Here is a 72,089-nt window from a genome sequence, read left to right as displayed (position 1 = left end):
ATTTCGAGCTAGTTCTCATTTAGGGACTATTCATAAAGCCTCAAGGATAACTTTACTTCGAGTTGGAACAAATGCCCGCTCGGCTATTAAGTCCAAGGGCCACCCGAGTTCGAGTGTATCTGTAAGGCCTCGTGAAAACTTGTACTCAAAACCTGGTAGCTCGGACCTTTTGTACTGATCTATGCTATAAAAAGTCAAGAAATACTGTTTTCCAGGAAATGCAATTCTGCGGTCTAGAATGCGATCGCATAACAGATATGTGGACTGCATAATCGCCGCAAAGTGGTCAGTGTGTTGGTCGAATTGGAGGTTAAATATGCGGTCCAATATGCGACCGCATAACGGATATGCGGACCGCATAGTCGCCTCATATTTCCTTTGGGATTTTGTGAGGGGCAGTTCTACGATGCACTATGTGACCGCATAATAGGTATGCGGACCGCATTTCTGCCGCATACCCAGGCAGCGTGTTCAGATTTTGGGAGCACTTTTGCGGTCCATTCTGTGGACCGCATTTCCACTCTGTGATCGCAAAGTGCGATCGCATACCTAACTCGGGCTCCTATTTTTCTAAATTTTAAACCCGACCCCTTCTTCAATAAAACACCCCAACCCCTTATTTTAACATATTTTCTGAACAAAACTAGAGAGAGGAAAGAGAGAATTCTTGAGAGAGAAAGTCTTATCTCCATCAATTTGATTTTTCAAAGTCATCCAGGCCGGAAAATTTCAAGTAATTGTCTTCATCTCCATTCTTGCAGGTAAAATCCCCAACCCCTTTTCATTGTTTTCAAATTTAAACAAAAGGGGAGATTCTCATGCATTAATTCTTGAAAATGGAAGTTGAGATACACATGCATGTCCTTTAAAACCTAGAATCTAGTAAGAGGAATTGGGTAGAACTAAAGATTTGCAAAATAGGGGTTGGAAACCTAAGTAAGTTCGAACTGAGTTTGTGAACTTCAATTCTAAGTTATATGTGTTAACTTGTGAACTAGATTGACGGTACTAGGCTGTTGGTGAATTGAAAGTAGAAGTTAAAAAGGGAATTCGACTCCAGGTATGTAAGGTAACTTTAACCTTTGTAAAGTCACCTTGTTTGGTATACGAGTAATTGGTATGTGTTACTTATGTGGACTATTTGCGAATTCTTGTGATTAATATGCCTTGAATGTTGTTGGTTAAGTCTCCCGATATAAGGGTGTAAGTAAATGGCAATAACACAAGTGCGTGTGGGTATGAATGTGTTACGTGGTAAGAGCTGTGGAACAAACGATGGAAAGAAATCGTAATTGATACAATTGAAACAACTGTGGCAATATCATACGTGACTTGTTGTGGGCAATTATCGTTGTGACTTGAATTGTGTACGGGTTATTGTATATGTTGGAATTGGTATTGATGTTTATGAACACTCTTTGTGAATTGTTGTTGTTGTTGTTGTTGTGTGAAATATGATTGTCCGGTGGGATCGGGTTGCGCGCCGCAACACGAAGTAATAAGGTGTGGGTTGTGGTGATAAGGGTGGCCGAGGTAATAAGGGTTGAAAAGTGATCGAAATCACTATTGAAATAAAAATATGTGAAAGTTGGTAAATCATTGATGTGATGAAATAATGTTGAAAGGGGAAAAAGAGAGATTGTGGAGTTGTTTGGCTTTGGTTGTCCCTTTCATGTGCATTTGATTGTTGATTCTATTATTGTTTATTATCTGTGTATTTCTTGATTTTACGTGGGGTAAAGTTTGTTCATACATACTAGTACAATTCAAATGTACTGACGTCCCTTTTGCCGGGGGCGCTACATTCGTGTTATGATTGTAGGTGGTTCTATAATAGGTACTCCAGCCCACCGACAGTAGCACTCCTTCACCTCCCGCCAGCTAAATTGGTGAGCCCCTTTCCTCTCGGGGCCCTGCGTGGCTCATGCCGCTTATCCTCCCGAAAATTTTATTTTGGTATTTGCGTAAGGTATAGCCGGAGCCTTGTTACCGGCAAGTATTGTAACACTCTTTGTATCTCTAGAGGCTCCGTAGACAGGAAATGTGGGTTATGTAATTATGTATTTTGGGCATTATAACTTGTAAATCACGCTAAGTAACTATGTATATTATTTAAGTCTCGTAAGAATGTGTTTAAATTTATAAATGGCTATTTCACTTGGTTAATGGGTAATGGAAACGCAGGGTATCACGTGGAATAGGAAAGGCACCCAGGTCCGCTTGGCTGGGGGCTATCCGGTCGAGCGCCGGTCACGCCCCTCGGTTTTTATGGCGTGATAGTATCCTTGCTCAGGGACTATCTATAACACCTTAGGGCTGTCGTATTTTAAGTTCAAAGAAAATTTTCGCTTAGTTGGAGGCCACCCGAGATCAAGCAAACTCTCACTCGAGGAGTAGCAACGAGGCCTAAGAAGGCTAAGCTTTATTACAAAGAAAATTGAGACCCTGCTCTTTCTCAACTCGAACTCATATGTTCCGGCAACCTAAGTTTGTACCAGATCAATACAGACTTGGTCTGAGGAATGACAAAGAATTTCAAGAAATATCGTATTAAACAATCAAGAACCAAAAGGATTACGATGTTCGTTTCCAGTATTCAGACCAATCGAAGGTAAAATGGAAGTTCAGCACAAGTCAAAGTCAAATCAAAGAAACTTTTTTATTAATAAAAGACGATTACAAAAAGCCCACGAGGGGTCCTTACATAGAAATAGAGAAGCAAAAAACAATAGCTAAAAGCCTAATCTACTTTCGAAGGTATATCCTCGAGAGCGACATTAGCGAGAACAATTTCCTCGGGGTCCCCATTTCGGTCTTCAGAGCGACGTCTTCGAGAATCTCCTCTGAAGCATCAATAGATGAAAGATGGGCTATAGCCTATCAAAGAGCAAAATATTTTAACAAGAAAGGAAAATTGTGGCTTGGTGGAAAATCTGGCGAGTATAGGTCTCGCCAGCAATACTATTGTGAAGGCACTTCGTGAGACATTGCATTGGTGTAGGATGCAAAAATTAGTAGATGATACCACCTCACTTCATGGAAAGCAAAAGGAATGAGGCGCCACACCAGGTTGAAGTTAAGAGAGATGAGCAGTGATTTGCAGTCCATCTATCTTAGAAATGCGGGACTATCTGCATACGGTGAAAATTGGAAGAGTTTGACTTCAGGGTTTTCGTAGCATTTCATGCCCGTCCTCAAGGGGCTTGAAAGAGAATTTGGAATATGCCCCCTAGGTGCTTCCATAGTCCATCTTCAGAAGCCTCGAGGCATAGCTCGAGGTTCAACCCCGAGGGTTCCCAATATTTGACCTCGGGGCAGTGCAAATCGGTGGCTATCTAAGACAAGCGAGAAATTCCCAAAAGACACGTGGTTAAAGCTGACCATGTCTGCAAAAATAGTACAAGTCCGTACCGTGACATTAAATAGTTGTACCAACTGTTTATCTTTGTAATAAATGCATATGTACTATGTTGGTATTCCCCCTCCTATATAAAGGGGACCGTTGTCATTTTGTAAGGACACATGATATTCAATACAAGAACAAGAACATTCTCTAATCTCTAACTTAAATATTCTCCATTGTCTTTCTTTTGGTTTATTGCTTACATTTATTATGTTTCATTGATTGTTCTTCATTTATTAATGGCAAAATACATAAGTACCCACCTAACATATGGCCCAAATCCCCCTTATACACTTTCTGTGGACGATAATAATATTACACATGCAACCTTTCTAAAGTGTAGCTAGTACACACCATTTTTTTCTTGACCAGCTTTTCAAAATATGTGTGAGGTCACGCGCCAATAAGGTCGTGACACGTGTCCTAACTCAAGAAAAAAATAAAATACTAAATTTTCACCAATTGATAATATTTAAAAGAAAACAAACAAAAAAGAAACAAAGCCCCCCCCCTTTTCTCATCTTCTTCTGAACTCCATACCCATCGACCTCCTCCTCTAAACTCCATCAGCCATGGAAAATCCCCACCAGAACAAAATATTAACATGAATTTTCACCATTTTTTTAGTCTATAAATTTTTCACTTTTTTTTAGTTTCTAGGTTTTGTTTGTTTTGTTTGCTGTGGAATCACCATTGTTACCGATGGGTTTGCCACTGTAACAGTGGTCGAAAATGGAGGTCGCTGTTGTTTGCCTTTTTTTTAACCAAACGAGACCAGATTTGAACGAAGAACACCAGCTTATCGAAAGATCTGATAGCTCCACCCACGCGGAGAAGATCTGAGCTCGTCGATCATGAACTGACAGTGAAACTAATGACTTGGCAATGGAGTTCTCGGCTTGTTTCTTGAGGTCGTTACCGGTATTACGAGTTATGGCTGACATATTCTTAAAGGAGATGCAAGAGGGAGGAGATGAGGAGGCTGCAGTTGTCGCCGGCTTCCAGGGACATAGGGGCTCCAAATGGGGAAGAAGGGCTTGGATACCATTTTCTTTTCATTTAATTATTAAATTAACAAAAATAAGTGGACAAATAAGATTTAGACACGTGTGCTTATATAAGGACTTGGACAGATAATGCATTGGTTTGACGCGCTCATTTTTTTGTTAAACACGCGCGTGCCATCTGGCAAACGTAGTGTGTATTAGGCACAATTTTAAAAGGTTGCGTGTGTAATATTATTATCGTCCACAGAAAGTGTATAAGGGGGATTTGAGCCATAGGTTAGGTGGGTACTTATGTATTTTGCCTTTATTAATCATCATTTATCATAAAGAGCCATCACCAAGGCCCTCAGAACTGATAGTCCTTCATTGGACAGCCCTAGTCAAGCACTCTAGCTCGACCTCGAGGCCCAGTGTAGGCCAGCTCGAGACCCCGATTTGCGGCCATTCGGTTTTCATAACATACTATCCTCAATCTCTTACTTTACTTTCCTAGCTCACACTTAGCATTTATTGCCTAACAAATAGCATAAAAATAAATCACGTATTTTTAGAACCATAAAATCAAATCTAATTGTAATTACCATTTTCAAGGTAAACAATGGGAAATTGGAAAACTGTTTACCGTGAAAATGGTAATAAGAATTAAATTTGTTGACGGGACTCTAAAAATACGTGATCTATTTTTATGCTAGTTTTTAAGAAGTTGATGCTAGGTATGTGAAGTTTAAAAGATGAAACGCGAACCAAAGTAGAGTTATAACCAAACCGGGGGGTTGGCTATTCGGACCTTGGACTGACCGATAAGGGGCCTCGAGGTGGATGTCTAGGCTCTGGCTCGAGCTATCGGGGATAATCGGGAAAGGGATAACAGTTAGGATATGATTAAGGGAGGCTCTTTATGGCCAAAGACAAATAATAAATGAAGAACAAGTATGAAGTCAACAAATAAGAGCAATAATATCGAAGGAATATGTTAGAAAGAAAAGAGAGAGAGAGTTGTTATTTATCTTGTGTAGAATAGTTGGAGCAACAACAACTTCCCTACAAAATGGTAAGGATCCCTTTTATATAGGAGGGGAATCCCAACATAGTGCAAAATGCATTAATTGTAAAGGTATGGAGATGGGACGGCTAGACGTGACACCTTGATATAGGTTCCGGGCAGGCCGGCTTTGTCAGACTTAGCCGTGTGCCTTGGGAATTCCCCATTTTTACTCTAGCCTTGATCGATATTCCCTTTAGGTCGAGCCTCGACGACCTTTGATGGAGGAAACTCGGTCACAGCTTCGCGTCCTCGAGGCATCGAGGCGTTCTTCTGAAATAAACTAATAGCAAAAAATTGGGCCCTCTGATTTTGCCGCGTACAGATAGTCTTCACGTTTCCTAGAACGAAGCGATGGGAAATGATTCTGATTCCCGACTCCTCGGGCTTCCCATGATGATGTCATGCTGATGATACAACCTATGGTGTGAGTTTTTACGATAACAAGAACATCCCATGGACTTGTCTTTTTGACGCCATTCAATGTGCTATTGATTCCCGTTCTTCAAAGTGACAGTACCGCTGTCGATTCAGTTTTTCAAGAATGCATTAATTGTACCTGCCAGTCAGTCTTCCAAAGGCATTGATGGTCGTGTCATTATCTCCTATAAATGGGGGTATTCCGGTGTTATCTCTTAATCCAAGTGCCTTTCTCCATTAATTAATCCCTTTTTTCTTGCCATCTTTCTTTATTGTTAATCACCATGTTGGAGTTCACGACTTTAAGGTTGTTTGACAGCATTCCCATCGGCTGTGTGGTGGCCTTTTGCCTGAGCTTCTCCTTGTCGAGCGAGATCACACCATCTTGTCGTTGTTGTTGTTGTTACTCCTGCTAATGTTGTCCTTATTGGCTCGAGATGATGATACAGAGGTGGCCGGCTTCCTCTGATGTAAAAAGGCATTTGGACTTTACACTGCTGCTCAGGAGGGTGTTCGGACTATACACTGCTGCTCATTCTCCTACCCTGGCTTGGTGTGGCACTTCGTCCCTTGTGTTTTTTCCCATGGGATAAAATGGCACAACCGATCGTTGAGGCTGTGGCCCACCGAATCTTTAACCTTTGGCTTCGGCGGGTTATGTCTCTTTTTTCTGCCTCTTCTACATCCCCTCTCTCCTCTTCTTCATCTTCTCCCTCGGCGATGTTCCTTTGTGGGATAAGGCTAGGAACCTAGAGGAGGCGGCGATCGAAGGAGTTGCATTCGAGGAGGTGGCGCTCGGAGATGCTGCTACCGGAGATGAACCTTTGAGGGTAGACTAGGCCCTTAGGCTTTCACTATGGGTGTGCATCCCTTAGCTTATTTGTTTTTGTGTAAGGACCCCTTGTGGGCTTTTGTAATCATATGTAAGGAACCAAATGTTTACGAATATGAATATAAAACTATTTTCTTGACTTCTACCTTTGATGCTTGTCATATTCTTTTATATTTGTGGGAATTCAGAGTGTATCCCTCTATTGACGATTGTCAATATCTAACTCGGATGCGAGTATTCCTTCCGGTCTTTGGTTGATAGAATTGGCTCCTTTTAGAGCCCACTATTGTTCCTCGGACCAAGCCTGAAATGGTCCGATGGACTCGGGTCATCGGGACCCTCAAGTCACATGAAGATAGCGCATCGAACCTTGAAATTTTTTAGAGTGGTCTCTGAGTGAAGGTCAACTTCAGGCACCTGGAGATTTACTTTGAATTTGATGTAGATAATCTTTTAAGGCATTGTAGATAGGTCCCTGAGCAGGGGCTACCCGTATTTAGTAGATGTCCTGAGGTCGAGTCCTCATGGACGGAGCTCGAAGTACTTACTTTTCTTCTTGAGAGAAACCTTCGAGGTCGAATACCCTCTCAGACTCTATAACGGTGCTGAAGGATCTCTAGAGCCCAACTTCCCTCCTTGGAGGAGGTTTGCGAGATCAGGTGTCATATTGAGATTGGAGACGATACTGCTGGCTTCTTAAAGCCTAACTTCCTTTTGGTGGAGGCCCTCGAGGTCAGGTACTGCCTCGGGGCTGGAGAAGACGCTATTGGACTTTTGAAGCCCAACTTCCTTTTGATGGAGGTCCTCGAGGTTGAGTACCACCTCAGGACCGAAGACGATGTTGTTGGCCTTTTGAGGCCTAACTTCCTTTTGATGGAGGCCCTTGAGGTTGGGTACCACCTCGGGTCTCGTATGGAAGTTATCGACCTTCCAGGGCATGTCTTGGTCAGGCGGACCATTGTTGTATCCCCACATATATATGGGGTCGCTTATGCTTCTTGGGAGATCCCATTGTTTTAGATATCTATCCTTTCATTTCAACGTTGAGTCCTTCGTTACCTTGGCATCAAAGTGTTCGTGTAGGTTCTTTCTTTAGCTCTCTAGTCTTGCCGTAGCCATGACTGCTACTTTAGGGTCTGCCCGACAGAGAGGGGAGAGTTCCACTCCCAGCACTCAGGATCCACGAGAGTTTACCTTGAAGACTATGTCTTTGATAAGAAAGGAACACTTTGAGTTGGTGAGGAGAGACTGCGGATAGGGCGAGGGGGTAGCGTTATAAGTGCTTCCCCCGAATAAGGGTATCACGGACCTTGCCGATGGATTGTTGAACGTGTACTTGTACCCTTTCGCACTAGGCCCCTTTGACAGGGTCGGCTCGATTTTTGTTTAAAGTACCAGGTTACTTTGGCGCAGATACATCCGTCATTTTGGGGAATAGTGCTGATAATGAGGTTCTTTGTGAAGAATGCAGGGCTTGAATTCACGCTCAATCATCTTGTCAGGATATACCGGCCCTTTCATCATCGAAGTATGCTAACCTTGCGATGCCGTTCGTCCACACCCTTTGTTGTTGACGATGAGGAAGATAAAGATCGAGAATAGATTAGTCAGTTCGTCCGGGTCCAAACAGCTGACGTTATTCCCATGGAACATGTGACATTCCCCGAGGAATGGAATTATACACGTGAGTGAAGCGTCTCGTGCTTTCTCAGATTTGCTCATGGTGGACGCTAGTTTAGTAATCGCATTTCCTCCTTTTCTGTAGCAATTTCATGGGCGCCGGGAGAAGTTCCTGATCTACCTAGTTTGGTTCGAAAGCTGCCAATCCATTCGACTTGTGACGAGCGTAGGTGGCTAGCAATGTACCGGGGTAGATGGGAAGTAAAATATCATGGTATATGTGTGTAATGCTTTTTCCTTGTCCCTCATACATTTGGGAAGACATTTTCCCATTTTCATGTATTAATCTTGTCATCGCAGGTATCAGAGGGTCTCTAAGGGTGAGGTTGTGCTCCTCCGGAGAGGGGAAGGAGTTGCCAGCTTCCGAGCTAAAGGACAACAATAATGAATGGGATATGCATTTGCAGTGCAATGGCGCTCATAGCAAGGCAAAATAGGGCCGAGTCTTTGAGAAGAAAACATCGTCCGAGCCTACTGCACCCGAAGTTTCTGGTTCTGGAGAGGTGGTTCCTCCGAGTGATCGTGCTTCGATCGAGGTTCATTCTTCCAAGGCCGAGGGGACTAGATTAACATAGGTGTGCTCGGCCTTCGAGGAAGTCCGCCAACTTCACTTTGCGGTGAGCTTTGGAACAGGCCTTTCCAATCTCGCGTCTTCCCTTCCTTATCGAGTTTTTCTTTTGCAGGCCTTTGACAGTCTTAGGTCTGAGCTGCTTCATCATGGGGCTAGGTTCTAGAAAGGTCTGGATGAGGGTAGGTCTCTTGGGCTCCTTTGCAAGGAGAAGGAAGTTGAGTTGGCACACTGGCGATATGAGGCGTACTAGAGCTTGAATTATGGGAGTTATTTGATGGAGCAGGTAACTTCCCGTCCTGGGCGAGTATGCGTTTTGCTTTTTAACTTCTCAGGTTAACTTTTTGCCTATCCTAGTTGCAGAAAAAGACAGAGGCCCTGGAATGCCTTAGGGGTGAAGCCGACTGAATCATGAATGACTGTGGTGAGCTAAGAGCTCGGGCGCATGCTCAAGCTTTGGAGGAGAAAGGTGCCTTGGCTAATGTTCCCGTCCTTAAGATCCAACTCTGCCTAGCTCATGATAATGCTTCAGTTCAAGTGGATATGATAACGAAGCTCGAATCCGAACTTTCAAAGGTCAGGCTGATATCGTTGATGCTCGGACATAAGTAGCACTGAGCGGGACTAAGGCTGATTAGGAGATGGTGATTTATTTGTAGGATGCTACTGATGCCCAAGCCGAGTTGAAAAAGGGTCCTCGATCGTGAAGAGAGGTTCAAAGAATATGCTCATTGCAGATCCCGAAGAAGGGTTCTCGAAGAGATCGGTGCCAAGGGTTTTATTCTTCCAGAAGAGTTAGCGCGAGCGAGGGCGGGTGAGCGTGGTTCTCGGTCACTCCTGTCCGACGCCGAGGAGAGATAAGATGAGGCTGATAGGACGTAGCCCTCAGGGGTGGGACGTAGACTTTGCCATTTTGTATGCGATATCATCGGAACGTGTTTGTAGATGGAGAATGCACTTTTTCACGTATGTATATAAAAGAAAACTTGCAGCTTTATCTCTTCTGTACCCCTTTCTCTTTCGCTTCTGACCAGGTGGACTGGTTTTGGAGTTGGTGAGAATCCTTATATTCATGATATGGCCCAGGGGCTTATTAGGCAGGCCTGGGGGCTCTTACGCTCTCAATCGATGCGACCTTTAGTGTAAGCTGGCGTTAGAACTCTTATGCTTTTGTTCAACTATTTCTGGTTTAGTCTCCTAGTCGGGCTTCGACTCAAGCTCATTCGACCCTCAAGCTTTTGTGTTTGCATGGGTGGGCGACAATGGCTCTTACACTTTGCCCTTGGGCATTTGTATTTTAACTATTTTGGGTTCAGTCTCCGAGTCGGGTTTCGACTCGAGCACAATTGACCCTCAAGTTCTGTATTTACGTGGGCTGGAGACAACTGCTCTTACGCCTTGGGTCGAAGCGACCTTTTATATGCATGACCCTGAGGCTCATTAAGCTGGCGACAATGGCTCTTACGCCTGTTGATACCCAATTTTTCCTATGTATTTTTATGCTCAAAATACTTTCAAAATAACATATATATGCATACATAAGCATACCCAAGTGTTTTAGTATTTTTTTTCAATCCTTTGAAGAGTTTTTAAATCAATTTACTATCCATTTTAGCAGTACAAAATCCATAATTATTCCCAAAATCATCACATTTTGGTGAATAATTTATTTTATTCCCATATTTATACGAAAATATAGTTAAGATAATTTTTTGTATATTTTTACAAATTTATTTGGTATTTAAAACACTAAATTGCATATAATTGCAATTATAGCCTATTTTTACGATTAATAGTATTTTATAATTGTAAAATTGGTCCAAATATTTTAAATTAATAATTATATATTATTAATTGGCTCAGTTCTTTTAATTTTTTTTAAGATCATTTTTACTATTTTTTCTAAAATAAAAGGGAAAACTGGCTATTTAACATTTAGCCCCATTTCATTTTTAGCCTTTAAATTGACCCAATCCTAACCCCAACCGGACCGGCCCAGTTTCAAATTGGATCCAACCCATGACCCAATTACAAACTACCCAACCCGTTCCCCACATACCACTGAAATCTGGACCGTTGATCACTCAAGATCAACGGCCAAGACTCGCCCTTTCCTAATTAAACCTAAATGACTACCCTAATCCCCTCATTCTCACCTGACCCACCGCCTTTGAAACCTCTCGTCTCTCAAACTCTCTCAAACTCTCTGAAACCCTAGCCTCCTTCTACCCCTCTTCAACCACCACTCCACCGGAATCCATGGCTTCTCAGGCCATGGAAGATTGGTACTCACTCCCCTCTACCACTCAACCTTGGATGTTCGATGTTTTAAGGCCCGACTTCGATGGCTCTCTTCAGATCTTTCTCAGATCTATGGCTTCTCCATCCATTACTCCGGCATATTCAGGCAATATGAGCCTTTTCGACTAACGGTCTGACTTTCCTCAAGACTTTTCTCATTTCTAGGTTTTTTTTCTGAAACCATAAGCTGTCCGAGGTTCTTTACTTGCTTATTTTCTTAAATTTGGAATATGTCTGTGGTCTACTGAACTTTTTAAAGGTTTTCCCCAAATTCTCTTTTCAAAATCATTTAATTTCGATTTAGGGTTTCTAAAAGGTTTCTTCAAAATATCTTTCTGATTCTTTCTGTTCTTTCTTTATGTGTGTTTGTCTGTGTTATGCTCGTATGGCTTCTTTTACTACGCCTGTACTATTCTTCTACTTTCTTTTCTCTTGTACTCGCATGTTAATCCATGTTATGTTTTCCTTACTCTTCTACTATATGTGTTTACTGTGAGTTCTTTGATGTTGTTTGCTATACTGGACTATGTTTGTGTTCTTACTAAGCATGATTCATCTATTTTTACCTACGTTTGTATAACTTTTCTTCTAAACCTGTTTAAGTTCTGAGTTTTTCAGAAACGTGTTCTCCATGCTCTTGACTGTGTATCATGTCTGTTTGTTTCTCATAAGTCTTTGGAAAAGACTCCTGAGCCTCTATTGAGTGGCTTGCCTTCTCATCTCTATTGTCTGACTCAATTCGAAACCCTAAGATTCGGGGTTTTCTTGGAAATTTGGATCTTTTGTGTGCGAGTTAGGGTTCCACTTTGGGACCCAGGACTCTCAGACTCATTGTGAGTCTACAAACTAGACTTATACCTCTTCTTGCTTATGATTCTGAACCTTTATTTGATTAAACTCTCTTCTAAATAATTTGACAATCCCCTCTGGTATTCACATATTTTTGTGCTTTATATATAAGGACTTTGCTTTCAAAAGGTCTTTTGTGTGATTGATTCCCTTTCCTTATTTTTTTTTCACAAATTGTGTACCATTGGACTTTTGCCTTAAATAAACCCTGTGTATTTACCCTTCCTGTGTTACTTTGGAAAAGATTTTAATCCAATTCTTTCCATAATTGTCTTCTACCCGTTTGAAATCAGAATCTCTTAACTAAAGGGAGATTCTGTGTGATTGATTGTAGACCTATTTTCTTACCTTTTCTTACTATCCTTCTGCACTATAAAAAGGGGACTACCCTTATTCACTTGGACACACTTCGAATTCAATACTTTACACACACACCTCTCAATTACAATACTCTTTCAATACTTTACTCTCTTATGAGATCTTTTGTATTGTTTGCTTGCAATTTGGTTTTACAAGACTTCAGCTTTCACTTATTTGTTTCCCTGAAACTGGTATGCCTTAATTTTGATTTCAGCACCATCCCTATGTGTTTACTTTACAGTTGCTACACTCCTGTCTACTTTGTTGTTCATGTTCTGTACTAAATATGCTACTCTCTTTTTGCATCTGATGTACATATTTGTTGTTAATTCCCCATATCCCTACTCCCTTCTATGTGTTTGAGTTAAGGTTCAGACCTGACAATATCCAAATTGCTGCTCATGTCTGGACCTAATCCTTAATGGATCCTAACTCCCAATAAATGTGGCTAACAGGCTGGTCAGGGGTATGCCAGCATTCCTAATTGATTGGCACAATCACCAGCCTTCCATGGCTCTTCCTGATTCCCCCATGTACACTTACACTTACTCTTAGATTCTATGTTCGACCCCTCTCTTATGAGCCTTGCTTTGGGACCTTGAGTTCTCTATGAACTTGGATATCTGAGGGCTGTCATTTCTACACTGCACTATGCTTTTAATTCTGCAATGTGTTTGGGTTGTAAGCATTTCCCGGAGCCCTTTGAGACTTTTGGGGACTTTGATACATCCCAAATATGAGAAAGGCTTTGGAAACCTGATCCTCGAAGTTGGTTCATCTCATATTATTAGACCTTGAGTCTGAATTAGGCTCCTTGTTGTAGCTTAATTTCTTATGTAATTTTACTTTTCTTAATTCATTCTGGTCTGTAATATGTTGTAATAACTTATGGGGTTCTAGTGAAAAGGGGAGGGTCATTTATGTATGCAAAGGGTAGACAACATGCTCATAGGCGTTACTATTTACAAGCTCTGCACTTACGCATATCATGTAGAAATCCTGCCTATAAGTTTTCTGCACTCACGCACGTCATATAGAAATCCTGCCTATTGTTTCTACACTTACGCATATCATGTAAAAATCCTGCCTATAAGTTTTCTAAACTCATACACGTCATATAGAAATCCTGCCTATAGTTTCTGCAGTTATGCACATCATGTTGAAATCCTGCCTATAAGTTTCTGCACTTCTGCATATAGAAATCATGACTATCGGTGTCCTGCACTTTTGCATTTTTATCTATCATTAGGCAAACGGTCATAGGTTAAAACAATAATCAACTGCCTTCTATATACCATGTCTATAGGACTCCCTGCACTTTCATAATCATCTTAAAATCAGCAACGCTTAGAAATCATGCCTATAGGAGTAACCCTTTGAATCTGATTCGCTTATTTCATCTACGAGTTTAAAATCAGTTGCAATGTTGTCTAATATCTGCAAATCTTATGTTTTTTATATAATCAATAAGCCTTCTTTAAAATCAAAGTAAGCATTGTTAGATACCATGCCTATAAGTTTCACCTAGGCAAGCCAGTAGATAATTGATTAACTGCATCAGTCTTTGATAAATTACAACCAGGGAAGGCTAATTCAGACTCCTCATCTGAGAAATATGTGATGAATCAGCCTATCCTAACGCTTTAAATTCAGACCATAACCAATATTTGTAAGTCATGCTAAACAATTTGTTTCTTTAAATGACGAGGCCTGTTTGAGCCCTTTAAACTGTCATGTGTTCTCCCCATACCTGCCTTATATGTTTTGATTGTCACCCTAGAATTTTATCCTTTAAAAACTCTGAAAAGCCAAATCTCCCTTCCATTTAGGACTAGTAGTCCCAAATGCCTCCGGGACTGATAGGATTGGGGCGAGTACTAGCATGCAATAAGTAACGATACTATTTTGCGCTTAATACCTTAACGGGGTGGGAAAAGGTAGATATGGATATGATGACCGGTGCGCTAATACCACGTGTAACCCCTCTTTTGAGGAGTGATTACCGGGTATTGCATTGACGTGATCCATATTGTTTGTAAACCTAGGACCCCCTTTCTTTTTAACTTGTTTTATTGTCCGAACTATTTCCTTAAAATTTCTTGTTTCTTTATTCTCTTTAAACTTTCAATTTGCTTGCAATAATATGTGAACCCCTTCTTACTTGAGCCCTTAATTGTTTATCTGATTATGTGAAGTCACAATTGTAACATCGTCGGGAACCACACTAGTGGATCTTGAGAGGTGCCTAACACCTTCCCCTCGAGATAATTTCTAGCCCTTACCCAAACTCTGGTTCTTCAAACTCAAACCCTTCTTAGTGTCCTAATGCACTTAATCATTAGGTGCCGACTCTTCAAGTTCCAAAACCCAATTCCCAAAAGGGAACGAGTCATCCTCCCAAATGTCACAAGCCCGATTTCGCAAGAAAAAGGGGGCGCGACAGCGTGGCGACTCTGCTAGGGATATTTTAGGCTTTTACCATCTCATGTTATTTGTGACTTTACTGCTTCTTTATTGCCTTTATTTAATGTCTTTAGTTCTCTTCTATTACGAATCTGACTTGGCTCCTTGTTTATTTTCTTTAATGCTTTCTTTTACTACTTTCCTTCAATACTGTTGTAATTATGAGAAATTATTGTAATCATTACTTTATTAATGTGCAAATACATGACAACTTGTAACTGCATATTCAACATCATATTCCACTCGTGCCAAACAAAATACCATAGCAACGCTTATAATGAGTGGTTGCGCCCTTCCGATATCATTACCCCCTAAATTTGGCAAAGGCGTATTTGTGGTAAACCAGTCAATCAACGGTGTAGTCGACGGTTCCGTGCCTTTCCCTCTTGAGTTTTTCGCTCAAGGGTACCAGTATAATACCTTATAGAAACCCTACTCTGTTCAATTGTGCATGCATCACTGTCAAAACCTAGCCGAGTTAGTTATGTTGTCCACATAATGACTCTTTAAGATAGCCTTGTCCAAAGTCCACTGGGTTTCCTGGGAAACCCAATGGACGTTACCATATTCTGTGCATTTATTTGGAGAACTAAATTCTGCTTATGCTAATTATTGGTTTAAATAGTCGAGTCCGGCGGGGTAAGGGTCTAACACTTTATTTTGCAAAAATGAGGCACGAAGTCCCCAGATTTGGCATAGTCACCAACATCCACCCAAGGTTGCTGAGCTGGTGGGAGGATCTTCACTCCAGTGATCAGACTCTTGTCCGAAAATACCTAGGAAATTTGCCTTCTCTCCTGGAGGTCCAACCCAACAACAAAGTCATAGAAGCTGCTTCTCTGTTCTGGGACTGTGATAGGTCTGTGTTTCACTTCAGGGAGATTGAGGTGACACCTCTGCTCGAGGAAATAGGAGGATTAACTGGTATTCCATGGGAGACTCCGGGTTTACTTATGCCGGAAAATCGCAAGGGTAGGGGTTTTCTCAAAATGATGGGACTAAAGAAAAACACAGACTTGACATATTTAAAGGATTCCTACATTCCTTTCGACTATCTGTACGAGAGGTATGGCCATAGTAAGTCCTACCGCACTTACCCAGATGAATTCGCCTTCACCTCATTGGGGCATATCCATAGAAGGGTCTTTGTCTTTATGTTCTACTTCTTGGGGATGATAGTGTTTCCTATGAAGAAAGCAAGGATTCACACCAGGTTAGCTATGGTCACTAAAACCTTAATGGAGGGAATTGGTGGGCAACCCTTTAGCATAGTGCCCATGATCGTTGTAGAAATGTACCGAGCCTTGGAAAAATGTCAACAAAGAGCCCCACACTTCGAAGGCTGCAACTTGCTACTCCGGCTCTGGCTCATGAAGCATCTCCAAAGGGGTGAATATCGGCAAGAGATTTAGCGGAAAGACTGGGACAATCATATAGCCTTCCATCAGCCAAGGCGAATGAATTACATGCCCGACATGTTTGCTCAGCCAGAAGATGCCAACGGATGGGTGGAGCTGTTTGAAAATCTGACTGAGGATCAAATACAATGGATGTTCGAATGGTTCCCTACTGACTAGTTCATCGCCCGATCCAGGGACACACCATTTTTATACTGATCAGTTTAAGAGGAACCTACCCTTATGTCCCCCTCCGGGTCATGAGACAGGCTGGTGGGAAGCAGGTTATACCAAGGGTCGATGACTCACTTCTGGGCTGACTTCCAAGCTGATGACAGTCCTTATAAATGCCAAGCTCGGCATATGTGGCTTGCAAGATCATCATGGGAAGAGATACTATCGAGTCAGACAGATACCATGCTAGCTGCACCCCATACTATTCAGGATGGCTGGAGGATAATCACAATGGTCTGGGCTAACCTGGGTTTGTTCGAGGTCATAGGATCATCGATGAAAAGGTTGAAGCACAGGTCAAGTACAACCAATTGCGCAAGAGGATACGGGAATGCGAAAGTGAGCACCGGGAGATTCAAGAAGCCCATCAAAAGTTGATCGAAGAATGGAAGGATATGGCTGTCAGCTCCAACAAGCGACTGGGGTATTTGGAGCAGGGTTTAGTATAGTTGGAGAGGATGCTCATCTAGAGAATTAAAAACTGCCAGAACGCTGAAGGAAACGAAGGAGGACACTTGGCTAGAGCCTATTTGCTGCTGGGACTGTGTGAGCTGGTGAAGCTGTTCGATGGAGCTGAAGATGCCGAGTCTGTGGAAGGTCCTTCTGGGACCAAATAGTTAGGAGTTTTTTCTTTAAAAATGTAATAAGGCCAATGGCCATTAGTGACATTTTATAAAATAAGGCATTTAGCACTATAAGTTCTCCAAATCAACTTGTTGCTAGGCCTACCTCGGGCACAACGAGGCTCCCAAATTAGGACATGATTCATATTCTTGTCGTATGTGTTTAAATATTGCAACGTTTTCTTCTCATAATCAGCACTAACTTGCTACCTTTTTGTTTTTACCTTTTGTTTATTCCCCTCCCCAAAGGTTAGTTCGTGCACTTTGGCTTCGTTATCTTACTCCACAAGATCTAAGGTCCCTCTACCTCCTCCTCCTCGGAGTCCTATCAAAAACAAGAACAAGGGAAAGATGGAAGATTTGAGCAACATCAGAAAGGAGAACTCAATTGAAAAGGTAGAGATTCCTCAGGGTATTCAGGCTTCCAAATAAAGTGCCTCCTAGCTCGAACAGAAGTTATTGAAGTTTCAGGAAGAACTGGACAAAGTTCGAAACTTGGCGAATTTGTCATTTTCCCTCACTACCCCAAATGTCAACTTTGCCAACACTCAAAACCCCAAACCTCTACAAAACATCCCGAAACCACAAAAATAACCCGCTCACCATCATCATTGCAACACATGCCACACTTCTGACAACAGCCCACCGCTCATCCCTGAACCACTAAATTCCACAAATGATCATCCCCACAACGCCCCCATCTATGTGGAAACCATGCCACACTATACTCAACTCATTTAAATCAAATCCGAGTCCGATGATAAGGACTCGATTATCATGTATCTGGCAGAAGAACTCAAAAAGCTGACTAGAAGAATTCAGGGCGTCAAGGGAAGTAAGGGGATTGAAGGACTAAATTGCGAAGACCTTTGAATTCAACCCGATGTCGAACTGCCCGAGGGGTACAAACCTCCTAAGTTCAAAATGTTTGATGGTACGGGGGATCTGAGAGTTCATCTGAGAACATACTGCGACAAGTTGGTCGGAGTAGGGAGGGACGAAAAGATTCGCATGAAACTCTTCATGAGGAGTCTGAAGGGAGATGCTTTGTCTTGGTACATCAACCAAGACCCTAAGAAGTGGTCAAATTGGGTAAGTATGGCGTCCGATTTCATGGATAGGTTCAGGTTCAACATGGAAAATGCACCAGATGTGTTCTACATCCAGAACTTAAAGAAGAAACCCACGGAGACATTCCGCGAGTATGCTACTCATTGGAGATCAGAAGCTGCTAAGGTCAGACCGGCTTTAGAAGAAGAACAAATGAACAAGTTTTTTGTCCGAGCTCAAGACCCATAGTACTATGAAAGGTTAATGCTGAATGAAAGCCAGAAATTTTTCGATATCATCAAGCTAGGGGAAAGGATCGAGGAAGGTATCAAAAGTGGTATGGTCACTAACTTTGAAACTTTGCAGGCCACCAACAAGGCTCTACAATCTGGTGGCACGTCCAAGAAAAGGGACGTGAGCGCCATGATGGTTGCACAAAGAACAAAATCCTTAATTGAAGACCAAACCTACACAATACCTCCACTCATATATCAACCTACCCCAAATTCCCAAGAACATTCGCCCTCTTACCAAACTCCACCACCTACTTACCAATGACCTCCACCTCTCACATATTATCCTACTTCACCCTAGATATTCCCAACCCGCACATGTCTACCAAGCCTACAATACTCAACCCTCTCACTATCAATCACCTCCCACTCGCCAAAACATTCCTTGACCCCGACCAAACTTCGACCGCAGACCCCCCAAACAGTATACCGCCATTGTTGAACCTATCAACCAGCTGTATAAAAGGCGCAAAGCTGTTGGTTACATCACTCCTATCCCTGTTGTAAACCCCAAAAACCCCTCCCAATGGGTCAACCTAAACAAAACCTGTGCATACCATTCCGGCATGAAGGGGCATACCATTGATGAGTGCCACTCTCTGAAGGATATGATACAAGCTTTGATTGACAACAAGATCATCATAGAAAAGGAGCCAGCTCCGAATGTCCGCAACAACCCTCTGCCTGACCACAAGGGTGGGGGCGTTCACATGATTGAGATAGAGGACGATTGGGACCCCAAAGGGTCGATCTGATTGATCGCTGAAGGTGACCAGCCAAAGGAACCAATGGTCACACTTAATCCGATTGTTGTCCAGATCCAGCCTTCTGAAAACGCTGAAGTAGACATGTCCATACCACTTGAGTTTGAAGCACCTTCTTCTGCAAAGACGCTAGGACCTATTGAGGTCAAGTTTGGGTCTCTAAAGACACCTGTACCATTTGAAGTGGGTGTGTTACCATCTAAGGCAAAGGTGCCCATTCTGGTGGCCATGACAACCATAACACCGTTCCATACGAAGGTCATACCATGGGATTACACCGTCGAGGCGAGAAGGAAAGGGAAAACCAAATCTAGATAAGCCATCATAGCATAGGGTATGACAAGAACTGGTAGGATTTATACCCCAGAACCTCTAGTCGAGTCCAGTAAGCAGGCCTCTGGACAATCAACCATCACTGAAACTGGGCATGATGATCTCTGGAGGAAGATACAAGCCAAAGAGTATTTGGTCATTGGTCAGTTGAACAAAATGCCGGCCTAGATCTCTATCTTGGCTCTGCTACAAAGTTCTGACGTACATAAGAATGCCTTATTGAAGGTGCTGAGCGAGGCATATGTACCCAGCAACATAACTGGAGGATAAATGGCAAACATGGTGGGGTAAGTATTGGAGAGTCACAAAATCACTTTCCACAAAGATGAGCTGCCACCTGAAGGGCTAAGCCACAACAAGGCCTTGCACATCACTATGCAGTGCGAAGATCATCATCACCAGAATCCTGATTGACGGAGGGTCCAACCTCAATATTTGTCCATTGGTGACTCTCAGAACACTGGGAAAGAGTCTGCATGAGATCAAGGATGGAGCCATCAATGTCAAAGCTTTCGATGGATCCCAAAGGTCCACTATTGGGGAAATCCGTTGGTGTCTGCAAATGGGACCGAATTGGTTCGACGTTGATTTTCAAGTGATAGACGTCCTAGTATCTTACAACTTGCTATTGGGACGGCCCTAGATCCATGCCGTTGGGGCTATAGCATCAACCCTACATCAAGCAGTGAAATTCGAGTGGAATCACCAAGAGGTAATTATTCACGGTGACGGTAGCAATCCCATATACAGTCGCCAGACCATCCCAGCAATCGGAGGAATAAGGAAGATATGCAGAGAAACCTACCATCACATTGAGCGAGTCAACGCCGTGGACAAGGACAAATGGTGGGATAACAAAATTGAAAGTATACTGAATTGGTGTGGATACGAACCTAGCAAGGGACTTGGCAAAAATCTCGAAGGAATCGCTAAGCCTATCAAGTTGAAGAAACACGGTACCATTTTCGGTTTGGGATATGAATACACTTGGGAGGAATTCAACCACTGGTCGCCACCATGGCGCAGTCCCTACTATCCACTGGAGCATCTGATACCTTGTTTGGAGCAGACTTTCGAGCCAGGCAATGTCATATATGGGTCGGGAGAAGAGGAAGCACTGGCCGCGATGAGGAATTTGTTTTTGAAAGATGATAATATGGACTGTTGTGTCATTTTCGAGAAGGAGGGGGAGGAAGGCCCTTCAATAAAAGCTGTGAGCCGAGGAGCACGCCTCAACAATTGGTCCAGCAGAACCACCAGGGCCCGGAAAGCTTCGGGGTAGCAAGGCTGAACAAAGCACCATGCATTATCTTTATTTTTCACTAATTGACTTTCTCTCCACATTTTTAATATTGAAATAAGAGCTCCAATGTTCAAAACAATTATGAAATTTATCAAAGCATTTCAGTTTCTTATAGATCTTGCTCTTATTACTTTTTTATCGTTTATTTTATTTACATAGCATTACTATTACTTATCTTGATGAATCGACGATTGTGACATGCAATGAGACATTGCAACAAACGGATATAGACTTAGAAGAAGATGATATACCAGAAGAGGTTGTTAAAGAGGTTGAGGATTTTGAGAACAGACCTAAGTCTAACCTAGACGAAACTAAGATTGTCAACCTGGGAGACGCAGAAAATGTCAAAGAAACACGAATCAGTGTTCATCTGTCACCATCAGAAAAGAAAGAGTACACGGAATTTCTAAGGGAATATGAGGGCATATTCGCTTGGTCTTATGATGACATTACTGATCTCAATACATCTATTGTAGCTCACAAACTGCCAACTGATCCGATATGTCCACTAGTAAAACAGAAGCTCAGGAAGTTCAAACCTGACATGAGTTTGAAAATCAAGGAAGAAGTTACCAAGTAAGTCAAAGACAAGGTTCTCATGGTAGTAGAGTATCCAACATGGTTAGCCAATATTGTGCTAGTGCCGAAGAAGGACGGGAAGGTTAGAGTCTATATCGACTATCGGGATCTCAATCGGGCCAGTCTAAAAGACGACTTCCCCTTGCCGAACATACACATTCTAATGACAACTGCGCCAAGCATGAACTGCAGTCATTCATTGATTGTTTTGTTGGGTATCATCAGATATGGATGGATGAGGAAGATGCGGAGAAAATGGATTTCATTATGTTGTGGGGGATGTATTGTTACAAGATGATGCTGTTCGGGTTAAAGAATGTTGGGGCAACCTACATGAGGGCCATGACTGCTATTTTCCATGACATGATACACAAAGAGATCGAGTTATATGTAGATGACGTCATCATCAAATCCAAGAGAGCCAATGACCACATGGAAGATCTGAGGAAGTTCTTCAACAGACTAAGAAGGTACAACTTGAAGCTGAATCCCGCCAAATGTGCATTCGTGGTTCCTTCCGGAAAACTACTTGGGTTCATTGTGAGTCGCTGAGGAACAGAACTGGATCCGTCGAAGGTCAAAGCCATCCAAGAATTGCCACCACCGAAGAACAAGAAAGAGGTTATGAGTTTCTTGGGAAGACTTAACTACATCAGTCGGTTCACAGCTCAATCCACTGTCATTTGTGAGCCAATCTTTAAGATGTTGAAGAAGGACGCCGCTACCAAATGGACTGATGATTGTTAGAAAGCCTTCGACAGAATCAAGGAATACCTGTCAACGCTGCTACTTTTGGTCCCGCCCGAGCTAGGTAGACCACTATTACTCTATCTTGCAGTATTGGATGGAGCTTTCGGTTGTGTTCTGGGGCAGCATGATGAAACGGGAAGAAAGGAGCAGGCCATCTATTATCTCAGCAAGAATTTCACCCCATACGAGGCCTGATATTCTCTATTGAAATGCACCTGTTATGCTCTGACTTGGGTATCTCAGAAGTTGAGACACTATTTCTGTGCCTTTACCACCTACCTCATATCAAGAATGGATCCTTTGAAGTACATCTTTCAGAAGCCCATGCCCACTGGCAAGCTAGCCAGGTGGCAAATCCTACTGAGTGAATTCGACATTGTTTACGTGACTCAGAAAGCAATCAAAGGACAAGAACTGGCAGATCATCTTGCTGAAAATCCCGTGGATGGAAAATACGAGCCTCTAAAGACGTATTTTCCTGATGAAGAGGTATCTTTCATAGGGGAAGATATTGTAGAATCCTATGACGGTTGGAGAATGTTTTTCGACGGAGTAGCAAACTTCAAAGGAATTTGCATAGGAGCAGTCCTAGTATCAGAAACCGGCTAGCATTATCCGGTGTCTGCCAAGCTCAAGTTCCCGTGCACCAACAACATGGCCGAGTATGAAGCCTGCATCTTAGGGCTCAAGATGGCCATTGACATGAACATTCAGGAATTGCTAGTGATCAGAGATTCAGACCTGCTTATACATCAGGTCCAAGAAGAATGGGCAACCAATAACTCCAAGATACTCCCTTATCTGCATCATGTACAGGAATTGAGGAACAGCTTCACAAAGACAGAATTCCAGCATGTTCCCAGGGTCCAGAATGGATTTGTCGATGCATTAGCTACCCTATCATCCATGATACAGCATCCAGATAAGAACCTTATTGATCCCATTCCGGTAAAGATCCATGATCAACTAGCTTACTGTGCTCATGTCGAAGAAGAAGCAGACGGAAAGCCTTGGTTTCATGATATCAAGGAATACTTGGCAAAAGGGGAATACCCAAAGCTCGCAAATCCTACTCAGAAATGCACACTTCGGAGATTATCTAACAACTTCTTTCATAGGGGAGGAATCCTGTATAGGAGGACTCGTGATTTGGGGTTACTAAGGTGTGTCGATGCAAAGGAAGTATCCCGGATATTTGAGGAAATTCATGCATGGACCTGCGGTCCGCATATGAACGGCTTTGTCTTAGCCAAGAAAATACTCTGAGCTGGTTATTTTTGGATGACTATGGAAACGGACTACATTCAGTATGTCCGAAAATGCCATCGCTGTCAGGTACATGCAGACATGATAAAAGTGCCTCCAAATGAGCTTACTACAACAACCTCGCCATGGCCGTTCGCCGCTTGGGAAATGGATGTTATCGGACCTATCGAGCCTGCCGCATCAAACGGGCACAGGTTCATTCTAGTGGAAATTGATTATTTCACCAAATGGGTTGAAGCAGCATCATACAAAGCAGTGACTAAGAAAGTGGTAGCAGATTTTGTTTGTGACCGCATTGTTTGTCAGTTCGGAATTCCGGAGTCAATCATCACTGATAATGGTTCCAACTTCAATAGCGACCTGATGAAAGCCATGTGTGAAACCTTCAAGATCAAACATAAGAATTCTACAGCTTACAGACCTCAGATGAATGGAGCTGTAGAAACCGCCAATAAGAATATCAAGAAGATACTAAGGAAGATGATAGAAAAGAATAAGCAGTGGCATGAGAAGTTATCACTAGCCTTGTTGGGATACCGCACCATAGTTCGCACATCAACTGGAGCAACTCCCTATATGTTGGTTTTTGGTACAGAAGCAGTCATTCCCGTCGAGGTAGAAATTTCCTCCTATATAGGAAGCCAAACTTGACGATGCAGAATGGGTAGAGAGTCGCTACGAGCAGCTAGCTCTTATAGACGGAAAGATAATGAATGCAGTTTGCCATGGTCAGCTCTATCAGAATAGAATGTCCAGAGACTTCAAAAAAAGAGACAAGCCGAGACAGTTTACATCGGGGCAGCTGGTGTTAAAGAAGATTTTCCCACATCAAGAGGAAGCCAAAGGGAAGTTCTCTCCCAAGTGGTAGGGTCCATACATGGTTCACCGGGTCCTCACCGGAGGAGCCCACATACTTGCAGAAATGGACGGTGAAGTTTGGCCGAAGCCGATCAATTCAGATGCAGTGAAGCCATACTATATGTAACTTTTATGCTTTCCTCATATGATGTAATTTGAACTATGCCTGACCTGATTCCCTTTTAAGAGGGGATACATAGGCAGCCCTATGGGTTCAGTCATAATTCAATAAAATTTTCATTTCCCCCCGCTATTGGAAACTGGGGCAGAATTTTGAGGAGGACCCTCAAAATTCCGAAGTGATTTCAGCCATCCAATGCAAGCAGCCGTCGAAAGCAGCAGCCCAGTAAACTGGGGCAGAATTTTGAGGAGGACCCTCAAAATTCCGGAGCGAGAGAAGTTGCAGTATCTTGGACCACGTCGCAGTTGTTAGTTCATCTAAAGAAAACTATTCTTAATTATGTATTTATTGTCATATTTCTTTACTAAATCATGCATGTCTGTTACCAAAGTTGCTTCATTTAGTAGCGCTACCCCAATAATACACCCAATATCATCGGAACGGAGCTGAGCAGGTCAAGCAAAGCCAGCGGGAATACGAACTAACCTCCCCTCTTTACAAAACTCACGATTTTTCTTTGAATGCATGCACTTGAGTTGCAAAATCATCAAATATACTATACACTCATGAGACTCACATTGCTCAGGAATATAACTCTCAGAACCGTTGCACTTACTTACAGCTGCTATCCGCACGCAGTACTCCCAGCAGACACAGTATCCCCAGCAGTCGCAATGTCTCGATCCGCTATCAGCTAAGAAAATTCTATCATCATTTTGTCCTTTTATTCCTTTCATAAGGCTACCTTTCTGCCTTCCGAGACTAAGCATTGTCTCCATCTGCATTTCTCTGGATTGCATAAGGCTACCTTTCTGCCTTCCGAGACTAAGCATTGTCTCCATCTGCATTTCCTGCATTGCATAAGTCTACTTTTCTGCCTTGCGAGACTAAGCATTGTCTCCATCTACATTTCTTGCATTGTATAAGGCTACCTTTCTGCCTTCCGAGACTAAGCTTTGTCTCCATCTGCATTCCTGCATTGCATAAGGCTACCTTTCTGCCTTCCAAGACTAAGCTCTACCTCCATCTGCATTTCTCTATATTGCATAAGGCTACCTTTTTGCCTTCCGAGGTTAAGCTCTACCTCCATCTGCATTTCCCTGCATTGCATAAGGCTACCTTTCTGCCTTCCGAGACTAAGCATTGTCTCCATCTGCATTTCTCTGCATTACATAAGGCTACCTTTCTGCCTTTCGAGACTAAGCTCTGTCCCCATCCTGCATGGCCGAAATATCACCACTTTATCACTCTTGCATGGCTGAAATATCGCCACCTTTTTATTTACGTCTTGCATCGGCTGAAATATCGCCACCTTTTATTTACGTCTTGCATCGGCTAAAATATCGCCACCTTCTGCATTTCATGGGCTGAAAGATCGTCAAATTGTCCAAAGGCGTCATTGTTCGGAGGCACCATTTGCATACCCCGAGAACGCCATGCCATGGCCTGAGGACCCCATTTTATCTTTTGCATATCATTATTCAAAGGCATCATAGTTCGGAGGCATCATTTTCATAGCCCGACAACATCATTTCATAGCCTGCGAATCCTTTATCATACGCTTCAAGGCCCAGGACGTCATAGTCCGAGGACGTCATCCTAACCATCCGAAGACAACATTCATGGTCCAATGGGAACTTGCATCACATTTAAATTTATGCACAATATATGCTCATTTGCAGGTAAACCGGCTAGCAACTGCCGTCTCAGCAGGGGTGATCTCGCTCCAGTCCCCGCAGCTTATCAGACTCCGACCATCTTTCTCAACCCAAGCATCGTGTCCACTTTTCGAAATCTCCATCGATATATTCCGCCAATGGATCATGAACTACATATGGCCTGATTCTTGTAAGACCAGGGATATGTAGGCAGCTCAGGAACCAAAGCTCGGTCAAAATTCTTCAAATCATTTCATTCGGTCAAAATTGGCTATCATATCTTTACCCGGCAACTCTTTCATCCTTCCCGGATAAATAGGGGCAGCTGTTGATACCCAATTTTTTCTATGTATTTTTGTGCTCAAAACACTTTCAAAACAACATATATATGCATACATAAGCATATCCAAGTGTTTTAGTATTTTTTCCAATCCTTTGAAGAGTTTTTAAATCAATTTATTATCCATTTAGCAGTACAAAATCCATAATTATTCCCAAAATAATCAAATTTTGGTGAATAATTTATTTTATTCCCATATTTATATCAAAATATAGTTAATATAATTTTTTGTATATTTTTACAAATTTATTTGGTATTTGAAAGACTAAATTGCATATAATTGCAATTATAGCCTATTTATATGATTAATAGTATTTTATAATTGTAAAATTGGTTCAAATATTTTAAATTAATATTTATATATTATTAATTGGCTTAGTACTTTTAATTTGCTTTTAAAATTATTTTTACTATTTTTTATAAAATAAAAGGGAAAATTGGCTATTTAACATTTATCCCCATTTCATTTTTAGCCTTTAAATTGACCCAATTCTAACCCCAACCGAACCGGCCCAATTTCAATTTGGATCCAACCCATGACCCAATTACAAACAACCTAACCCATTCCCCACCTACCACTTAAATCTGGACCGTTGATCACTCAAGATCAACGGCCAAGACTCGCCCTTTCCTAATTAAACCTAAACGACTACCCTAATCCCCTCATTCTCACATGACCCGCTGCCTTTGAAACCTCTCATCTCTCAAACTCTCTGAAACCCTAGCCTCCTTACACCCCTCTTCAACCACCACTCCACCGGAATCCATGGCTTCTCAGGCCGTGGATGATTGGTACTCACTCCCCTCCACCACTCAACCTTGGATGTTCGATGTTTTAAGGCCCGACTTCGAGGGCTCTCTTCAGATCCTTCTCAGATCTATGGCTTCTCCGGCCATTACTCCGGCATATTCAGGCAATATAAGTCTTTTCGACTCAGGGTCTGACTTTCCTTAAGACCTTTCTCATTTCTAGGCTTTTCTCTGAAACCCTAAGCTGTCTGAGGTTCTTTACTTGCTTATTTTCTTAGATATGGAATATGTCTGTGGTCTACTGAACTTTTTAAAGGTTTTCCCCAAATTCTCTTTTTCAAAATCGTTTAATTACGATTTAGGGTTTCTAAAAGGTTTCTTCAAAATATCTTTCTGATTCTTTCTGTTCTTTCTTTATGTGTTCTTGTCTGTGTTATGCTCATATGACTTCTTTTACTACGCCTGTACTGTTCTTATACTTTCTTTTCTCCTGTACTCGCATGTTAATCCGTGTTATGTTTTCCTTACTCTTCTATAATATGTGTTTACTGTGAGTTCTTTGATGTTGTTTGCTTTACTGGACTATGTTTTTGTTCTTACTAGGCATGATTCATCTGTTTTTACCTAAGTTTGTATCACTTTTCATCTGAACCTGTTTAAGTTCTGAGTTTTTCTCAAAACGTGTTCTTCATGCTCTTGACTGTGTATCATGTCTGTTTGTTTCTCATAAGTCTTTGGAAAAGACTCCTGAGCCTCTATCGAGTGGCTTGCCTTCTCATCTCTATTGTCTGACTCAATTCGAAATCCTAAGATTCAGGGATTTCTTGGCAATTTGGATCTTTTGTGTGCGAGTAGGGTTCCACTTTGGGACCCTGGACTCTCAGACTCATTGTGAGTCTGCAAACTAGACGTATACCTCTTCTTGCTTATGATTCTGAACCTTTCTTTGATTATACTCTCTTCTAAATAATTTGAAAATCCCTTTTGGTATTCACATATTTGTGTGTTTTATATATAAGGACACTGCTTTCAAAAAGTTTTTTACCAACTAATTGATTGATTCTGAAATCCTCTAATGGGGGTTTAATTTATTGTTACTAATTTTCTTTGATTGAACCTCCTTTACCTTTCCTGACTTGGTTCATTCAAATTGAACTTGTAATTTTGATTTTTTTACTGGTTGTGTGATTGATTCCCTTTCCTTATTTTTTTCACAAACCGTGTACCATTGGACTTTTGTCTGAAATAAACCCTGTGTATTTACCCTTCTTGTGTTACTTTGGAAAAGATTTTAATCCAATTCTTTCCTTCATTGTCTTCTACTCGTTTGAAATTAGAATCTCTTAACTAAAGGGAGATTCTGTGTGATTGATTGCAGACCTATTTTCTTACCTTTTCTTACTTGCCTTCTGCACTATAAAAAGGGGACTACCCTTCTGCACTTGGACACACTTCGAATTCAATACTTTACATACACACCTCTCAATTACAATACTCTTTCAATACTCTACTCCCTTCTGAGATCTTTTGTACTGTTTGCTTGCAATTTGGTTTACAAGACTTCAGCTTTCACTTATTTATTTCCCTGAAACTGGTATGCCTTAATTTTGATTTCAGCACCATCCCTATGTGTTTACTTTACAGTTGCTACACTCCTGTCTACTTTGTTGTTCATGTACTAAATATGTTACTCTCTTTGCATCTGCTGTACATGTTTGTCGTGAATTCCCCATATCCCTACTCCCATCTATGTGTTTGAGTTAAGGTTCAGACCTGACAATATCCAAATTGCTGCTCATGTCTGGACCTAATCCTTAATGGATCCTAACTCCCAATAAATGTGGCTAACAGGCTGGTCAGGGGTATGCCAGCATTCCTAATTGATTGGCATAACCACCAGCCTGCTATGGCTCTCCCTGATTCCCCCTGTGCACTTATACTTACTCTTATATTCTAAGTTCGGCCCCTCTTTTATGAGCCTTGCTTTGGGACCTTGAGTTCCATATGAACTTGGACATCTGAGGGCTGGCATTTCAATACTGCACTATGCTCTTAATTCTGCAATGTATTTGGGGTGTAAGCATTGCCCGGAGCCCTTTGAGACTATTGGGAACTTTTATACATCCCAAATATGAGAAAGGCTTTGGAAACCTGATCCTGGAAGTTGGTTGATCTCATATTGTTAGACCTTGAGTCTGAATTAGGCTCCTTGGTTGTAGCTTAATTTCTTATGTAATTTTACTTTTCTTAATTCATTCTGGTCTGTAATATGTTGTAATAACTTATGGGGTTCTAGTGAAAAGGGGAGGGTCATTTATGTATGAAAAGGGTAGACAACATGCTCATAGGTGTTACTATTTACAAGCTCTGCACTTGCGCATATCATGTAGAAATCCTGCCTATAAGTTTTCTGCACTCACGCATGTCATATAGAAATCCTGCCTATTGTTTCTGCACTTACACATATCATGTAGAAATCTTGCCGATAAGTTTTTTGCACTCATGCACGTCATATAGAAATTGTGCCTATAGTTTCTGCACTTATGCACATTATGTAGAAATCATGCCTATAAGTTTCTGCACTTCTGCATCTGTGACATCGTGACTATAGGTGTTCTGCACTTCTGCATTTTTATCTATCATTAGGCAAATGGTCATAGGTTAAAACAATAATCAACTGCCTTCTAGATACCATGTCTATAGGACTCCCTGCACTTTCATAATCGTCTTAAAATCAACAACGCTTAGAAATCATGCCTATAGGAGTAACCCCTTTGAATCTGATTTGCTTATTTCATCTACGAGTTTAAAATCAGTTGCAATGGTGTCTAATATCTGCATATCTTATGTTTTTTATATAATCAATAAGCCTTCTTTAAAATTCGAGCAAGCATTGTTAGATACCATGCCTATAAGTTTCACCTAGGCAAGCCAGTAGATAATTGATTAACTGCATCAGTCTTTGATAAATTACAACCAGAGAAGGCTAATTCGGACTCCTCATCTGAGAAATATGTGATGAATCAACCTACCCTAACGCTTTAAATTCAGACCATAACCAGTATTTGTAAGTCATGCTAAACAATTTGTTTCTTTAAATGAGTAGGCATGTTTGAGCCCTTTAAACTGTTATATGTTCTCCCCATACCTGCCTTATATGTTTTGATTGTTGCCCTAGAATTTTATCCTTTTAAAACTCTGAAAAGCCAAATCTCTCTTCCCTTTAGGACTAGTAGTCCCAAATGCATCCGGGACTAATAGGATTGGGGCGGGTACTAGCATGCAATAAGTAACAATACTATTCTGCGCTTAATACCTTAACGGGGTGGGAAAAGGTAGATATGGATATGATGACCGGTGCGCTAATACCATGTGTAACCCCTCTTTTGAGGAGTGATTACTGGGTATTGCATTGACGTGATCCATATTGTTTGTAAACCTAGGACCCCCTTTCTTTTTAACTTGTTTTATTGTTCGAACTATTTCCTTAAAATTTCTGCTTTCTTTATTCTCTTCAAACTTTCAATTTTCTTGCAATAATATGTCAACCCCTTCTTACTTGAGCCCTTAATTGTTTATTTGATTATGTGAAGTCACAATTGTAACATGGCCAGGAATCACACTAGTGGATTTTGAGGGGTGACTAACACCTTCCCCTCGAGATAATTTCTAGCCCTTACCCAAACTCTGGTTCTTCAAACTCAAACCCTTCTTAGTGTCCTAATGCACTTAATCATTAGGTGGTGACTCTTCAAGTTCCAAAACCCAATTCCCAAAAGGGAACAAGTCGTCCTCCCAAATGTCACAAGCCCGATTTCACGAGAAAAAAGGGGGCACGACAGGTTTGGCAGGTTATTACAGGAGATTCATGGAAGGATTTTCTTCCCTTTCAGCACCTTTGACAAAGTTGACTCAGAAGCGAGCAAAGTTTCAATAGACTGATGCTTGCGAACGGAGTTTCCAGGCATTAAAGGACAGATTAATGTTAGCACCGATTCTAACTCTTCTAGAAAGGATCGATGGTTATGTGATCTATTATGACGTTTCAGGTGTTGGATTGGGTTGTGTGCTGATGCAGCATGGTAAGGTTGTGGCATATGCTTCTAGACAACTAAGAAAGCACGAGAAGAACTACCCAACCTATGATTTAGAGTTAGACGCGGTGATTCATGCACTAAAGATGTGAGGCACTACTTGTGTGGCATTCATGTTGATATCTATATGGATCATAAGAGCCTCCAGTACATCTTCAAGAAAAAGGAATTGAATCTACATCAAAGGATATGGTTGGAGCTACTTAAAGACTATGGGGTCGATATTTTATACCATATGGGGAAGGCAAACATAGTAGCCGATGCCCTCAGCCGTAGATCTATGGGTAGCTTGTCGTATTTATAGCCAGAAAAGAGGGGAATAGCCCATGAGGTTCATCAGCTAGCTAGTCTTGGAGTTCAGATACTGGACTCAGGTGATATTGGAATTACTCTTCAGGATACGACAACATCCTCTTTAGTAACTGAAGTAAAGGAACGCCAATATGAGGATCATGTGCTAATTCATTATAGGGATACCACTCTTCAGAAGGAGAAGACACCATTTGAAATTACAAAATATGGGGTCCTCAAATATCAAGGGCGATTATGTGTGCCTAATATTGTAGGGCTGCGTCGGTAGGTTATGGGAGAAACTCACTATTCTCGTTATTATATCCATCCAGGAGCGACAAAGATGTATCATGACATTAGGGAAGTATATTGGTGGGACAGAATGAAAAAGGATATAGCAGAATTTGTTACTCAGTGTCCTAACTATCAGCAGGTTAAGATTGAGCATCAAAAACCCGATGAATTATTGCAGGCTATGGAGATTCCGACTTGGAAATGGGAAGTAATCAATATGGACTTCATCGTAGGCTTACTTTGTACCCAGTGTAAGTTCTATTTGATATGGGTGATTGTTGATAGGCTTACAAAGTCAGCCCATTTTCTGCCCTTTATAACTACATATTCCTCAGAGGATTATGCAAGGCTTTATATTAAGGAGATAGTACGACTGCATAGTGTCCCTGTATCTATTATCTCGGAGAAAGGAGCTCAATTTACAGCTATTTTGTGGAGGTCCTTCTAAAAAGGATTGGGGACTCAATTAAGTCTTAGTACGTCATTTCATCCCCAGACAGATGGACAGGCTGAGCGTACTATTCAAACACTGGAGGATATGTTACGAGCTTGTGTAATAGACTTCAAAGGTAGCTGGGATGATCATCTGCTGCTTGTTGAGTTCGCATATAATAATAGCTACCATTCCAGTATTCAGATGTCTCCATACGAGGCTCTTTACGGACAGAAGTGTAGGTCGCCTATAAGGTGGTTTGATGTTGGATAATTTGGATTACATGGGCTAGACCTAGCTCAGCAAGCTCTAGAAAAAGTAAATCTTATCCAGGATCGACTATTGACAGCTCAAAGTCATCAAAAGTCATATTCTGACGTGCGGCGATGAGAATTAGAGTTCGGGGTTGATGAATGGATATTCTTAAAGGTGTCACCTATGAAGGGTGTGATGAGGTTTGGCAAGAAAGGCAAACTTAGCCCACGGTATATTGGACCTTATAGGATCATTCGGAGAGTGGGCCAAGTGGCTTATGGGTTAGAATTGCCCTCGTAGTTGGAGTCTGTCCATCCGGTTTTTCACATATCTATGTTACGGAAGTACATTGGAGATCCTACCCGAGTGGTGCCCACGGATGATGTAAAGATTACAGAGGACTTGTCATACGAGGAAATTCGGTTGCCATATTAGACCAACAAATTCGCAAGCTGCGGAATAAGGAGGTAGCCTCCGTGAAAGGACTTTAGAGGAACAACAATGTGGAAGAAATGACTTGGGAGGCCGAGGAAAATATGAAGTCTAGATCTCCCTACCTATTTCCTCCTCCAGAGAAGGGTCCGACTGAGACGTCATAATCATAAGGTACGTGTATAAATTCTTGTGTTGGTTATTGTCGTTGGTCATATGAGGCCATTGTCGATATTGATAATTGTGGTCCGGTGTAGCGTTGGATTATTAAGTTTCTACAGGGAGAGTTGGTAGTAGTTTTGTTACAAAGGCAACCTTGTCAAAGCTATATGGATCACGGGGAATTAAACATTCGAGGATGAATATTTCTAAGGAGGGAAGGATGTTACATCTCGCATTTTCGTACGTTAAAAGTTTCGTCTTTAGTTAATTAACGTAGACTCGGGGATGAGATCTTCTTGATGTTAACATATTTACGCTATTTATAGCAAGAGATAAATAAGTGTTATAAAGGATAAAGGGGTACACGGATTAAAGAAAATGAGTTTCATTGAAAGTAGCCAATTTGGAATAAAATACGGGTCGAGCGATAATACCTGATAACTATGAAATAGTACCATGCAAGGTACCATATGACCACGGTAGTATAATGTATAGAGTATATATATATTATATTAAAAATAAATAGAATTTTAAGTAATTTGGGGCAATTTTTAAATTATGTGGGTAATTGATTAATTACCGGGTAACGGGACATTACCCCGTTAACTAATAAGTGGTTAAAACTTAATTAATTATAAGACAAGTGGTAGCACTAGCTTACCACATGAAGTGACTAAGCTATTAAACATCCTAGGTGGCTACCTTTGAATATAACATAATCATGACTTAAAGTTAAGTCTTAGTAAGACTTGTAAAATCTTATCCATGAAGTCAATTTGTCTTTAGCTTCAATTCATGTCTTTAGCTTGAAACCAAGAACTTTGAAACAGAAATTATTTCGTCCAAATTCTTCCCAAAACTTCGATTGAAATTTGAAAGAGCAACCACAATTCCGTTTCAAAATTTCAAGAGATTCAAGCAGAATTTCGTTCAACATATTTCATAGAAGCAGAAGCTTCATTCATTCAAATAATTCCAGGAACAGGTATGTTAAGGCCCTCCCTTCTTTCTTTAGGTATGGTCCAAATTATACTGAAGAAACGAGCAAAGACAGAGTTTCCATAAATTACTCTATTCATAGAAATAGTAGGGGTGTCTATATTCTTGATTCCCCATGATAATTATTATTATCTTCTGTTCATGGGTCTCAGAATAATACGTAGTTGGAAAAGTTTATCCAGAAGGAATATTGGGATTATTACGTATTTTTCATGCATTTCACTCATTTATATATGTGCATTGACACATGACCAGATGACGTTATATACGCGTATATATGTATATGGGATATGGGAAAAGGTTACGGCGTTATATACGCACTACCAATTAATCAGCTGGTATATGTTGATGATGTTTCCCACAATGGACGAGACGATATGATGGGATGACCTCAGTGGCTTGATGATATTATGTACGCCCGGAATTTATATGCATGTGCATGACATTATAAATACTTTAGAATTTACAAAGTTATTCAGATTTAATGATGTGTTTCTTTATTCCATGTTTCATCTATGTCTTTTACGTACTAATTTTCATGCCTTACATACTCAGCACATTTTTCATACTGGCGCCCTATTTCACGGGGCATGCATTTCATGCCCGCAGGTAGGCAAGTTGACAGTCCCCCTTCTTAGGATCCTAATCAGTGAGAATTGGCGTGCTCCACTTGATCTGGAGCTGCTTTTGATTTTGGTACGATACGTTTGTGTGTGTGTATATATATATATATATGTATGTATATGTATATGGGTATGATGTGGCTCAGTCCCGTCTTTGTACAATTATGTTTCTATTAGAGGTCTGTAGATAGTATGTCTAGCTGGATTGTATGTAGCCTTTTCGGCTTTCAATTTTGAACGTATAGTTGTCTATAGCAGCTTTGCCGGCTCGCCCACTGTATTCTGCATGTATACGTACATATGCCTTGATGGCAGTTTTCCTTCATGTATGTTATTCGCGTAATGCAGTAGATGTTATTCAGGTTCATATCTTATACGCATGCTTAGGGGTGTTTAACAGATAAGACTCAGGCACCCATCGCGGCCCATTGGTTTGGGTCGTGACAGTTATATCCCAAGAAGAGTTTTACCGACAAGGTTTTAAACGAGGCAACATCTATATGCTACCTAAGGAGAACTCAACAAGTATCAAAGGCTTCTCTTCAATCAACCTCGAATACTGGGGGCATCCCCTAGGAGATCACCTCCTCGAAGAAGTCAAGAATGTGCCAAAAAGGGTCTCGATAGGAAAACGATGTATCGGGCCAAACGGTCAAACGAACTATGTCCGCATAGAATAACCAAACCCTTGACAACAAAAACATGTATACTTGTGCCAAGTAATCAAAGAATATTTTTCCTCCATCAAAACGTTTTACGCTTCAAAGAAATCTGCTATATTTTACAAGAAATGACTCCACAACTAGAAATTTCCCGAACACCCAGGGACTGACGTCAAAAACTCTAAGTCATACGACATCCGGGTCGGAAACTTCAAACTCATAAGACCTCAATGAGGCAACACCAAGTTTACAAAGAATGGCTCCAGAGCCAAAAAACTTTCGACATCTCAGGGACTGTCGTCAACTGTCATCCCATAGAGCAATTAGAAACTCAAGGTCGTAAGACCCTAAACGAGAAACCTCGAGCCCGAAATCACTCCATGTGGAAAACACTAAAAAATATAAGACCTCCACGAGGCATTATCAACAATATAAGACCTCTATAAGACAACACCAAAATTATAAAACCTCAAGCAAGGCATGAACCATACTTGTACCAAGGAATTTAACTATAAGACCTCAAGAAAGGCATGTTAAAATTTGTAAGACCTTATAAAAGGCATAATCTCGATCTTAAAGTTAAGACTATATATCCAAACTTATAAGACCCCTAAAAAGGCATACCCTCGATATAAACGCCAAAACTACTTCACTCGGGGACTAAAAGGCTCCGGCCAAACGCAATGACTCCGGTCACAAGGCTCCGGCTAAACTCACGCAACTCAAGGATGCCCGACCGTCGCTATAAAATCACAAGCCTTCAATTACTTCAAGAAAACTTCGAAAATGTAATGCCCCAACCTCGGGATGCACGACCGACGCTCAATCAAGTGAACCCAACTGAGCAAACCTTTTTGGACACTTTCTACCCCATTCACTATGATCAAGAAACCATGCTTTCATTTATTTAAATAGTAGGAAAGATTGTACATATAATATTTGCTAATTCACTTTATATTACAACCCTTAAATCATAGTTAAGTTTTCAAAATTTCACACAGTTACAGTTTAGAAGAACAAGAGTTTAGAATTACAACATAGTCCAGAAACTCATCCAATGCCCGTACATAACCCACACAAATATCTACGGAGCCTCTATGTTGATACCCACTTTTTCCTCATAGATTTTTAATACATATACTTTCAAAATAGCACATATGCAGTTATAAGCATGCATAAGCATTTTCATAATTTTTCTATAATCTTTAAAAGCTCCAAATTGATTTATTCCTTCTCTTTTTATTTATAAAATTTCCAATAATTATCTTTCAAATTATTTTTGTGGTGATTTAGTCATCTAAATTCTTTGTTTATGCCAAAATAGTGTTTAAACATTTTTAGTGCATTTTTATTATTGCATTTACATTTTTAGGCTAAATTGCATATCCTTACAATAATAGCCCATGTTAACATATAATTATATTATTGATGCATCAAATGATCTTTTATATTCTTAAAATGTTAAAGAACTATTTTAAATTATTTTAGTACATGAAAATATTTTTTGGAAATCATTTATTATTTTTATAAATTATATAACTATTAAAGGTTGCTACTTAAAATCTAGCCTATTTTATTTTCAATTTCAGCCCCAATCTAACCCAATTACCAGCCCAATCCCCAATTAAATTACCTAGCACAAACCCAGCTAACCGATCCAGCCCCCCAAAACCCTTTAATCTCGGTCGTTGATCATAAAGATCAACGGCCACAAACGACCCTTCCTAAAATAAACTAACCTATACCCCCCAAACTCTAATCATTTTCCTCTTCTCACCGTCATCATCTGTTCCTCTCATCTCTCAAAAGCTCTCAACATAACCCTAATCAAACCCCACTGACCCTCGTCCATGGCCATCTCCGATGACTTCTCACCACCTCTCAGGCCTCCAATGTCATCCCTCACGTTAATATTACCATCTCCAGGGCCCTTAAGGGACCAGGGCTAGATGGCTTGCATCTATGGTTCCTCTCTCGCCTGTTTCAGGCCATTCCAATGTGATTCCGGGTAAGATCGTCCTATATCGACTACGATCTATGGTTTTCTAAGCATGTTTCTTCACCTCTATGCTTTTCTCTTCGAAACCTTAATTTCTTTTCTAAACCTCTTAGATCTGTACAGATCTAAGATGATTTGGGTTTGTTTCATGTGAGTTTTACAACAGCCTTGAGATTCTTTACAAGAATCGTGTGATTTTTAAGTTATTTTCATCTTTTTCTAAAATAGGGTTTCCGGAATTTCTTTTTACAAATTGTTTAATGACTTTTTGTGTTTAATCTTTTGCTTCTCATATGTTTTGACTGATTTTGTAAGTCTGCTACAACCTTAGCTTGCTTGTACTGAAAGCCCTAATTTTTTGGGATTCTTTGTTTGGTTTCTGAGTAACTGGTACATCTGATTATGTTCCTGCTTTGGTTTCTTGTGATTTCTCGTGATTTTCTTGTCCTAATATACTTCTACTGAATTTCTTAGTTCAATCCTTTCATTGACTCTATATGCTTGTGTTCATCTTGACTATTCATATTTTACCCTATTTTATATGCTAAACATGCTGACTCTTTCATGACTTTCTCTTTGATTGAACCCTTGATTATTCTGAATCCCTTATTTCCTGGTTTAATTTGAATACTTTCCCTTAAACTTTCGATTCTTACCTCTCTACTCGATTTGGCTGAATTGCCTACCAGAATTAATTTTCCCTTGCCTTGTTTGTATTTTACTGATTCTTATTGATTGTTTCCTAAATTAAAATTCTATTCATTTACCCCTAATTACCTACTCTATACCCAAACCTTACTTGATTCTTTTCCTTAAATACTTAGCCGTCTTTACCGTTGATTTAATTGTCCCTTGATTAAGGGAAGGACTTGTTGATTCACATGTGACTTCCCTGATTTGCTACTTAATTGATCTCTTACCATATTTGTTAAGTTTTGCTTACTGTATAAACTCCTTCTTATTTTAAGTTCTGGACAACGACATAGTTCAAAAAACACTACTCTTTACACTCTAAAGTTCTCTTTCTCTTCTCCTACTTGTGATACTCACTGATCTAGCCGGCTGAAAGCCAAGGCTAGATATTGGAACTTTATTTGCTTTATATTCTGCACCCTTTTCTTCAACTAGTGTGTCTCTAGTTAAGTTTTAAAATCCAAACCCTATGTGTTTCATTCCTGCACTAGTTAATCAGTTATGAATTCAACTTTTATTCTTGTTTACCTCTTTGCTCAGCATGTCTAAATTCTGTCTTGATCAATGCCTGATTTATATTCTGCACTCTTTCCTGCTTACTTCTTCACCTAGCATGTCCAAACTGTATGTTCAATCCTATTCAAGACATACCAACTATTATCTATGTCTTAACTACTGAGTCTCTAAGATCCTAAGTATTGTATGCAGTTTGTTGACTATATGTTTCCTCTATACCCTATTCATGTACCCCAATGTGACTCTTATGTGCCCCCAATCTTTTTATCCCCACGTGAAATCTGTTTGTTAAGTGTTCTTTTCTGAATCTGGATTTCTCTTATGACCAATTGATTGTCTGTTGTTTTGGTACTCTCCTCAAACTGTTTCAGTACTAATGATTTTCAAAAAGTTCTTTTCAGTCTTAATACCTTTCTATTAAACTCCTTCAACTGTTATGCACTCTCACTTTACTCTTAGAATACTAGGTTCTGCCCCTCTGACATGTGTACTACCTTGAGATCCTTGAGATCTCTCTGAACTCTGGCATGTCAGAGCTGGCCTTTCCACACTGCACCTAAGTCAGTTATTATTTGAGAAAAGGTCTAGGTATGAGCACTACCCGGGATCCTTGAGACCCTTGGGGAACTCTGACACACCTAGACACGAAATAGTCTATGGAACTTTGGCATTTGAGGCAATTGGAGGCTTAGGAAGTCATTTTGGCCTACTTCAGGCTCCCTATAGATTAACTACTGTTTATTTATGTATTTCTATTCATTGGTATATAATAATTATTGTAAACAACATTGGGGTGATCATATATATGTTGGGTAGCTTGGGTAGATACCATGCCTATAAGGTTGTGCTAATTCAAATGTGTTTACTATGTTTGTTATACTTACACAATATTAGAAACCACGCCTATAGGATCTAAATGGCTTTAATAATAGAGATCATGTCTATAGGGTTAAAATCAGCTTTATAATTAGATATCATGCATATAGGGTTATAATCGGATTTATAATTAGATATCATGCCTATAGGGTTATAATCGGCTTTATAATTAGATATCATGCCTATAAAGTAATTGAAGTTCAGTTTTCGTTACAGCATGTATTCACATTCATCTCCTTAGAAATCATGCCTATAAAACTCAAAACCAGTTTAGTTAAATAAATCAGTTTTTCATATTTGTCCTTTCTGAATTGGTTAATTAATCTGTCCATTTCTAAATAAGTTTTCAAATACTATCTTAAGTTAATACCACTAGAAAGCATGTCTATATGATCTCAAGTTGTCGTTTAAAAAATCATTTTTGTCGTTTTACTGCATTAATAATCAATATAGATGTCATGCTCTTAGGACACCACTGTTATGCGTTTAGGCAAGCCTATAGGGTGATTAAAGTCCTGCAACTATAAAACTGCACTTTCAAAATGCTCGCATTCACAGGTCTAAAATCAGTAGGTCTTTGACACTTCAGTCTTAACTAAATGTTGTGTACGTTCTGCTCACTTAGATATCATGTTCTAGGATTTTCTTAAATACTTGACTGTTGTTTGAAGATGCGTACTTACTTGTTATATCTGTGGAGGTGACTGTGAGCCTGTAATTTGTTCTCTTTAAATACAGTCCTAATTGTTTTGATTGACGCCTAGACTTTTATCCTTTAAAGCCTTAGAAAGTTCTAGAACCACCTAAATTAAAGGTCCTAAATACCTCCAGGGCCACAAGGAAGGGACGGGTAGTGCACACATAGGACATTTTCAAGGTTACTAGAACGCTTTAGGCTATGATCAGGGGAGGGAATTGGATAGTAAGGATATGATGACTACGCGCTAATGTCACATGTAGCCCCTCATTGAGGAGTGTTTACAGGGCATTGTATGGGGTGATCCTATAGGCTAATCAATCTAGGACCCCTCTTTTCCCAACTCCTATATGTATTAAATAAATTTACTTCTCTTTACATATGTTCCAACATTTTCCCTAGTTTTCATTACTTGAGACATACATGTACTTACAATGTCAAAACATGCCTTTACTTGCAAGAACATGTTAAAATTATTTATTTTCTAAAATGAATAATTCACATAGTATAAGTTCGGTCGGGACCCACCATTGTGGACCAAGAGGGGTGCCTAACACCTTCCACTCAAGGTTATTTCGAGCCCTTACCCTAAATCTCTGGTAATTCAAAATAGTCTATGAGTTAATCGCTCTATAACGCACCATAATCCGTTAGGTGGCGACTTTTTAATACCCAATTCCCAAAAAGGAAACTAGTTATTACCCCCATGAATGTTGGAACCCAGACTTCTCTCTCCGCGGAGGGAAAAAAAGGGGGCGCGACAGCATAGCGACTCTGCTGGGGATACCTTTAGGCTCTTACCATAACGAACTTATCTTTTGTGAATTAGTCCAAGCATGTTCCATCCCACGTACCCCTTTCCCCTTATTTGAATTTAACTGTCTATTTTTAAACATTTATGATTTCTTTATTCCGGAAATTGACTTGTCTCCTTGTTTTCTTTTTCTTTAACTGTCTTTCAATTATTTAAATACCGCATTTATTATTTTCTTACGTGCAAATACTTGACTACATACTATTTATTGCTGCATAAATCATGCTCCACATCATATTCCACTTGTGCGTATTAAATCCTACAACAATGCTTGATGAGTGGTTGCGCCCTTCCTATTTATTACCCTTAAATTCGGAAAGGTTTATTTGCGGTAAAACTATTCGATCTGCGGTGCAGTCGATGGTTTCGTGCCTTTCCCCCTCAAGTTGTCCGTTTGAGGGTACCAGTCTAAACCCTCATAGTAACCTTACTCTGATTAAAATTGTACATACATCATGGTCAAAACTAGTCGGATTAATATGTTATCCACATAATAATCCTTTAAGACAATCCTTATCCAAAAGTCCACCAGGGTTTCCATAATCCCAACAGACACAACCATATTCTATGCATTAATTTGGAGAACAAAATGCCAATATGCTAATCATGAATGTATAAATAGTCGAGTCTGGTGTGGGAGAAGGGACGAACCCATATGATTTGCAGAAAATGAGGCACAAGGTCCCCAGATTCGGTATGGTTAGTGATACGCTCAAATTACACTTTAATTAAATAATGTAAGGTGGTCGATGTCAAATATAATAACCCAACAAGGTTGGGGTCGAATCCCATAGGGAATAGGCGTGAAAAGATTACTCGAGTAGTATGTTACTTGACTTAGGTCGTAATTCTATTCGGTTAGTTGTAACAAGAGTATGATATAATTGTGATTTCAAGAGATAACTAATTGTAATGTTGAGAATGTAAATAATTTGATTAAGGAAACCAAGGTTGTGTCCCCGTCAACGAAATATAATGCTATCAGTGTTAATATGATATATTTCTAATGGAAGGTTCTTTAGATATGCAAATGATTTCTAAATAACTACCCAATATTTTCCAATAGTTGGGTAGTATTTCCTCTTTATGATTTTTCCAAATATAAAAGAGTTGCAATTAAGATCAATCAATTTATTCCAAATAAAACTCACTTATTCCTAAGCGATTCTATTAAACATGGTTTAAAGCCTTGAGTCTTTGATATTTACTTCTACCAAACTCTAACTCACTTTTCCAAGTAAAGAAAGAGTTTAATGGCTCTTGTTAATGTTTGCAACCACCAACAATAAATGAATAATGAGAAATAAATATATATCAACCAACCATTATATATATATATATATATTCAATGTTAAACACCCATTAACATAACACCCATTTAGGTTCCACAACTTTAGTATTTAAAGTTAGCTACTCATGCTAAAATACAAAGAGATGAGAATATTAAATGCCATAAAGCTTACAAAGTGCAAGATTCTTCACTCCTAAAGCTTCCAAAAGAGGGGAATATTCAAAGGTTAGAATGTATCTCAAAAACCAGGCAAGATGCCCCCACAAAACCCCAATAAATCTATTTATAGTGGCCTAAAACTCGGGACTAATTTCGGACAAAAATACCCTTCCAGGTCAATTATGCGACCACATATCTGTCGCATAACAGACATGCGGTCCGCATTCTCGTCAAAGCCATCGCATCCTCAAACCCTAGTTTTCAGGTAGTCATCGCATCTTGGTTATGCGGTCCACATTGTTGATTTGCGACCGCATAATGTCACCGCATTTCCAGCTTCAGCAACTTCTACAGGGAGATTGCAATCCATTATGCGGCCCGCAAACCTGTTATGCAGCCGCATAATGGAACACATTTCTTGCACTTGAATTTGGCCAATGGACTGTTGGGCTTTGCGATTCCTCTGAGCATTATGCGGTTCGCATGTTGGATTTGCGGTCTGCATTTTCACATATGCGATTGCATTTTGCTATTTTCTTGTCCTTTTGCGTCTTTTTGATTTCATTTCCATGTTCTTAGGTCCTTAAACCTCGTACACTGCAAAAACATTAAAATTACATAAGTATAAAAGATAATTGCATTTAAAACAATCTAAAATCTAAGCAATTTGTATTAAATGTGCCGAAATTCTCCAGCACATTAACGCCCCTAACTTAAACTCGTGTTTGTCCTCAAGCAACTAAAACGACACTATCATATTCTAGACTCCATCTAAACGATATGAAACAATAGTGACTACGGACGGTGTTAGTTGTCAGTACTACAAGAATGCACTTTCGTGTATTTACCCTTCCTGAACATCGTTGTTATTTACAAAGAAACTAATCAACTTGTGAAACTTTGAGCCTCGATCAATTTGACAAAATGTTATTCTCAACTGAATGCACTTGCATTCGACTTCAAGAACTCAACTTCTGTCCAATCTCACAATTCATGTGCCCTCACTGGAAAGAAAGTCCCAAACTCACAATATTTACAATGACAACAAAAGGGACGGATTCACAAAGTCACTCACTCTCAAAAAGAGTTTCAAGTGTTACAACATGAAATACCATAGTCTTTGTTGATACCCAATGTTTTCCCAATTTATTTTTCATATACAAAATACTTTCAATATAATATATGTATGCATATATAAGCATGCCCAAGTATTTTAGTATGTTTTCCAATTTTTAAAGATCTTTTTAATCAATTTATTGCTCATTTTAGTAGTATAAAAACCAATAATTATTCCCAAAATTATCATTTTGGTGGATAATTTGTTTTATTTCCCATATTTATACCAAAATATAGTTAAGGTAATTTTTATATATTTTGACAAATTTATTTGATATTTTTAAAGCTAAAATGCATATAATTGCAATTCTAGCCTACTTTAAGATTTAATAGCATTTTTATAATTATAAAATTGGTTCCAACATTTTTAAATCAATATTTATATATTATTAACTGATCCAGTACTCTTAATTTACTTTCAAAATCATTTTACTATTTTTATAAAATAAAAAGGGAAAAACTGGCTATTTAAAATCTGGCCCATTTTTATTTCAATCATAGCCAAATTGACCCCCCTAATTGACCCAATTTTGAAACCCAATTGGACCGGCCCAATTCTAATCTAACCCGACCCCCGACCCAACCAATTAACCAGCCTGGCCCTTTCTTTCAATCCATGTCGTTGATCATTTAGATCAACGGCCACAATTACCCCTTACCTTTTTTAATTCACTAACCCTACCCTAATCCCCACATTTCCGTCTCTCAGCCGCCTTTGAATACTCTCCCTCTCTCAAACTCTCTAGAAGGTTCCTGAAACCCTAGCCTCTCTCACCCCCTTCAACTGCAATCTCACCGGAACCCATCGCTTCTCAGGCCATGGATGGCATGTACTCACCCTCCTCCACCATTAAACCCTGGGTGTTTGAAGTTTCGAGGTCCGACCTCGATGGTGTCCTTTCAGATCTCTACAGATCCAAGGTTCTATGGCCTCTCCGACCTGGCTCCGGCGTATTCAAGTATCAGAAGCCTATTTCTGAACTCTCCGACTCAAGATCGGACCTTCTTCCATGCCTTTATCATTTCTAGGGTTTCTCTAAAACCCTAAGCTATTCGAGGTTTTTCTCTGGTTGTTTTCTATATCTATTCTATGTCTGTGCTCTATTTGACTTCTTAAATGTTTTCCCTAATTTTCTTTCAAAAATTACTTCTCTTCGATTTAGGGTCTCTGAAAAGGTTTTAAAATGTTTTCTAACTCCTCTTCTTCTTCTCTTTGTGAGAATCTGTATTTGCTATGTTCTTATGTTCTCTTTTCTACCTCGCATGTCCTTCTCCTGTGTTCTTATGTTTGCCTTATTTTGCATGTCCTTCTATTGTGCTTCGTTCTTTCTTATACTGGTTTCTATATCACGCTTTCACATGTTTATCTTATGTGTTTGTTTGCCCCTATGTTCCTCTACTGTATATTCTACGAAGCTTTTAGGTCTTTAGTTGCCTTCTTCTGAATTTTGTTTGAGTTCTTTGTTAAATATGTTTCCTCTAATATTTTCTTAAGTGCTATACTATCTCGTTTCTCTTCTGAAACTTGTTTAAGTTCCAAGTTTTCTTAAAACATGTTCTTTATGCTTCAAATCAGTTCTTCATTCTATTTGCCTTGAACCTGCTATTTTATCTGTTTGTTTTCACATGAATCCCTAAAAGAGACCTCTAAGCCTGTTTTAGTTATTTGTCTTCTCTTCTCTGTATCTGACTCGAGTTGAAAACCCTGGGATTTGGGGGTTTTTTGGCGAGTTTGATCTTGTGTTTTGGACTAGGTTTCTATTTGGGACCCTGGACACTCTCAAACTCATTCTAAGTCTATGTATTGGATTTGAGCCTCATTGTTATGACCCGGAACTCTTCTATACTAGGCTTTTTTGCATGATAGTTCTTTCTTGTTCGATATGTCTGTATGCTTTATATATGAGGAATTTTGCCTTTAAAAGGTTTTGTCAACTTGTGATTGATTCGGAATTCCTCTTAACAAGGTTTGATTGATTGTTACTGATTTTCCTTAAGTAAAACCCTTTCTTCAGTTTTCCTGACTTGGTTCATTCGAACAAAGCCTACAATTTTGATTTTACTGGCTGTTGAGTGATTGCTTTTCCTTATTTGCACAAACCATGTACCACTGGACTTTTGTCTTAAATAACTTCTGTGTATTTACCCTTCTTGTGCTACTTTGGAAAAGATTTTGATCAAACTCTTTCCTTAATTATCTTGCCCGTTTGAAATAGAATCCCTTAATTGAAGGGAGACCTTATGTGATTGATTTCGAAACATTTTCTTACCTTTTCTTACTTGCTTTCTGCACTATAAAGGGCATGACCTTTCTGCACTTTTACACACTTCCAATTCAATACTCTTTAAGACCTTGAGTTCAATACTCTGACAACACTTATTAAACACTTTCAATTTCAATACTCCTACATTTTCAATTCAACACTCTACTCTCTTCTGAAATCTTTTGGCTGTGTGTTTGCAATTTGGCTTTACTACTGCTCTTCTCTTCTTATTTCCCTGAAACTGGTATGTTCTAATTTAACTTTCAGCTTTATCCCTATGTGTTTGCTTTATAGTTTTAACAATCTTATCTACTTTGCTATATATGTTCTGTATTGAATATGCTATCTTTTTGCATCTGTTGTTGTGTGAATTCCCCATACCCTTATTCCCTTCTATGTGTTTGAGTTAAAGTTCAAAGCATGGAAACATCCAAATTGTTGCTCATGTCTGGACTTGATCCTTTAATGGATCCTAACTCCCAAACAATGTGGCTAACAGGTTGGTTGGGGTGTGCCAGCACTTTCAATTGTTGGGTATGACCACCAGCCTGTCTTGGCTTTCCCCAAAATCCCCTCTATGCACTTGCACTCTCTCTTAAATTCTAAGTTCTGCCCCCCTCCTATGAGCCTTGCTTTGGGACCTTGAGCTCCCTCTGAACTTGGACATTTGAGGGCTGACCCTTCCACACTGCACCATAATCTAATTCTGCAATATATTTGGGTGTAAGCACTGCCCAGAGTCCACTTAAGACTCTTAGGGAACTTTGACACATCTCGGATAGGAGAAAGGCTTTGGAATTTGATCTTTGGAGTTGGTTTACTTCATGCTTCAGACAGAAGTCTGAATCGGGCTCTCCTTGGTTGGGATTTTTAGCTTTCTGGTGTAATTTTATTTTACTTTTCTTTATTCATTCTGGGCTGTAATAATTTGTAATAACTTATGGGGTTTTAGTGAAACCGGGAGGGTTACTCACGTATGCATAAGGGTAGATATCATGTTCATAGGTATTTACTGCTGCAATCATGTCATGTTTTCACTTCTGTATTTTTCATATAGAAATCATGTTTACAAGTCCTACACTTCTTTGTTTTTCATATAGAAACCATGCGTACAGGTTCTTCATTTCATATAGAAATCCTGTCTATAGGTTCTGCATTTCATACGTAGATGCCATGTCTATAGCCTTTGCATTTTATACATAGATACCATGTCTATAGCTTCTGCATCTCATACATAGAGACCATGTCTATAGGCTTCTGCGTTTCTGCCTATCACATAGAGAACATGTCTATAGAGTTTCCTGAATTCTACATATGCATCTATCACTAGGTAAACGCATTTATAGGCTTAAATAATACAAATAAGCGTTTTAAATACCATGCCTATCGGATTTCTGCATTTTCGTAAAGGTTAAACTCAATAATGCTCAGAAGGCATGTCTATAGGAGTAACCAACTGATCTGAATCATTTACAAGTCTAAAATCAGTAGTAACGTTACTCAATATCTGCACAACTTATGTTTTCTATAATCAACAGGCCTTCTTCTTGTAAAAATCAGTACACTTCTGCATTATTAGATGTCATGCCTATAGGTTTCACTTAGGCAAATTATATGGTAAAATTAGCTAATTGAATCAGACTCTGTTAATTCCAACCAGAAGGCAGGTCTGATTCCAGTTTCTTATCTGAAATGTGTAACAGACCAGTCTACCTCCTTAACGTTTAAGTTTAATTCAGACCATAACCAGTATCTGCAAGACATGCTAAACAATCTGTCTTTAAGCGAGGAGGCCCATCTAAGCCTCTTAAATTGTTATGTGTTTCCCATATCTGCCTTATGTGTTTTTATTTGTCGCTTTAGAATTTTATCCTTTTAATCCATACAAAGCCCAAATATCCCTTCTCTTTAGGACTAGTAGTCCCAAATGCCAAATGCCTCCGGGACTGATAGGATTGGGGCGGGTACTAGCATGAAATTAATAACGAAACCATTCCGCGTTTAAATACCTCAACGGGGTAGGAAAGGGTAGATATGGATATGATGACTGGTGCGCTAATACCACGTGTAACCCCTCTTCTGAGGAGTGATTACCGGGTATTGCATTGATGTGATCCATATTATTTATAAACCTAGGACCCCCCCCCTCCCTTTACTTGTTTATTTTATTACTTTCTAAATTTCAAACTCCTTTTTCTCAAATTTCAACTTCCTTGTTTCTTCAAACTTTAACTTATTTGCAATCACAATGTGACAACCCCTCATATTTGTAACCCTTAATTGCTTATTTATTGTTTGTGCTTAAGTCACAATTGTAGCATGGCCGGGAACAACACTAGTGGATCTTGAGGGGTGCCTAACACCTTCCCCTCGATATAATTTCTAGCCCTTACCCAAACTCTGATTTTTCTAAACAAATTCTTCATAGTGTCCTAATGCACTTAATCATTAGGTGCCGACTCTTCAAATCAAAAAACTCAATTCCCTAAAGGGAACGAGTTGTCCTCCCAAATGTCATAAATCCGATTTCGCGAGAAAAAAGGGGCGCGACAGCGTGACGACTCTGCTGGGGACATTTTTAAGGCTTTTACCATTTCATGCTATTTGTGACTTTATGCTTCCTTGAATGTCTTTAATGCCTTTATGTATTTATTTTTGCTCTCCTACTTCGAAAACTGACTTGGCTCTTCATTTTTTCTCTTTATTTCTTTTAATGCTTTTTTTTACCGCTTTCTTTTAATACTGTTGTAATTTTGAGCAATTATTGTAATTATTACCTTATGAATGTGCAAATACTTGACAATTTGTTTAATTATTGTAACTGCATATTCAACATCATATTCCACTCGTGCCAAACAAAATGCCATAGCAACACTTATAATGAGTGGTTGCCACCTTCCGATATTATTACCCCCTAAATTTGGCAAAGGCGTATTTGCGGTAAAACCAGTCGATCAACGGTGTAGTCGACGGTCCCGTACCTTTCCCTCTTGAGTTGTCCGCTCAAAGATACCAGTATAATACCCTATAAAAACCCTACTCTGTTTAATTGTGCATGCATCACTGTCAAAACCTAGCCGAGTCAGTTATGTTGTCCACATAATGACTCTTTAAGATAGCTTTGTCCAAAGTCCAATGGGTTTCCTTGGAACCCAAACGGACATTACCACGTTCTATGCATTTATTTGGAGAACTAATTGCTGCTTATGCCAATTATTGATAGTTAAATAGTCGAGTCCGGCGGGGTTAAGGGCCTAACCCTTTTGTCTGGCAGAAACATGAGGCACGAGGTCCCCAACTTCGGTATGGTTAGCACACCCCCACTCTTGCTGGACTGGTGGAGGAGTCTTCCATCAAATGACCAAATCAACGAGTGGAAAGAGAGGGCCGCCAAAGCTAGCGAAAAGTTGGAATATCTAGAGTACAGTCTATTGGAATTGGAAGGGAAAGTGAGTAAGAGAGTCACCGACTGCCAGAACGCTAAAGGAAACGAAGGAGAACACATGGCAAAGGCATTTCTACTCGTTAACCTACGCGAGCTGGAGGATTTGATTAACGAGAGCATTCAACCTAAGGAAGGTCCTTCTAGGACCAAATATATAGGAGTTTTCTTTTACTTTATGAAATGTAATAAGGCCAATGGCCACTAGTGACATTTTATTCCTTGTTATTTTAAGATTCTTCTGCTTTTTATCAATAAAATGAGGCATTTATCATTCTAAGTTCTCCAAATCAATTTGTCGCTAGGCCTACCTCGGGCACAACGTGGCTCCCAAATTAGGACACGGTTTATATTCTCACACTATGTGTTTAAATATCGCAATATCTTTTTCTTATAATCTGCACTAACTTGCTACCTTTTTGTTTTTGCTTTTGTTTTATTCCCCTCCCCAAAGGTTAGTTCGTGCACTCTGGCATCGTCACCATACTCCACAAGATCCAAGGGCCCTCCACCCACTCCTCCTCCTAGTCCCGTCAGAAACAGGAACAAGGAAAAATGGAAGATTTGAGAAACATCAGAAAGGAAAACTCAGTTGAACGGGTAGAAATCACTCAGGGTACTCATGTCTCCAAAGAAGGTGCATCCCAACTCGAGCAGAAACTGCTGAAATTTCAAGAGGAACTTGATCAAGTCCGGACTTTGGCAAGCTTGTCGTTTTCCCTCACCACCCCAGATGTCAACTTTCCTAACACTCAAAACCCCACACCTCCATAAAACATCCCGAAACCACAAAACCATCCCGCTCCCCATCACCACTGTAACACTTGCCACACTTCCAACAACACCCTGCTACTCATCCCTAAACTACTGAACCGCAAATGATCATCTCCACCCTCACCATAACACCCCCATCTATGTGGAAACCATACCACCCTCTACCCAACCTGTCTCAAGCACACCCGAGTCTGATGATAAAGACTCCCTTATCAGGAACCTGGTCGCAGAACTCAAGAAGTTGACTAGCCGAGTTCAAGGTGTTGAAGGAAGCAAGGGAATCGAGGGATGAACTACGAAGGCCTCTACATACAACCAGATGTCGAACTGCTCGAGGGGTACAAACCTCCTAAGTTCGAAATGTTTGATGATACAGGGGATCCCAGAGTCCATTTAAGGACATACTACGACAAGCTGGTTAGAGTAGGGAAGGACGAAAAGATTCGCATGAAGCTTTTTATGAGAAGTCTAAAAAGAGATGCTCTATCTTGGTACATTAGCCAAGACCCTAATAAGTGGTCAAATTGGGTAAGTATGGCGTCCAATTTCATGGATAGGTTCAGTTTCAACACGGAGAATGCGCCAGTTGTGTTCTACATCTAGAACCTAAAGAAGAAACCCACAGAAACTTTCCGCGAGTATGCCACTTGTTGGAGATCAGAGGCTGCTAAGATCAGACCGGCTTTAGAAGAAGAACAAATGAATAGGTTTTTTGTTCGAGCTCAAGACCCACAGTACTACAAAAGGTTGATGTTGATTGAAAGCCAAAAAATTTCCGACCTCATCAAGCTGGGGGAGAGGATCGAGGAAGGTATCAAAAGTGGCATGGTCACAAACCTTGAAGCTTTGCAGGCTACCAACAAGGCTCTACAGTCTGGTGGCACGTCCAAGAAAAGGGACGTGAGCACCGTGATGGTTGAACAAAGAACCAAATCCCCTATCAAATACCAAGCCTACCCGATGCCTTCACTCACATATCAACCTACCCCAAATTACCAAGCATCCTCGCCCTCTTACCAAGCTCTACCACCCACATATCAACCTACTTCACCCAGATACTCCCAACCCGCACATGTCTACCAAGCCTACAACATCCAACAAGCCCACTATCAATAACCTCCCCCTAGCCAAAACTTTCCTAGACCCCGACCAAATTTCGACCGCAGACCTCCCAAATAGTATACCGCCATCGCCGAACCAATTGACTGGCTGTATGAAAGGCTCAAAGCAGCTGGTTATGTTACCCCTGTCCCTGTCATAGCCCCCGAAAATCCCTCCCAATGGGTCAACCCAAACAAAACTTGTGCATACCATTCTGGCATGAAAGGGCATACCATTGATGAATGTCGCTCTCTGAAGGATAAGATCTAAGCTTTGATTGACAACAAGATCATCATGGCAAAAGAGCCTTCTCCGAACGTCTGCAACAACCCTCTACCAGACCACAAGGGTGGAGGCGTTCACATGATTGAGACAGAGGATGATTGGGACCCCAAAGGATCAATCGGATTAATCGTAGAGGGTGACGAGCCAAAGAAATCAACATTCACCCTTAATCCGATTGTGGTCCAGATTCAGCCTTCTAGGGACGCTGAGGTGAATATGTTTGTACCACTTGAGTTTGAAGCACCACCCTCTACAAAGACGCCAACACTAATTGAGGTCGAGTTTGGGTCCCCAAAGGCACCTGTACCATTTGAGGTTGTTGTATTACCTTCCTAAGCAAGGGTGCCCATTCCGGTATCAATGACAGCCATAATACCATTCCACCCAAAAGCCATACAATGGGATTACACAGTCGAGGCAAGAAGGAAAGGGAAAACCAAATTTGGAGAAGCAGTTGCGGCATAGCGTATGACAAAGACCAACAGGATTTATACTCTAGAACACTTGGCTGAGTCGAGTAAGCAGGCATCTGGACGGCCAGCCATCACTGAAGCTGGGCCCGACGACCTTTGGAGGAAGATACATGCCAAAGAGTATTCAGTCATTGATCAGTTGAACAAAACGCCATCCCAGATCTCTATCTTCGCCCTACTACAAAGCTCTAACGCACATAAGAATGCCTTATTGAAGGTGTTGAGTGAGGCGTATGTACCAAGCAACATCACCGGAGGAGAAATGGAAAATTTGGTGGGACAGGTATTGGAGAGTCACAAAATCACTTTTCATGCAGATGAGTTGCCACCAGAAGGGCTGAGCCACAACAAGGCATTGCACATCACCGTGCAATGCGAGGATTATTTTATCACTAGGTTCCTGATCGATGGAGGGTCCAGCCTCAACATTTGTCCGTTGGTAACACTCAGAACATTAGGGAAAGGGCTGCATGAGATCAAAGATGGGGCCATTAACGTCAAAGCCTTCGACAGTTCCCAAAGGTCCACTACTAAGGAAATCAGCCCGTGTTTACAGGTGGGGCCTGCTTGGTTCAATGTCGACGTTCAAGTAATAGACGTGCCGGCATCTTACAACTTGCTCTTGGGACAACTATGGATTCATGTCGCTGGAGCTCTAGCATCAACCCTACATCAGGCAGTGAAATTTGAGTGGAATCACTAAGAGGTGATCATCCACGGCAATGGTAGCAATCCCATATACAGTCGCCAGACCATCCCAGCGATCGGAGGAAGAAGGAAGATAGGTAGAGAAACCTATCACCACATCAAGAGAGTCAACGCCGTTGACAAGGATAAATGGTGGGACAACAAAATTGAAAGCATATTGAACTGGTGCGGATATGAGGACATAGTTGCCTAGTTGTATGACGACATGACTGGTTTTAGTACATCTATTGTGGCGCACAAGCTGCCAACTGATCCGACATGCCCACTGGTAAAGCAGAAGCTCAGGAAGTTCAAGCCTGATATGAGTTTGAAAATCAAGGAAGAAGTCACCAAGCAAGTCAAAACTTAGGTTCTCAGAGTAGTAGAGTATCCAACATAGTTAGCCAACATCGTGCCAGTACTAAAGAAGGACGGGAAGGTCAGAGTCTGTGTCAACTACAAGGACCTCAACCGAGACAGTCCCAAAGACGACCTCCCCTTGCCAAACATACACATTCTAATTGACAACTGCGCCAAGCACGAGCTGCAGTCGTTTGTTGATTGTTTTGCTGGGTATCATCAGATCTGGATGGATGAAGAAATGCTGAGAAAACAGCCTTCATTACGCCGTGGGGAATGTATTGTTACAAGATGATGCCGTTTGGATTAAAGAATGCTGGGGCCACCTACATGAGGGCCATGACTATCATTTTCCATGATATGATACACAAGGAGATCGAGGTATATGTATATGACGTCATCATCAAGTCCAAGAAAGCCACTTATCACATGGGAGATTTGAGGAAGTTCTTCAATAGACTAAGAAGGTACAATTTGAAGCTGAATCCCGCAAAATGTGCATTCGGGGTTCTTGCCGGAAAACTACTTGGGTTCATTGTGAGTCGCCGAGGAATAGAACTGGATCCGTCAAAGGTCAAAGCCATTCAAGAGTTGCCACCGCCAAAGAACAAGAAGGACATAATGAGTTTCTTGGGAAGACTTAACTACATCAGTTGGTTCATAGATCAATCTACTATCATCTGTGAGCCAATCTTTAAGATGTTGAAGAAGGACGTCGTTGCCAAATGGACTAATGACAGTCAAAAAGCCTTCGACAGAATCAAGGAGTATCTGTCCACACCGCTAGTCTTGGTCCTGCCCGAGCCGGGCAGACCTCTATTGCTCTACCTTGCAGTATTGGATGGAGTATTCGGTTGTGTTCTGGGACAACATGATGAAATGGGAAGAAAGGAGCAAGCTATCTATTATCTCAGCAAGAAGTTCACCCCGTACGAGGCCCAGTATTATTTGTTGGAACGCACCTGTTGTGCTCTGACTTGGGTAGCTCAGAAGTTAAGGCACTATTTCTTTGCCTATACTACGTATCTCATATCAAGGATGGATCCGTTGAAGTACATCTTTCAGAAGCCCATGCCCACTGGCAAGCTAGCCAAGTGGCAAATCCTGCTGAGTGAATTCGACATTGTCTACGTGACTTAGAAAGCGATCAAGGGACAGGCTTTGGCAGATCATCTTGCCAAGAATCCCCTGGACGGAGAATACAAATCCTTAAAGACGTATTTTCCTGACGAGGAGGTATCTTTCATAGGAGAAGACATTGCAGAATCCTATGATGGTTGGAGATTGTTTTTTGACGTAGCAGCAAATTTCAAAGGAGTTGGCATAGGAGCAGTTCTAGTATCAGAAACCAGTCAGCATTATCCGGTGTCCGCCAAACTCAGGTTCCCATGCACCAACAACATGGTCGAGTACGAAGCCTGCATCTTAGGACTCAAGATGTCCATTGACATGAACATCCAAGAGTTGCTAGTAATCGGGGATTCAGACTTTCTTATACATCAGGTCCGAGAAGAATGGGCTATCAAGAACTTCAAGATATTCCTTTATCTGTATCATGTACAGGAGTTGAGAAAGAGATTCACAAAGACAGAATTCCAACATGTTCCCAGAGTCTAGAATGATTTTGTCGATGCATTAGCTACCCTGTCCTCTATGATACAACATCCAGATAGGAACTTCATTGATCCTATTTCGGTGAAGATTCATGATCAGCCAACCTACTGTGCTCATGTTGAGAAAGAAGCGGACGGAAAACCTTGGTTTCATGATATCAAGGAATACCTGGCAAAAGGATAATACCCAGAGCTTGCCAACACTACTCAGAAGCGCACACTTCGGAGGGTATCTAACAATTTCTTCCACAGCGGAGGAATATTGTATAGGAGGACTCCTAATTTGGGATTATTAAGGTGTGTCGACGCAAGGGAAGCATCCAGGCTACTAGAGAAAATCCATGCTGGGACCTGCGATCCACATATGAACGGTTTTGTATTATCCATGAAGATACTCCGGGCTGGTTATTTTTGGATGACTATGGAAACGGACTGCGTCCAGTATGTCCGAAAGTGCCATCGTTGTTACATACATGCAAACATGATAAAGGTTCCCCCAAATGAGCTTAATGCAACAAGCTCACCGTGGCCATTCGCCGCTTAGGGAATGGATGTCATCAACCTATCGAGACCACCGCATCAAACGGGCACAGGTTCATTCTAGTGGCAATTGATTATTTCACCAAATGGGTGAAGCAGCATCATACAAAGTAGTGACTAAGAAAGTTGTGGCAGACTTTGTCCGTGATCTCATTATTTGTCGATTCGGGATCCCAGAATCAATCATTACTGATAAGGGTTCCAATCTCAATAGTGACTTGATGAAGGCCATGTGTGAAACCTTCAAGATCAAACACAAGAATTCTAAAACTTACAAACCTCAGATGAACGGAGCCGTAGAAGCTGCCAACAAGAACATCAAAAAGATACTAAGGAAAATGATAGAGAAGCATAAGCAGTGGCACGAGAAGTTCTCATTTGCTTTATTGGGATAGCTCACCACAGTCCGCACATCAACTGGGGCAACTCCCTACATGTTGGTATATGGTACAAAAGCAGTCATACCCGCTGAGGTAGAAATTCCTTCCTTAAGGAACATACAGGAAGCAGAGCTCGACAACGCAAAATGGGTGAAGATTCGTTACGAGCAACTAGCTCTTATAGACGAAAAGAGAATGAATGTAGTTTTCCACGATCAGCTCTATCAGAACAGAATGTCTAGAGCCTTCAACAAAAGAGTCAAGCCGAGACAATTCGCACCGGGGCAGCTGGTGTTAAAGAAAATTTTTCCGCATCAAGAGGAAGCCAAAGGGAAATTCTCTCCCAATTGGCAGGGTCTGTACATGGTTCACCGAGTTCTGACAAGAGGAGCCCCCATACTTGCAGAAATGGACGGTGAAGTTTGGCCAAAGCCGATCAATTCAGATGCAGTCAAGCGATACTATGTGTAACCTTTATGCTTTCTTTTATGAGGTAATTTGAACTACACCTGACCTGATTCCCGCTTAAGAGGGGATACGTAGGCAGTCCTATAGGTTCCATCACAATTCAATAAAATTTCTATTTTCCCCGCTATTGGAAACTAGGGCACAATTTTGAGGAGGACCCTCAAAATTCCGAAGTCGATTCCAGCCATTTATCATTAACAACCGTCAAGAGCAGTAGCCCGATAAACTGGGGCAGAATTTTGAGGAGGACCCTCAAAATTCCGGAGCAAGCAAAGTTACAATGTTTTGAACCACGTCGCAGTCGTCGGTTCATCTAAAGAAAATTATTCTTAATTATGCACTTATATTATGCTTTTACTTAATCATGCATGTATGCTACCAAAATTGTTGTGTTTAGCAATGCTACCCTAATTATATGCACAGTATCACCGAAACAGAGCCGAGCAGGTCAAGCAAAGTTAGCAGGGATATGAACTAACCTTTCCCCTTTACAAAACTCATGATTTTTCTTTGGATGCAGGCACCTGAGTTGGAAAATCATTGAATATACTATACACTCATACTGATCAGGAATACAACTCTCAGAACCGTCACCAACTCACAGTTGCTATACGCACACAATATCCCCAGCAGCCACAATATCGAAATCAAATATCAGCTAAGAAAACTCTACTGCTACCTGCCTTTTATTTCTTGCATAAGGCTACCATTCTGCCTTTAGATACTAAACACTGTCTCCATCTGCATTCTTTGTATTGCATAAAGCTACCATTCTGCCTTCCGAGACTAAGCATTGTCTCCATCTGCATTCTTTGCATTGCATAAAGCTACCATTCTGCCTTCCGAGACTAAGCACTATCTCCATCTGCATTCTTTGCATTGCATAAGGCTACCATTCTGCCTTCCGAGACTAAGCTCTGTCTCCATATGCATTCTTTTCATTGCATAAGGCTACCATTCTGCCTTCCGAGACTAAGCTCTGTCTCCATCTACATTCTTTGCGTTGCATAAGGTTACCATTTTGCCTTCCGAGACTAAGCTCTGTCTCCATCTGCATTCTCTGCATTGCATAAGGCTACCATTCTACCTTCCGAGACTAAGCACTATCTCCATCTGCATTCTTTATATTGCATAAGGCTACCATTCTACCTTCCGAGGCTAAGCTCTGTCTCCATCTGCATTCTTTGCATTGCATAAGGCTACCATTCTACCTTCCGAGACTAAGCACTGTCTCCATCTGCATTCTTTGCATTGCATAAGGCTACCATTATGCCTTCCGAGACTAAGCGCTGTCTCCATATGCATTCTTTGCATTGCATAAGACTACCATTCTGCCTTCCGAGGTTAAGCTCTACCTCCATCTGCATTTCGTTGCATCGCAGAAGGCTACCATTCCGCCTTTCAAGACTAATCCCTGTCTCCACCTGCATGGCTGAAATATCGCCACTTTATTTATGTCTCGCATGGCAGAAAGATCGCCACCTTCATCTACATCTTGCACGGCTGAAATATCGCCACTTTTATTTTTCTTGCATGGCTGAAATATCGCCAATTCCTATCTTGCATCGGCTGAAATACCGCCACCTTATTTACATTTTTTGCATGGCTGAAATATCGCCACTTTCTATTTACATCTTCCATCGGCTGAAATACCACCACCGCATTTACATTTTTTCATTGGTTGAAAGATCGCCTCCTTCTGCATCTCATGGGCTGAAAGATCGCCAAATTGTTCGAAGGCATCATTGTTCAGAGGCACCATTTTCATAGCCCGATAATGCCATGCCATGGCCTGAGGACCCCATTTTATCTTTTGCATATCATTATTCCAAGGCATCATAGCTCGGAGGCATCATCTTCACAGCCCGAGACCATCATTTCATGGCCTGCAAATCCTTTATTATACGCTTCATGGCCCAGGACGTCATGGTCGGAGGACGTCATCTTAACCGTCCAAAGACAGCATTCATGGTCCAATGGGAACTAGCATCACGTTTAAATCTTGCACCATATACATTTGTATTGTTCATTCGCAGGTAAACCAGCTATCAATGGCCGTATCAGCAGGAGCGATCCCGTTCTAGTTCCCGCAGCCCGAATTGGACCTTAACTATCCTTCCTGACCTGAATACTGCGTATGTTCTTGTAAAACCTCCGTCAGCAAATTCCGCCGATGGATGAACTACATATGGCCTGATTCCAGTAAGACCAGGGATATGTTGGCAGCTCAGGAACGAAAGCACGGCCAAATTCTTCAAACCATCTCGTTCGGTCAAAATTGGCCATCATATACCCGACAACTCTTTCATCCTTCCCGGGTAAAGAGGGGCAGCTGTTGATACCCAATTTTTTCCCTATGTATTTTTCATATACAAAATACTTTCAAAATAACATATGTACGCATATATAAGCATGCCCAAGTGTTTTAGTATTTTGTTTCCAATTTTTAAAGATTTTTTACTCAATTTATTGCTCATTTTAGCAGTATAAAAATCAATAGTTATTCCCAAAATTATCATTTTGGTGGATAATTGGTTTTATTTCCCATATTTATACCAAAATATAGTTAAGGTAATTTCTATATATTTTTACAAATTTATTTGGTATTTTTAAAGCTAAATTGCATATAATTGCAATTATAGCCTACTTTAAGATTTAATAGCATTTTTATAATTATAAAAATGGTTCCAACATTTTTAAATAAATATTTATATATTATTAACTAATCCATTACTCTTAATTTACTTTCAAAATTATTTTACTATTTTTTATAAAATAAAAAGGGAAAACTGGCTATTTAAACTCTGGCCCATTTTTATTTCAATCATAGCCAAATTGACCCCCCTAATTGACCCAATTTTGAAACCCAATTGGATCGGCCCAATTTTAATCTAACCCGACCTCCGACCCAACCAATTAACCCGCTTGGTCCTTTCTTTCAATCCAGGTCGTTGATCATTTAGATCAACGGCCACGATTACCCCTTACCTTTTTTAATTCACTAACCCTACCCTAATCCCCTCATTTCCGTCTCTCAGCCGCCTTTGAATACTCTCTCTCTCTCAAACTCTCTCGAAGGTTCCTGAAACCCTAGCCTCTTTCACCCCCCTTCAACCGCAATCTCACCGGAACCCATGGCTTCTCAGGCCATGGATGGCCTGTACTCACCCTCCTCCACCATTAAACCTTGGGTGTTCGAAGTTTTGAGGTCCGACCTCGATGGTATACTTTCAGATCTCTACAGATCCAAGGTTCTATGGCCTCTCCGGCCTGGCTCCGGCGTATTCAAGCATTAGAAGCCTATTTCTGACCTCTCCGACTCAAGATCGGGCCTTCTTCCAAGCCTTTCTCATTTCTAGGGTTTCAGATTCGAGGTCCTTCTTTGATTTTTTTTCTTATATCTATGCTATGTTTGTACTCTATTTGAGTTCTTAAACTTTTTCCCTAATTTTCTTTCAAAAATTACTTCTCTTCGATTTAGGGTCTTCGAAAAGGTTTTAAAATGTTTTCTGACTCCTCTTCTTCTTCTTCTCTTTGTGTGAATCTGTCTATGCTATGTTTTTATGTTCTCTTTTCTACCTCGCATGTCCTTCTCATGTGTTCTTATGTTTGCTTTATTTTGCATGTCCTTCTATTGTGCTTTGCTCTTTCTTATACTGGTTTCTATATCACGCTTTCACATATTTATCTTATGTGTTCGTTTACCCTTATATTCCTCTACTGTATTTTCTACTAAGCTTTTAGGTCTTTAGTTGCCTTCTTCTGGATTTTATTTGAGAGTTCTTTGTTAAACATGTTTCCTCTATTGTTTTCTTAAGTGATATACTATCTCGTTTCTCTTATGATACTTGTTTAAGTTCCAAGCTTTCTTAAAATGTGTTCTTTATGCTTCAAATCAGTTCTTCATTCTATTTGCCTTGAACCTGCTTTTTTATCTGTTTGTTTTCACATGAATCCCTGAAAGAGACCTCTGAGCCTATTTCAGTTATTTGTCTTCTCTTCTCTATATCTGACTCAAGTTGAAAACCCTGGGATTTGGGAGTTTTTTGGCGAGTTTAATCTTGTGTTTTGGACTAGGGTTCTATTTGGGACCCTGGATACTCTCAAACTCATTCTGAGTCTATGTACTGGATTTGAGCATCTTTGTTATGTCCCGGAACTCCTCTATACTAGGCTTTTTCGCATGATAGTTCTTTCTTGTTCGATATGTCTATATGTTTTATATATGAGGAATTTTGCCTTCAAAAGGTTTTGTCAACTTGTGATTGATTCGAAATTCCTCTTAATAAGGTTTGATTGATTGTTACTGATTTTCCTTAAGTAAAACCCTTTCCTCATTTTTCCTTACTTGGTTCATTCGAACAAAGCCTGCAATTTTGATTTTACTGGTTGTTGAGTGATCGGCTTTCCTTATTTGCAGAAACCATGTACCACTGGACTTTTGCCTTAAATAACTTCTGTGTATTTACCCTTCTTGTGCTACTTTGGAAAAGATTTTGATCAAACTCTTTCCTTAATTATCTTGCCCGTTTGAAATCTGAATCCCTTAATTGAAGGGAGAACTTATGTGATTGATTTCGAAACTATTTTCTTACCTTTTCTTACTTGCTTTCTGCACTATAAAGGGCACGACCCTTCTGCACTTTTACACACTTCCAATTCAATACCGTTTAAGACCTTGAGTTCAATACTCTGACAACACTTATTGAACACTTTCAATTTCAATACTCCTACATTTTCAATTCAACACTCTACTCTCTTCTGAAATCTTCTGGCTGTGTGTTTTCAATTTGGCTTTACTACTGCTCTTCTCTTCTTATTTCCCTGAAACTGGTATGTTCTAATTTAACTTTCAACTTCATCCCTATGTGTTTGCTTTACAGTTTCAAAAATCTTATCTACTTTGTTGTTTATGTTCTATATTGAATATGTTGTCTCTTTGCATCTGTTGTTGCGTGAATTCCCCATACCCTTATTCCCTTCTATGTGTTTGAGTTAAAGTTCAAAGCATGGCAACATTCAAATTGTTGCTCATGTCTGGACTTGATCCTTTAATGGATCCTAACTCCCCAACAATGTGGCTAACAGGCTGGTTGGGGTGTGCCAGCACTTCCAATTGTTGGGTATGACCACCAGCCTGTCTTGGCTTTCCCCAAAATCCCCTCTATGCACTTTCACTCTCTCATAGATTCTAAGTTCTGCCCTCCTCCTATGAGCCTTGCTTTGGGACCTTGAGCTCCCTCTGAACTTGGACATTTGAGGGCTGGCCCTTCCACACTGCACCATAATCCAATTTTGCAATATATTTGGGTGTAAGCACTGCCAAGAGTCCATTTGAGACTCTTAGGGAACTCTGACACATCCCGAATAGGAGAAAGGCTTTGGAATTTAATCTTTGGAGTTGGTTTACTTCATGCTTCAGACAGAAGTCTGAATCAGGCTCTCCTTGGTTGGGATTTTTAGCTTTATGATGTAATTTTATTTTACTTTTCTTTATTCATTCTGGGTTGTAATAATTTGTAATAACTTATGGGGTTTTAGTGAAAAGGGGAGGGTTACTCACGTATGCATAAGGGTAGATATCATATTCATAGGTATTTACTGTTGTAATCATGTCCTTTTTTCACTTCTGCATTTTTCATATAGAAATCATGTTTACAAGTCCTGTACTTCTGCGTTTTTCATATAGAAACCATGTGTACAGGTTCTGCATTTCATATAAAAATCTTGTCTATAGGTTTTGCATTTCATACGTAGATACCATGTCTATAGCCTCCACATTTCATACATAGATACCATGTCTATAGCTTCTGCATTTCATACATAGAGACCATGTCTATAGGCTTCTACGTTTCTGCCTATCACATAGAGAACATGTCTATAGAGTTTCCTAAATTCTGCATATGCATCTATCACTAGGCAAATGCATTTATACGCTTAAATAATACAAATCAGCATTTTAAACACCATGCCTATAGGATTTCTGCATTTTCGTAAAGGTTAAACTCAATAACGCTTAGAAAGCATGTCTATAGGAGTAACCAACTGATCTGAATCATTTACAAGTCTAAAATCAGTAGTAACATTACTCAATGTCTGCAGAACTTATGTTTTCTATAATCAACAGGCCTTCTTCTTGTAAAAATCAATCCACTTCTACATTATTAGATGTCATGCCTGTAGGTTTCACTTAGGCAAGCTATAAAGTAAAATTAGCTAATTGAATCTGACTCTGTTAATTCCAACCAGCAGGCATGTCTGATTCCGATTTCTTATCTAAAATGTGTATAGACCAGTCTGCCTCCTTAATGTTTAAGTTTAATTCAGACCATAACCATTATCTGCAAGACATGCTAAACAATCTGTCTTTAAGTGAGGAGGCCCATCTGAGCCTCTTAAATTGTTATGTGTTTCCCATATCTGCCTTATGTGTTTTTGTTTGTCGCTTTAGAATTTTATCCTTTTAAACCATACAAAGCCCAAATCTCCCTTCCCTTTAGGACTGGTAGTCCCAAATGCCTCCTGGACTGATAGGATTGGGGCAGGTACTAGCATGCAATAAATAACGAAACCATTCCACGTTTAAATACCTCAACGGGGTGGGAAAGGGTAGATATGGATATGATGACCGGTGTGCTAATACCACGTGTAACCCCTCTTCTGAGGAGTGATTATCGGGTATTGCATTGATGTGATCCATATTATTTATAAACCTAGGACCCCCCTTCCCTTTACTTGTTTATTTTATTACTTTCAAAATTTCAAACTCCTTTTTCTCAAATTTCAACTTCCTTGTTTCTTCAAACTTTAACTTATTTGCAATCACAATGTGACAACCCCTCATATTTGAAACCCTTAATTGCTTATTTATTGTTTGTACTTAAGTCACAATTGTAGCATGGCCGGGAACCACACTAGTGGATCTTGAGGGGTGCCTAACACCTTCCCCTCAAGATAATTTCTAGCCCTTACCCAAACTCTGGTTTTTCTAAACAAATTCTTCCTAGTGTCCTAATGCACTTAATCATTAGGTGGTGACTCTTCAAATCAATAAACCCAATTCCCAAAAGGGAACGAGTTGTCCTCCCAAATGTCATAAACCCAATTTCGCGAGAAAAAGGGGGCGTGACAGTCTTGCCCTTTAATTCAGTGCTTTATTCTAAGAACGTTCGTTTGGAGATCCCATAAGGACTTTTTAAGCATGTAATGTAGGTTTAGGGAATGGTCGGATAAACATTTGGGTACAAGTGACTACACCTTCCTTGAACACTAATCACATTTTTCTTTCTTGTTGCTCTTTGCTTCTTTTCGAACCACATAGCCCTCCTTAGCTCCTAATTTCCCACATTGAACCACCTTAAATACCTCTCTAATTTTCTTCAAGACTCCATATTTATATATATACATACATCTTTTTTTTCTTTTTTTTCTTTTGGACCTTGAATAGTTTCATATCTTGAGGTATACTTTCCTACACTCACTGTACAACCTTGCCAATATCCGGCTTGACAGCACACCCCCCAACTTAGGCTTTTAGCCTTATTCTCAATGTTCAAGGAGGGACGGGTTCAAAAGAGAGAATTATTTTACAAAAGGGGAAAGGTTCGTAATGAGGTGGCCAAACAAAAGGTTAAAAGCTCAAGTGGGGTAACTAGTGATAATATCTATACAATGGGTAACTTGAAAGGCTAACTGGTTTTCCAAAATCACAAAGACTGACTAAGGTCATTTCTCCAACCAAATGTAATTATCCTTAGCATCGAAAGACCAACCGGGCAAGTTCTAGATGGCAGAAGTAAACACAAGAATTATTTATACAAAGACTCACACACATGGCACATGAACTGTTTGCCTCAACATAGTTTTAACCCTCGAGTCAACATTTGGCAACTCGAAGCTTTCATCATATTTACATGTATAACCCTAGGTAAATATAGAGTCAAAGAGCGAGCCTCAAGTTCACACAGTTGATTTCTTTATTTTTTATATATATTAATGGAAGGGTATAGGCTATTTACAGTCACACATCCATGAAACTAGATAATTACACCAAACCGGTCAAAATGTTTTATTCTACTAACCTGGTTCTACTATTAAACCCTTGGAAAAGAACCCAGCGAAGAAAAACCAAGGGGGATTCATTACTAATTACTAAAGATGAACATACAACTATCTACTTGTTTTTGGTTTTTTTATATACAAAGATAATCTATGTACAAAAACCACACAACACAAGTATATACAGAATCACAACACAAGTATATACAAAAGTTACAGAAGTTTGCTTATATAACACCAAAAACATGTACAACAGTTTAATTCACCAAAAAAAAGTTTGTACAAGGCTATCCCACCCCCAACTGAAAAGCATGCATTATCCCCAATGCAAGATAATATAAGACAAAGTTTAGGGGCTCCATGAGGCGCACTAAGCGCTATGGGAGTCGGAAGCCGGCTGAATGATGGTAGGGTCACCCTCTGATGCTAAAGTTGGGACCGATGAGATCTTGGTCGGAGGAGTGACCTCCACTGATGGAGGAGGGATCTCCAACTGGCCCAATACTGGAACTGGGGCCTGTGAGCTGCTAGCCTCGCCTGTTGATGGCTGAGTGGTCGATGGATTGGCTTGGGCGACCATGTCTGCTAGCAAATGTTCTATCGCATTCTGAACAACTGGTTGTTCCTCCTCTACAACTGTAGGGGCAGCAATCTGCTTACCTTTCTCCTGAGGGCCCTCATCATCCTTAGACCATGACTCCTCATCAGACTATCCCTCGTCTGCCTCCCCACCTTCGGACTCTATGGAGTGTCCGGAATCTTCCTCAAAAGGAATGTCAATATGCGTAGGGGAAGCTAGAGGCTGGGAAACCCCGACAGTCTGAGGTGTAGGAGATGTCATCAAAGTGGAGAAATCAAGGTCTAATCTAGCCACAGTCGTGCCCGCTCCCTGCTCTCCTTCCTTGGGCATGAAGGAGGATAGATCAAACTCCAGAATTTGCATTTTGTGGAGCTCAGTCTTCAATGTGGCAACCTCATCACGGAGCTTTGGCAAGTCGCCAACCTCACCCCGCTCGATCTTTTCAATCCGCACCTCAAGCTGCTTCAGGCGATCCCCATAAGATGTTTGTTGCCGTTGGAGGGTCGTCACTGAGGACTGGATAGGGGTCAATGCTTGCCTGATGAGTGTGGGGAGGTTCTTCAGAAGCTGGTCCACCTTAGCATTGGCAAGTTGAGCTAAGAGAATGAGCCTCGAAATGGCTGGCAGTAGAGCAGAAGGCTGTGCAATGGTGGCCTGAGAGGTGGGATGTGGAGTGGAAATGGAGGCCACTGTGGCCTGGGGAGAGGCAAGAGTCTGGGAGTCTGGGATCTCTATATCAGCAGGAACCGAGGTTTGAACCTCTGTGGGAGCAACGTCTACTGCGTCATTAATACGTGTAATATCAATATCCTTCAGCGCTTTCCCCGTCTTGTCAGTGTGTGGCATTGAAGGGACTTCCACGGCCTTACAAAGGGCTGTGATCAAGCACGGGAATAGAAGTGACGTAGCTGTCTGGTTGGACCGGATCCCTAACTCTCGGAAGATGAAGTCACCCATATCAATTTTTATCCCAGTCATAATGCATGCAATGAGAAGAGCTTTCTCAATGCTTATATCAGTTTCATTTTGGGACGGTATCAATCGAAAGGTGAAAAAACTAAGCCAGAAACTACCCTCTCGTGTGAGATCTTCCTTGAATATTTTATTCCGAGGGTCAATCCAAGCAGGGGTCCCCTTGGTTATCACTAAAGTTATCCAACCATGCTCATTATCCCTGTTTGCCCATTTGGTGTCATACTCAGGTGTGCCCGAACTCTAGTTGGGGAAGTAGAACTCATTTATAGTTTCATTGTTATAGAACACCTGCTTTCCCGAACCAAGACAGTCTCATAGAATACTTTGTTGTGTTTGTGGTGAGGGGTCCTGGAGGCTCCATAAGGTGCATAAAACTCATGAACCACTATTTTATTATAGTCATCAGGAAGCTCAGTGAAGCACTCCCAGTTTCTAGCCTTGATGTTCTCCAGTATGTAAGGATACTACTCCTGTAACCCGTTCAGACTCAGTTGTTTTTCGGCCAGGATTTTCCGTTTTGTTAGCCCTTCTCTATACAGCTCCCTAGAGCCTTCGACCCCAAATCTGAGTTGGAAATCATCTCCTTTTTTTCTTCTTGCCTCATCTTGTAAGTCAACTAAGGGCAAGGTCTCCTCCTCATTAGAGTGGGAGGGATGTGCAGCAGTAGGGTCCGGTCATGAATGTTTGGCTTGTTGTGCTTGACGACTAGTGGAGACCTTTTTCTTGGCAGAAGATATATGTTTCTTGGGAGCCATATCTGCACAGAAATGAAGTGTGAGCAATATAGCAGACAATAGGAGAAAAAAGTACAAAGAAATTCAAGTATTCGACAGGTTATGTGATCACATAACCACTATGCGGATCGCAAACATATCGCAAACTTCTAGCTGTTGAAAGGATATAGTTATGCGATGTGTTTTGCAATTGCATATCCATTATGCGGTTAGCATAACCATCACAGAACTATCATCATGGAAAGTTCATTCACACTATATGATCGCAAAGTCCACCGCAAAGATGGATTTGCGATCGCAGAATTGCCGCAAACAACATGTTACAAAAGGCATAAAACTGTTTCAGTATGCGGTGGCTTTGAGGTCCACATATCACTTATGCGATTGCAAAGACTCTGCATTTTTTCATATTCCTCAAGTGACCTAGGGTTTCCTATGCGACAGAAATGCGGACCGTAAATCGACTATGTGGTCCGCAGAAGTCTTCGTCCTTAACGATTTGAACTCTACCCTCTATAATGGCGAACCCAATTTCCAGCACCTCCCCCCATTATGAGAAGATACCCAATAACAACAAGGAAGTAAGAACACACACGAAAGGAAACTAAAAGAAAAAAGAAAACAAACAACAAAATTAAAAACTAGAATTTGCAGGGATAAAATTGGGAAAGGAAAACATACCAGGAATGGAGAATTTAGAACACTTGGAAGATGAATGCACAAAGTGTGATCGTTGTTTACTCTGTTCACTAGCCGTTTGTTTCTTTCTACTTTTTCTTTTTGTGTTTTGTTTGTTTTGTTTAAGAGGGAAATCTGAGTATTGGTGTGTGTTTATGTGCGAAGGGGTAGGGGTACTTACCTCTGAGGTTTGCGGTTGGCAAGGCACCGCATAACACCTTATGCGACCGCATAAGTGTTATGTGGTGGTTTCAACAGGAGTTTCTCATGGACACAATGCGGTGCACTTGTGCGATCGCATAACTAAAATGCGGTCCACAAAGTGCACGTCCTCGCTGCATATATACCACCAAATTTTCCAAACAAATTGTCCAGGTCTGCGACCACTGTGCGGTCCGCATAGTTAAAATGAGACCGCATATGTGTAGCAGACTTCCCATGATGACTTTTCTTCCCTTTCACACGCAATTTTACCCTGTGTTATGATCTTTTCAATCACCTGCACTCTAACACATGCTTTAAATTGCTCAATTAAATCTATCTAACAAAAGTTAAAATTTAAAGGACAAAAAGGATGTTACTACACATGGGTTGCCTCCCTTGAAGTGCTTGAGTTAACGTCGCAGCACGACGAAGTTGGCCTTCCTTTGGGTTCACTCATTGGTCGGGGCACGGACCATCTTTGAGTGCCAACTGTTCCATCAAGCGTTTTCTCCATCTGTGCCCAAGTAGTGCTTGACTCGCTGGCCATTTACTTTGAACGTTCGGAGCCCATCATCCGATTCTAATTCCACAGCTCCAAAAGTGGCTAAATTTACCACCTTGAATGGACCGAACCATTTCAATTTGAGCTTTCCCGAAAACAATTTGAGCCTTGAGTTGAAGAGCAAAACCAAGTCACTTGACTTGAACTCCCTTTTCAAGATCTTTTTGTCGTGGACAATGTTCCTCCTTTCTTTGTACACAACTGCACTTTCATATGCATGGAAACAGAACTTCCTCTATTTCATTGAGTTGTGTTAACCTCAAGTTTGTAGCTTTAGCCCAGTCCAAGTTCAACCTTCTCAAAGCCTACATGGCTTTGTGCTCCAGTTCTATGGGTAGATGACAAGCCTTGTCGAAGACTAACCGATAAGGAGAAATGCCAATAGGGGTTTTGTACGCCATGCGGTATGCCCACAGTGCGTCATCTAGCTTCCTTGACCAGTCGGTCTTGTTTGCATTAACAGTCTTTGCTAGAATATTCTTTATCTCCCGATTGTAAACTTCAACTTGGCCACTTGATTGGGGATGATAAGGTGTGGCCACCTTATGCTTGACGCCATATTTCTCTAGTAGCCCCGTGAAAGCCTTGTTACAGAAGTGAGACCTACCATCACTAAGAATGGCTCTAGGAGTGCCAAACCACGTGAATATGTTTTTGTTTAAAAATGTGGTCACACTCCTTGCCTTGTTGTTTAGTAAGGAAATTGCTTCAACCCATTTGAACACATAGTCCACAGCCACCAAAATATATTTCATACCACAAGAGCTTACAAAGGGGCCCATAAAATCAATTCCCCACACATCAAAGATCTCTATCTCTAAACAAAGTGCATTGGCATTTCATGCCTCTTGGAGATTGCTCCTTGCCTTTGACATTGGTCACAAGCCTTGACCATTTGATTGGCATCATGATAAATTGACGGCCAATAATAACCACATTCAAGCACCTTTGCCACCGTTCGATTTCCCCCATGGTGACCCCCGACCGGTGAGTCATGGCATGCCTTTAGAATTGCCATAATCTCCTCTCCTGGAACACACCTTCTGATGATGTTATCAGCACAAACCTGGAACAAGAATGGTTCTTCCCAATAATATTGCCGACAATCTCTTAAAAACTTCTTCTTCTGATAAGCTTCCATTCCATCCGGGATAAGGTCACTAACCAAGTAGTTAGCAATATCGGCATACCTAGGAGCAAAGGTGTTAGATAATGCCAATATGTGTTCATCCGGGAAAGCATTGTTGATTTCAAAATCTTCCTTTGGTCTCCCTGCCTTTTCAAGCCTTGATAAATGATCTGCCACTTGATTTTCCGTCCCTTTTCTATCTTTGACTTCGAAGTCAAATTCTTGCAACAACAGGACCCACCAAATCAACCTAGGATTTTCTTCCTTCTTTGTCATAAGATAGCAAAGAGCAGCATGATCTGTGTACACTATCACTTTGGATCCCAACAAATACGCTCGGAATTTCTCAAAGGCATAGACAATGGCAAGAATTTCTTGTTGAGTCACCGTATAATTCATTTGCGCTTCATTGAGTGTCTTGCTTGCATAATAGACTGGGTGAAGAACCTTGTTGTGATATTTGCCAAGCATTTCCCCAATAGCTACACCACTGGTGTCACACATGAGTTCGAATGGAAGAGACCAATTGGGTGTGACAATAACAGGTGTCGTGGTGAGATTTTGTTTCAATTCCTCAAAGGCTTTGAGGCACTTCTCGTCAAACACAAATTTTGCATCTTTCTCAAGGAGTTTGCACATGGGATTTGCAATTTTGGAAAAATCCTTGATGAAATGCCTATAGAATCCGGCATGCCCCAAGAAACTTCGGACACCTTAACTGAAGTAGGTGGAGGAAGCTTGGAAATGATCTCAATCTTTTCCCGGTCAACCTCTATGCCATGTTTTGAAATTTTATGCCCCAAGACAATGCCTTCATCCACCATGAAGTGGCATTTTTCCCAGTTAAGCACAAGTTTGGTCTCCTCACATCTCTTGAGCACTTGTCTAAAATTGTTAAGACAATGCTCGAAAGAGTCACCTACCACCGAAAAGTCATCCATGAAAACCTCTATAAAATCCTCCATCATATCTGAGAAGATGTACATCATGCATCTTTGAAAGGTAGACGGAGTGTTGCACAAACCAAACGGCATCCAGCTAAAGGAAAAAGTTGCATAAGAGCAAGTGAATGTTGTCTTCTCTTGGTCCTCCAATGCTATGTTGATTTGGTTGTAGCCGAAATATCAAGAAAGCAATAGAATGACCTTCTCGCTAGTCGATCAAGCATTTGATCAATAAAAGGCATAGGGAAATAGTCTTTGCACGTGGCACTGTTGAGCTTCCGATAATCCATACACACCCTCTATCAGGTCACCGTCCTTGTTGGGATGAGCTCATATTTATCATTTTCCATCACGATCATGCCTCTCTTTTTCAGCACACATTGCACCGGGCTCACCCAAGAACTATTGGCAATGGGGTAGACTACCCCGGCATCCAACCACTTGATGATTTCTTTCTTTACCACCTCCTGCATGGATGGGTTCAACCGTCTTGATGCTCCATACTTGGTTTAGTCTCATTCTCCAATTGGATCTTGTGTTCGCAAATTCCGGCGGGAATCCCTCGGATGTACGCAATTGTCCACCTAATAGCTTGCCTATGCTCCTTCAAAACCTCCAACAATTGTTCTACCTGCACAGCATTCAACAAAGAAGAAACGATTACCGGTAAAGTATCATTTGAGCCAAGAAATTTATACCTCAAGTGTGGTGGAAGTGGTTTGAGCTCTAGTTGCAGTGGCTCAATAATAGAAGGTTTTGCGGGAAGAGTGGCTCTATTCTCCAAGTCGAGAGAAAGCTTTGCCGGAGCATAAGTGTAGGACCCAAGCCCCTCCAATGCGTTGACTGATTCTATATACCCCTCCATATCTTCACCATCAAAGTTCACAAAAATAGCCGCCAACGCCTCACCGAGGCATTATTCTTCCATCTTCATTTCAACCGTATCTTCCACTTCATCAACAACATCAATCACCGAGATGCTTTCATATTCATGTGGTAGTTTCATACCCTTGCTTGCTTGGAATGTAACCTCTTTATCATTCACATAGAATTTGATCTCATTCCATTCTGAATCCATTAGTGCTCTTCCTATGGCAAGGAATGATCTCCCCAAAATGATAGGGATCTCTTTGTCAACTGCACAATCAAGTATTACGAAATCGGTGGGTAAATGAAACTTTCCCACTTTTACAATCACATCATCAACAATTCCCGCCGATCTCTTTATGGAATGATCGGCCATTTGCAATCTCATACTTGTGAGCCTTGGCATGCCTAACCCTGCTTGCTTGTAAATGGCAAGAGGCATTAAGTTGATGCTAGCCCCATTATCACAAAGGGCTCTTGCAAAATCATGTATCCCAATCGTTCATGGAATGGTGAAAGCCCTCGGGTCTTCTTTCTTTTGAACGGTGGATGTTGCAATGATGGAACTAACCCGATGAGTCACATTCACCACTTCATTCTTGGTGGTTCTCTTCTTGGTAATCAAGTCTTTCAAATATTTAGCAAAACCCAGCATCTCTTGAAATGCTTCCACAAATGGAATATTCATCGATAACTGCTTGAGAATATTATAGAACTTTTCAAGTTTGCTATCATCAACATTCCTAGAAAGTCTTTGAGGGAATGGAGGAGGAGGTCTAGGAATAGGTGGTAGAGTTTTTGGTGTCTCTTTTACCTTTCCTTTTACCTCTTCCCAATTTTCTTCTTGCACTTTCAACTCTTCCGGAATCTTTTCAACTTCAACAACACTTGGCTCTTCAACGTCAACCTCTTGTTCGGACCTTTCTACTTCAACCACTTGTTCACTCTCTCCTTGTAGTACCTTCCCACTCCGAGTAGTGATTGCCATGATATGAGAAGTTGGACCACTCCTACTACCCTTTGGGTTCGCAATTGTGTCACTTGGAAGTGTCCCATTTTACTTCGGATTTTGTTCCCTAGAGGGATATCTCATTTGCATCTCTAATTTTTGAATGGATGTGGTATGAGAGCCAAACAACTAGGTCATATTCCTCATAGAAGTGTCAGACTTCTCTTGATTTTGCAATAACCGTTCAAGCATGCTTTCCAACTTGGAATCACTTGAGGAACCTTGACTTGAGTATTGACCCTTTGGAGGAACATAAGGGTTTGAACTCCGATTTGAGAAGTTGTTGTTGTTATTCCAATTTCCTTGATT

Source organism: Nicotiana tabacum, chromosome 16, assembly GCF_000715075.1.
Source record: "Nicotiana tabacum cultivar K326 chromosome 16, ASM71507v2, whole genome shotgun sequence".
NCBI lineage: Eukaryota > Viridiplantae > Streptophyta > Magnoliopsida > Solanales > Solanaceae > Nicotiana > Nicotiana tabacum.
Note: the sequence above shows the minus strand (reverse complement) of the source record.